Source organism: Diabrotica virgifera, chromosome 9 (assembly GCF_917563875.1).
Source record: "Diabrotica virgifera virgifera chromosome 9, PGI_DIABVI_V3a".
NCBI classification, from domain to species: domain Eukaryota; kingdom Metazoa; phylum Arthropoda; class Insecta; order Coleoptera; family Chrysomelidae; genus Diabrotica; species Diabrotica virgifera.
This window is the reverse complement of record NC_065451.1, coordinates 202,569,712-202,641,800: the sequence shown is the minus strand read 5'-3', so window position 1 is coordinate 202,641,800 and position 72,089 is coordinate 202,569,712. Positions and strand designations below refer to the sequence as shown.

Below are 72,089 nucleotides of genomic sequence, written 5' to 3'. Positions count from 1 at the left end.
TGACGGATCAAGGGACAAATTTTGTTTCGGAGCTAATGAAAGAAGTTTGTAGACTATTGGGAATCAAGAAGATTCAAACCACGGCGTATCGGCCCCAAGTAAATGGACGGGTGGAGCGATTGCACCGAACACTTATTGGAATGGTGAAACATTATGTGAACAGTAAGGCACGGGACTGGGACGAACATATAGGACTGGCGCTAATGGCTTACCGGAGTGCGAAACATAATGCTACGGGGTTCACCCCAAATTGGTTAACCTTTGGGAGGGAAGTACATATTCCTTTTGACTGTGACGTGGGACCGAGAATAGATGACCGAGGAGAGTTAAGCTACCCAGCGGAACTGCGAAGGCGACTGGACGAGGCTTATATATTAGCAGCAGAACAAGCGCGGAAACTAGAACAAACTAATGCCGAGAGAATGAATCGGGGAAGGCACGAGAGAAATTTAAAGGAGGGTGATTATGTATATATTCAAAATCCGATCGTGCCCAGCGGAGTCAGTAAGAAGTTTTTCAAACCATGGAGTGGGCTATACAAAATCATAGAAAAACGCGGGGCTGTGAACTACGTGGTAGATAAGGGCGACGGTAAGACCCAAACTTACCACATAGATCGGCTAAAATATTATAAAGCCTGGGAAGATCCAGACGTATCGGAAGAACAAATCGGCAACCAAGCAAAACCTGCGTTATCCCTTCCGCGAATAATAGAAGATGGAGTAGAGGAGAGACCCAGGATGACCGACGACGAGGGAAGCGACGAGGAAGGAGAGATTGTATGGGGTTATGCAAGAGAGCCAGAGGTTGACGACGATGACTTAGAGGGTACGGCAGATATTGGAGACGTTCCGGACGAATCGAGAATGATAACCCCAAGAACGAGAAGGCCTCCACAGCGATACACTCCAACCTCCGATGGAGTTAACGAAAGTGAGTTCTGGACAGATGACTCCGGTCTCAGTGAAGAACTGCAGGACTTACAGCAGCTTACGGACACCAACAGTGAAGAAGAGCAGATGGTAGCGGCAGAAGTAGGGGAAAGTTCGGGTGACGAGGAAATCCTAGACGTAATTAACGAAGCAACCGTGGAGGAACCTGGGTTATCAAGAGGAGGCCGGCCTCAGCGAGAGAGGCGAAAACCCCTTAGATATCGTGTAGAGGATTGAAAAGGATTACCCTTGGGGCAATCTTTTTATGTGGAGGGGAGTGATGTAACGTCCCTGGTTTTATGGCCGTCAGCCGGGTGACTGTTGTTCGACTGTTGTTCGTCGCGGTAACAAATTCTTTCCGTGTAATTCGATATGTTTTTCGTCGGCGGCTGATAATGGAAATGTTTATGACACGCGATAGGAGCAGGTGCATTTTGGAGGATAGTAAAAGGGATTTATGGTTTTGTTTGTTGGGTGTTGAAACTTCTAAGAGACGAGAGAAAAACAGATTTGAGGATTTTACGGTAGTGTTATTTTGTTCTTTGGGGAGTGCGCTGCGAAGAACGGTCAAAATAAAAGACGATTGGAATGTTTTGTTTTGCTCGGCGTGTGTGTAAGCGAACGAAGGGTAATTTTTTTTCTTGTTACGGATTAATTCCTTGAGGAAAGGGGTGCGATCGGAACTACTAGTGATCTGCGGAAAAAAATACGAATTCGCGTAATACCGTACTAACTATGTCCGAAGTTGTCGTCTAGAGTGTAGACTTGGAACACTAAATGGCGGATTAGCTGGGACCCGGGAGCAGTAAGACAGTGGCGGATACTAGAGGTGGTGTCTCATCGCCATCGCAGAGGACGTCAACCAGTTCGTGTGTTTGCTGAGACTTCGGAAGTCGTAGATTTAAGGTAATTGACTTTTCTTATTTCTTAGTAGGACCTTAGAACATTATAGACGGTTCGATACATTTACATTTATACTTTTTGTTACTAAAACTTTTGAGACAATTTCTATAACTAATTCTAATATTGAATTTATCATGCTCAAGTCTGAATGAGATGCAACTGGGTTATTATTAATATTTCCCCTATAGTTAATACTTCCTAATATTCCTCCCGTAGGTAATTGAGATCTAGGGGAAGATATAATTTCATTATGCAAAATTAATGTTGGATCTGGACTATTTGGTCTTTGTCTTTTAAATGTTCGAGAATTTGTACTATTTGAATTATTATTGTAGAATATATTATTAGTTGACATTTTGTTAATTGAATTTAATGGGAGTTGGGTGGGTGTATAATTATTGGGATTTAATGGAGGGAAAGTTTTGAGGCAGGAGAGGTTTGTAGTTTGTTCAGTATTAATGGATGTTACTTTTGCATAAGAGTTTCTGGGGAACTGTTTGTTGGCGTCTTGATAACTAATATTATTGGAAGACATAGCGTCTTTAATAAGTTTTTGACGCTGAAATTCTTGACACGCGCTTAAGTTTGTAGTAAAATGATCTCCCGAACAATTAAAACATTTTGGAGTGAGATCGGTCTTTTTACATTCTTTTGAGTTGTGGGATTCTTGGCATTTATCGCACCTAGCCTTGCTCTTACACTGCCCACCTGTACCTATGTCCGAATCGAATACAATTAAAGCATAACACCTTTTGTTTATACGGTTCGACTTCCTTTAGTACCTTGTTGATTGTTATATATTTTGGTAGCACTTGTGACTTAAAACTAACTATACATGTTTTTGTTGGAATGTATTGAGTACCGTTTTCATCTACTTGCCTCCGATTTAATCTTGTGACTTGAAGGACTTCAAATTTACAGTGTAAATCGTACATTTTGATTCTGTTCTTAACATACTCTACTGAAAATTCTGTGGAAATATATTTTATTACGCCCTGTCTTACTAAAAGAAACTTAGGAATGTATATGTCTAAATTATTTTTTTTGAATATTGCTTCATTTTTTTTAGATATGATATAGTTAGCCGATTTATAATCTTTAAATTTAATACGTATTTTATTTCTCCCTACTGCGTCAATGTTTACAATTTTTTCATCAATTTCTTTAAAATTTGTGATAATATGTCACCTATCCTCAACGCGTTTAATCTGCCCTGAAAATCGGGTGAATTATTTTCTAAATATATGTAAAAAGGTCCTACGTCGTTTTGTCGGTAAAGAAATTCCTCTCTTTTTGTTCCTACTTCTTTATTTATGGTATTTGTTATTGAAGTTTGTACATTAGCAAAGTCATTATCGATAATGGGTTTATTATTAACAAGTTTTGTGGTACTTGTGTAACCGGAACAAGATTTTGAAATCCTAACAGCTCCTCTCTTGAAGATGTTGCATGTTCTGTATCCATTTGCGCCTCTAAAACATTTTTATCGGGGGCGTCGCGCCCGCTTACTGCACTCATAAGTTTTTAATGTCTTTATTTGGATTTCGCTTTTTTATTTGGTGTAATTAATTTACTTTTAAAGTTCACAAAATATTTATTTATATACCTAATTTATAAACACCGGTTTTAAAAAAAAGCTTCTTTCCTACGCACGTCCGACTACCACGACGAATGAAAGCTGAATGTGCATCCAACTGTTTGAACATAGAAATAACACTATAATAAAAGGTATTGTAGAAGTAAAACGATGCATTTAAATCTGGTGGATGAGGGATTAAATATACTTCGCATTTTATCTTAAAATATATTAATCATCAATTTTTTTGCACCATATTTTGCTTGGTTTCATATACAACAATACAACAAACAGACACTTACAAATATCTGGGACATGAGGTCAAAATAAACAGACACAATCAAACATATGAAATGCAGACGCGAATAGGCCTTACATGGGCAGCATTTGGCAAGCTAAGTCATATTAAAAAAAGTTCAATTCCTATGTGTCTGAAGCGAAAGATTAATAACCAATGTGTTTTGCCAGTACAAACTTATGGAGCAGAGACTTTACCACTGGCGGAAAAATCCGTGATTAAACTAAGAGTTACACAACGAGCCATGGAACATGCAATGCTGAACGTGAGCCTTCGAGACCACATAACATACCAACAAATCAGGCAAAGATCAGGAGTTCAAGACATTATCGAAAGAGATAAGATAGATCATCATCAGGGCTTTTCATTCCAGGTGGAATGTTTGCCGCTCTTACTTAGAGCTCTCAGATTCGCTTATTGCGGTGAATCACTCCGCATTCCACTTGTATGTTGTCAAAGTTTGTTGTATGACTTGGCTTTCGTTACTATTTTCTTCCACTCATTTCGATATGTGCATAGTTCCCTCCAGTTTCTCACTTCCAGAATTTTGATATCTCTCATGACCTGGTCCTCCCATCTCTCTCTGGGTCTTCCTCTTGGTCTTTCAGTTGCCGGTTTCCATCTGGTGATCTTCTTAATCAGTCGGTCGTTTTTCCTTCTTTCTATGTGTCCCAGCCATCTCAGCCTCTGTGATTTAATAAATCTAACTATATCTTCTCCCTTCATTATGTCTCTTAGTTCATTGTTCTTCTCATTTCTCCGTTGTCCATTCTTATCGGGCCCATGATGCGTCTGAGGATTTTCCTTTCGAATATTCTCAATTTTTCTTCATCTTTTTCCGTGAGGCACATTGTCTCAGCTGCGTACGTAACTACTGGTCTGATTGCAACTCTGTATATTTTCAGTTTTGTATTTCTGGATAAGTTCTTGTCCTTCATAAGCCTATGATATCTCCAGTATGTTTTGTTGCCTGTTAGTATTCGTTCCGTTACTTCTTCACTTCTCTTGTTTTGGCCATTCACTATTACTCCCAAATATTTAAATTGTTGGACTCTTTCAAAAGTGTAGTTTTCTATTTTGATTTCTTTCATCCTGTTATCTTCTCTTTTAGAGCAGAGTAGATATTTTGTTTTTCCTTCGTTAATTTCTAGACCTCTTTTCCGTGCTTCTTTTGCCAGGATTGTTACTGCTTCTTTTAATCTTTCCTTGTCTCTTCCCATAAGAACTAAATCATCTGCATATGCAACTATTTGTGTTGAGGAGTGGGCTATAGTTCTTTTAATTTTGCTGGCCTTGACTGTTAGATAGATAGATAGATAGATAATTTGAATAACCTTTGGTTACATACACGTATGCATAGGGCATGTCAAAAAAATACAATAAACATTACAACACTACAATTACAAACAAAAATAATATATAGTACAAAACAAATACATAATAAGTTGTCAACAATTATTCTATATAAATCATGTCAATACAAAAATTAAAATTCGCCCCAGACATTCGACATCTTCTAAATAATTAGAGCTAAGCATTCTGTAAATTCACGTACTGAATAAGAGGCGTGGCTTATTAAGAATTGTTTTAAGTTTTTTTTGGAAAGTTCTTAGGGAATTAAAATTTTTAAAACTAGATGGTAGCGTATTAAAAAGTAGGGAGCCTGCATATTCAGGAGATTTTCTAAAACTAGTATGAAAATGACGGGGAAGATATATTATCCCGGCATTTCTTGTGTTATATGCGTGTAAGTCATTTGCTGTTTTAAGACCATTTAACGTCGTGAACGTGCGTGATAACAACTTATAGATATACAGGGTGTCCCGAAAAGATTGGTCATAAATTATACCACAGATTCTGGGGTCAAAAATAGGTTGATTGAACCTCACTTACCTATATACAATACTGCACACAAAAAAAGTTATTTTTTTTCATATATCGAAAACTCTCAGAGATTTTTTATTGAAAATAGACATGTGACATTTTTATGGCAGCAAATTCTTAAAAAAAAATTAAAGTGAAATTTGTGCACCGCATAAAAATTTTACGGGGGTTTTGTTCCCTTAAACCCCCCCCCCCCAAGCTTTTGTGTATGTTCCAATTAAATTATTATTGTGGCACCATTAGTTAAAAACAGTTTTTTTAAAACTTTTTTGCCTCTTAGTTCTTTTTCGATAAGCCATTGTTTATCGAGATATTTTGAATATTTGTCAAATCAACCACATACTTGTATATGGTTAAGTACGATTATATAGGGTGAGGCAGATAACTGGCCCATTAGAAATATCTCGAGAACTAAAGGCAACAGAATCATGAAAATTTGAATAAAGGGGCTTTGAAGGATGATCTATTAAATGAAAATATTTTCATCTCTTTGCAACTTCCGGTTATACCGGAAGTTGCTTATAACTTCGTTTTTTTTAATGGGACACCCTGTATATTTTTACATTTTTGGATTCTCTTCGATGTCTTCTTTCTTAAAATATAAGGTTTTGTAATATTATACAGGGTATTTTAAAAGATAATTACGTTTTTTTATTAATTTCGTAGCAACATTCACACCCTGTAGAATTGTAGTAGTTTGACATCTAAAACTCTACTTAGTTCAAATGATTTTTAATATACTCTACTATTATTAAGAATCATTAGTATAGCTAAATTTTTAATTTTAGTATACAGGGTTGGTCGAAACTCGGAATGAGTATTTTCTGAGTTTTCTTAAATGGAACACCCTGTATTTTTGTATTGTAGTGAAATGATATTTTATAGTACTTTTTTATTTCTTAAGCATTCCCGATACCTAACTGCTTTAATTTGTGAGTTATTGGTGATTCAAGCTAAACATTAATTGCAACAAAAAATACGTAAAATTTTATTAGGTTGGCCGTGATAATACTCAATCCCAAATAATTTTTCAGAAATAAATACATATTAATCCAGACTGGTCCTTAAAATTACCAATAATGGTTTAGCTATCGAAATACCTACTTGTTAAATTTGTTGGTGCGATTAACAATTAAGCACAAATTAAAGCAGTTAGGTATAGGGAATGCTTAAGAAATAAAAAAGTACCATAAAATATCATTTCATTACAATACTAAAATACAGGGTGTCCCATTTAAGAAAACTCAGAAAAGACTCATTCTAAGAAAACTCAGAAAAGACTCATTCTGAGTTTCGACCAACCCTGTATACTAAAATTAAAAATTTAGCTATACTAATGATTCTTAACAATAGTAGAGTATATTAAAAATCATTTGAACGTAAGTAGAGTTTTAGATGTCAAACTACTACAATTCTACAGGGTGTTAATTTTGCTACGAAATTAATAAAAAACGTAATTATCTTTTAAAATACCCTGTATAATATTACAAAACCTCATATTTTAAGAAAGAAGACATCGAAGAGAGTCCAAAAATGTAAAAATATACAGGGTGTCCCATTAAAAAAAACGAAGTTATAAGCAACTTCCGGTATAACCGGAAGTTGCAAAGAGATGAAAATATTTTCATTTAATAGATCATCCTTCAAAACCCCTTTATTCCAATTTTCATGATTCTGTTGCCTTTAGTTCTCGAGATATTTCTAATAGGCCCTTTATTTGCCTCACCCTGTAGAGACCTGTTAATAATCTGAAAATTTATTTATAATTTACATTTTTAGGTGTATTTTGAAAAAGACGCTACATCTCGATAAAAGATAACTTATGAAAAAAAGACTAAGAGGCAAAGGTTTTAAAAACACTGTGTTTAACTAATGGCGCCACAATAATAGTTTAATTGGAACGTACACAAACATTTGGGGGGTTTAAAGGAACAAAACCCCCATATTTTTACGTAAATATATTGAAAAAGAAGCCGCATCTCGATAAAAACTGGCTTATCGAAAAAATACTAGGAGGCAAAAAAGTTTTAAAAACGTTGTGTTTAACTAATGGTACCACAATAGTGAATTAATTGGAACGTACACAAAAGTTTGGGGGGGTTTAAGGGAACAAAATCCCCATAAATTTTTTATGGGGTGGAATTCACTATAATTTTGTTTTAAGATGTTCCTGTCATAATGATACATGTCCATTTTCAATAAAAAATCTCTAATAGTCTTCGATATATTAAAAAAAAATCGATTTTCATTTTGTAACTTCAAAGGGCTGTAACTTTTTTATGAGCACATTTGTACTAAGGTAAATTAGGTTCAATCGAACTATTTTTGACCCCAGAATGTGTGGCATAATTTATGACCAATCTTTTCGGGACACCCTGTATATTGAAGCAAGAGTAAGAATCTTATTATTTTTAAAACATTGTCGACAACTGTCTCTAAAGCGTAAACCAAATATTGTTAGAATTATTCGTTTTTGTAGGACAATAAATACTCTCAAACTTTCCGATGCCTGTCTCCAAACAATAATATTTTGACTGATTATGGAATACACTTGGGTATAGTATAGTGTAACCAACGCATTTACAGTAACTTTAGATTCAATTTTAAACAGGTATTGTTTACGTGTTCACGAAAAAAGAGCTACGACGCTTAAGTGGAACTGGGCAGGGCACTTAGTTAGAACACAAGATGGATGGTGGACACGACGAATCAAAAAATGGAGACCCAGATACTATTATAGCGGTAAGCTTTAATTACTATTTTTGCTAATTTTATTTTAATTTTTAATAACTTTTCTCAAAACGAAATAATATGGGTTATATAAATTCACATATAATATACAAACCAGATGCTAAGAAGGGCACGGTTTTACGAAACGAAATGTATCCTTAACCATATGTTTTTGGTGTGTTCAGTTTGACAAACTGAATTCCCCATAAATTACCTTATCAGACTTTATGTTAATAACTCACTTTGGACATGCACGTTTCCTAAAACTGCAGAAATGTTTCAACTTTTAACTTCTGGTCAGATGGTAGAAACACAAACATATTAGCGTCTGTGGTTTCTTTCAGCCACTCAGTCGGTTACCACACACCAGCAGGCTCGGTCGCTTGCTGGGTCGAAACAATAACAAACCCTCTTGCGAGATGTATACGCAAAACACCTTTTTTTTACCAAAAATAAATAAGTTTGACAATTGTTTGCGTTTTAATTAATATTATTTTATATAATTGTTTCCGTCAACACTCACACACCTACCGGAACACTATAAAAGAATCCAAGGTCGGCGACCAACTAGAAGGACCGACTACATAAAAAGAGTAGAGTAGAGGGAAACTGGCTACAACACTGGAAAGAACTGAGGGAGGCCTATGTCCAGCAGTGGACTCGATTGGCTGATTGATGAAGTACTGATTGGAATTGTTTATATTGAAAACTACAATTCAATTTACCTTATTTATTTGTTTCTTGTCTATCATACAAAATTTTAACTTCTTTTAAAAGTAACGCTATATTTAAACCTAATTTAGCACTAATCGGTATCACAGTTAAACTAGTCATTTTCTTTAGTTCTTCAACATTTGCTTCAGCACCAGGCAAATCCATTTTGTTAGCTATGACCAGCTGAGGCCTGGATTTAAGATCATCATTAAACTGAGATAGTTCGTGCTGAAGGACCTCTAACTTTTTCCAAGGCTCTGGTTCGGAGCTGTCTAGGATGATTAGCAGAGCCATGCATCGTTCAGTGTGCCTTAAAAATTCAATTCCTAAACCTTTATTTTTGTGAGAATCCTGGATTAAGCCCGGGAGATCTGCAACTAAGATTAAATTTATTAAACATTTACAATAACTTAGGATTTTAGTATATAAACAAATTAATACAATTAACATGTTAAAAAGTAAAACAAAAAAGTATGTTTACAAAACCATTCTTCAAACCATGTACCGGGTGTCCCAATAAAATTTACTAAACATTTACAATAACTTAGGATTTTAGTATGTAAACAAATTGATACAAATAACAAGTTAAAAAGTAAAACAAAAAAGTCTGTTTACAAAACCATTGTTCAAATCATGTACTGGGTGTCCCAATAAGAATGGCTCTCAGCCATATTTCAGGAACCGTTTATAATACAGTTGAGAAAAACATATTTATAACAAAAGTTACCTCCGGAAAAGCCTGGAAATTATTTTCATAATTATTGTAGGTCCACTGCTAGAGGGCGTAATTGAATATCAAAAATTAAAAAATCAAAATTTTACAAAATTTACCTAATGAAAGGGCACTGGAAATCCAATCATCGTATTCTTCATAAAATTCTGCGCATATTTGATTTCACAAGTTTAAGTCTACCTTTGAAAATAAGAGGTGGAAGTGAGTGGGAACGTTCTTATGATAAAATTGCTGTAAGTCCGGTTCTGCTAAATCGATAAATTTTGCAAACTTGGTCTTGTTAAAAACAGCTCTTTTTCGTCAATGTAAGTGTCTTATTTTAGAAATAGACTAATAAGTAATATGCAAGCTAGAAGGCGTAATTTAATTATTTTCCGAAATCTAGTTTTCTTTGGAAAATATTAAATACAAGTATGCATTTTTAATCCTGTATTACAAAATTAGACCAAATTAGCAACATAATACCGAAAACCGCATGTCGATATCTTTTTTCTATCTCGAGATATCTTAAGAAATGTGTAAATTTTAAACATAACTGTTACTGTCACCGGTAAACGAGGTTAAGGAAAAGTAGTGTGTTATGGAAAAAACAAATAAACATTTTCCAGATGTAAACGTATATAATTAATTAAAACAACAATAAGACAAACAACACTATAAAATATAACAATGAAATAAAAGCAACTACTTACTTAGTCTTAGTGACTGCCTAAATGTTCAAATTGTTGCCCATCATTTTCGATGCAAGCATTTACTCTTTCAAGAGTAGATCAAATACTATCGACTGTAATACATCCAACTCCCACAGAAATCTGGAAGCACGTTGCCACTAGCGCGCTAGCGCCACTGTCGGCTTGAAGTGAAACAACGTTTTGAAAATGTAAAATTTGACGTAAACTACGACGTTCAAATTTAATTTTATAAATTTTTGAATAACGAGCTAATTTTGCTAAATTAAATTAAAATAAAAATAGTTCAAACACTTATACAAAAACAATAATAAAGCAATTTTATAAATGTAAGGTTAGATTGCTCTGGTTATCACCGCACACCACTAGATGGCGCTATATTGTTTGCTTCCTCAAATGTAATGAGAAGTGTCAAGAGTTGTATGTATTACAGTCAATAGTATTTGAGTAGATTGAACAGCAGTCTCATTTCTGCTTTCGCAATGCTTTGACTGGCGTTTCGTATTCTCTAGATTCTAGATCATGTTTTCTCGAGTAGTGAGCCTAGCGGCAAAAACAAGGTCTTTAATCCGTCCCCATAAATAAAGGTCTAAAATAGTTAAATCTGTTGCTATTCAATCTACTCTTGAAAGAGTAAATGCTTGCATGGAAAATGATGGGCAACAATTTGAACATTTGGTCGTCACTAAGTAAGTAGTTGCCTTTATTTCTTAGTTATATTTTATAGTGTTGTTTGTGTTATTGTTGTTTGAATTAATTATATACGTTTACATCTGGAAAATGTTTCTTTGTTTTTTCCATAGCACACTACTTTTCCTTAACTTCGTTTACCGGCGACATTAACATTTGTTTAAAATTTACACGTTTCTTAAGATATCTCGAGATAGGAAAAAGGTATCGACATGCGGTTTTCGGTATTATGTTGCTAATTTGGTCTAATTTTGTAATACAGGATTAAAAACGCATACTTGTATTTAACATTTTCCAAAGAAAACTAGATTTCAGAAAATAATTAAATAACGTCTACTAGCTGGCACATTACTTATTAGGCTATTTCGAAAATAAGACTCTTACATTGACTAAAAAGAGTTGTTTTCAACAAGACCAAGTATGCAAAATTCGATTTAGCAGAACCGGACTTACAGCCATTTTTTCATAAGAAGGTTCCCACTCACTCCCACCTCTTATTTGCAATGGTAGACTTAAACTTGTGAAATCAAATATGCGCAGAATTTTATGAAGAATACGATGATTGGATTTCCAGTGCCCTTTCATTAGGTAAATTTTGTAAAATGTTGATTTTTTAATTTTTGATATTCAATTACGCCCTCTAGCGGTGAACCTACAATTATGAAAATAATTTCCAGGCTTTTCCCGAGGCAACTTTTGTTATAAATATTTTTTTCTCAAAGCTATACTATGCACGGTTCCTGAGATACGGCCGAGAGCCATTCTTATTGGAACACCCGACCCGGTACATGTGGGTCAGAAATATAGGTAATTTCTAGTTTGTAAGAAAGATACAGACAGATAATATAAGAAAGATACAGACATATTATACCCCTAGAAATGGAGTACTAGAGATGAAACGCAAAAATTTCAAGGCTAGATCATGTCAGAAATGATGACACTAGAAGAATTATGAATATACATAAATGTTAATATAATATAAACAATAACAAAGAAAAGGTTGATGTAGTATGGCCATTTAGAATGAATGAATGAGACTAGATGGTCAAAAAATATAGATTTGGGTTCCAGTAAAAAAAAAGGAAACAAGGTAGGCCACCTAGAAGCTGCAAAACAGATGTAAAAGAAGCAATGGAAAAGGGAGGCCTCAATGAAGATGACTGGCAAGACCAAGAATTATGGAAGTTGAGAGGCAAGAAATCTTTTATGAATATATATATATATATATATATATATATATATATATATATATATATATATATATATATATATATATATATATATATATATATATATATATATTCAAAATAAGTGAAGTCAAATAGTCAAGATCCTAATTTAATTATTTACCTGCCACTTGTTCATAATCATCATACTGAACTATTCCTATATGGGGCTTTAAGGTAGTAAACGGATAAGGAGCCACCTTCGGTTTAGCTCTTGAAATTGCTCTCAATAAAGTACTCTTGCCTGCGTTTGGGAAACCAATCTAAAATTTAAAGTATTATATTAGATAGTTTGGAGTGATTGTAGTTAAAGTATTGTCAAATGTACTTTGTTCTTTCTGTCGCTGGTATAGTTTTTCCAATTTTCTGAATGATTTCTTATAGAATGATTAGATATCGTAGATGTAATACCTCCAACAACATATTTTGCTGCATTTGTAAATTAGTTACAGTATGGAGAAAAGTTGCCAGAGACAGGGGTGAATAAAGAATTGTATTCTTTTTCTCATAGACATCTTTCAGTGCGTCAAGACCGCGTCCCACCATCAAATAATTTGATCAAACTGGTTTGAGCAAACTGAAAGTGACAGTTAGTGACGTCACATCCTAAGTGTTCATTGTGGATAATAATGAAAAATTTTAATTTTAAATAAAGTACAAACAAGTTAGACAACTCAATACAAAAAATTTGATCAAACTAGACTGATAGTGAGAGCACAGATTTTTAGAATTTCAAAAAAACTGCAATTGTGACGTCACTTTGACGTACTGACGTACTTCCTCAAGTACGTCAAGTTTGCTCAAACTGTTTGATCAAATTATTTGATGGTGAGACGCGGCCTTCACAGTTTTTCGATTTCTTTCTAACGCATTAAATTGTATGTGACAGAAAAAAAGGCACGTCAGACATTTATAACATGTATTCTAGTTGTTGATAGATGGCGCTATAATCGAAAAACAATTATTTACGAATTATATAATATATCTACGAATATAATCTGTACAATTTATACGACTATACAAATCAAAGAAAATACCATTTTATAAATGCAATAAACACAATTGATTTGTTTTTATGCCAAATTGCAAATAAAATGTGGCAACTATCAGATTTAACTAAAATGTCATGTTAGAATAAATGTTATAACTGTGTATTATCACGGACTTACCTTTTTTTCTATTATTTGTGACGCACTGAGAAATGCTCATGAAAAGGACCGTAGTAGTGAAGCTTATTCTATATTTCGTCATGTCAATTGAGGCCATGAGAGCCAGAGTGGCCTAACTGATTTTAACATTACTTTACATAATCAAAGAAAATATCAGAAGCTAACAATTTCCGATTGTTTTAGTAGTTTTATCTTGACCAAGAATCATTATTGGTCAACATACAATTACTAAAACAAACAAACATTGATAGCTTCTGATCATTTTCTTTAATTATGTAAAGTAATGTTAAAATCAGTTAGGCCACTCTGGCCCTCATGGCCTCAATCGAGAATAAAAATAAAACTTAATTCATGATTAATCACTTAAAATCCAGATTAAGGAGTCAAATCTTTACACAGATCAATAAGATCTGGTTCTCAATATTCTATTAAAAAGTTCTCATTTTTTGTTGGTGATACATTAGTATATTCAGAATAAACTATTTCAGAAATGTCAGAAAAGTGTAAAACATTGTTCAAAAGAAATGGAGGTTGTATTATAGTGTTTGAAATATTATGGTGCTATAAGTAGATGAATTTTAAGAGTTTTTTGGGTGGAGAAGATTCAAAACTCCACAATACTAATGTCTCAGCAAGACTACTGAGATTATAAAAAGCATCAAGCAGAGAAAGCTGGAGTATTTCGGATATGTAATGAGAGCTCCCAAATATAGGTTGCTACAAAATATTATGTAAGGGCAAATAGCAGGCAAACACAGTCCAGGACGAAGAAAAACCTCATGGACGAAGAAACTTCGTCCTCATGGACGAAGATCATTAAGATAGCTATGATAGTAACCAACGTTCCAAAAGCACATGGTACATGAAGAAGAAGATAGTGTGTCTATTATTGATTGAATTGGGATAAATTATTTAGAACTTTACTTTAGCTAAGGGTATAGTCTAAGAGCTAGTGAACCCTCTGACTAACGGTCGTCCTGTAAGGCTAGAAATTTGTCTAGTGATAATTCATAGCACACCAAGGCTAAAAACCATGACCTGGCAGGCATCAGCGGTGCACGTGTACCTACCAGGTGAATCGAAAAGTGCAAATTTAGGGGGTAAAATAAACTTTCTCCTGTAAGGTTTAAATTTAACTATGTGTTTGAGTAAGTCATTTAGAAGAAACGTGTACAATGACAGGCGATTCTGAAGAGCATAAGAGCTTGCCAGGCGAGGGGAAATTATTAGGGGTTTTTCCTAAAATTATTCTTTTTGCATCGAACAAATTTTTTTAGGTTTTTTGAATCATTCCAAACAGAAAAGGTCTTTAGAGTGATTTTTCTCTTGAGTTAATAGTTTTTGTTATATAAGCGATTGAAAATTTTGAAAATTGTGAAATCAGCCATTTTTAACCCTAAATCGGACATTTATCTAAAAATTTCAAAGTTGCCAGACAGGTCGATTTTTATTTTTAAATTAGGACTTTTTGGCATATATATAATACTAGTGACGTCATCCATCTGAGCGTGATGATGTAATCGATGATTTTTTTAAATGAGAGTAGGGGTTGTGTGATAGCTCATTTGAAAGGTTATTTAATTCTCTATTCACTAATATAAACATTAACATAATTATTTATACAGGGTGTATCTACCAGGTGAATCGAAAAGTGCAAATTTAGGGGGTAAAATAAACTTTCTCCTGTAAGGTTTAAATTTAAGTATGTGTTTGAGTAAGTCATTTAGAAGAAATGTGTACAATGACAGGCGATTCTGAAGAGCATAAGACCTTGCCAGGCGAGGGGAAAGATTAGGGGTTTTTCCTAAAATTATTCTTTTTGCATCGTACAATTTTTTTTAGGTTTTTTGAATCATTCCAAACAGAAAAGGTCTTTAGTGATTTTTCTTTTTAAGTTAATAGTTTTGCGAAAAATTGCGAAATCAGCCATTTTTAACCCTAAATCGAACATTTATCTAAAAATTTCAATGTTGCCAAGGTACATAGATATTCTTTAAACATTGATTGATGAAATCCCGAAGTTTTTGCAATAAAATATCGAAAACCCCTTTGTTTTTTTAATTGCTAATCCAGCAGGCGCGACACTGTAGTATAAGTGAGGACGTTTGAGTTTGCATAAATTCATTATCTCGAGAATGGGCAAATTTCAAGAGAAATCCTCAGACAGGTCGATTTTTATTTTTAACATTAGAACTTTTTGGCATATATATAATACTAGTGACGTCATCCATCTGGGCGTGATGACGTAATCGATGATTTTTTTAAATAAGAGTAGGGATTGTGTGATAGCTCATTTGAAAGGTTATTTAATTCTCTATTCAGTAATATAAACACTAATATAATTATTTATACAGGGTGTACAAAAAAAATTTTTCTTCTATTTGTCAAATTTAATCAAAGTTAATTTAATAAAAAAAATTTTTTTGTACACCCTGTATAAATAATTATGTTAATGTTTATATTAGTGAATAGAGAATTAAATAATCTTTCAAATGAGCTATCACACAACCCCTACTCTCATTTAAAAAAATCATCGATTACGTCATCACGCTCAGATGGATGACGTCACTAGTATTATATATATGCCAAAAAGTCCTAATTTAAAAATAAAAATCGACCTGTCTGAGGATTTCTCTTGAAATTTGCCCGTTCTCGAGATAATGAATTTATGCCAACTCAAACGTCCTCACTTACACTACAGTGTCGCGCCCGCTTGATTAGCAATTAAAAAACAAAGGGGTTTCCGATATTGTATTGCAAAAAACTCTTTGGGATTTCATCAATCAATGTTTAAAGAATATCTACCTACTTTGGCAACTTTGAAATTTTTAGATAAATGTCCGATTTAGGGTTAAAAATGGCTGATTTCACAATTTTCAAAATTTTCAATCGCTTATATAACAAAAACTATTAACTCAAGAGAAAAATCACTCTAAAGACCTTTTCTGTTTGGAATAATTCAAAAAACCTAAAAAAATTTGTTCGATGCAAAAAGAATAATTTTAGGAAAAACCCCTAATCTTTCCCCTCGCCTGGCAAGCTCTTATGCTCTTCAGAATCGCCTGTCATTGTACACATTTCTTCTAAATGACTTACTCAAACACATAGTTAAATTTAAACCTTACAGGAGAAAGTTTATTTTACCCCCTAAATTTGCACTTTTCGATTCACCTGGTAGATACACGTGCACCGCTGATGCCTGCCAGGTCATGGTTTTTAGCCTTGGTGTGCTATGAATTATCACTAGACAAATTTCTAGCCTTACAGGAGGACCGTTAGTTGGAGGTTTCACTAGCTCTTAGACTAGTAATTATTTACATCTTGATGTTTGAATTTTTTGGATTCAACAGTTTTTGACGATTGATAGTTCAGTGTGTGGTAGTGTTAGCCATTATAAGGTTGTACTTTGCCAAATTTTAGTCAAAATAAACATCAAAAGGACTACTACAACACTGTTAGATCTTATTTTAGTTTTATCAGTACAAATTATCTTACCAGACCAACATTGGCCATGCTTTTAACCTCAACTGTATACTCCAAATCTTCTCCATCAGCACCATATTCACAAATCATCGGAGACTGTTGTGTGTCAGAAACGAAGTAGTGATTGCCTTTACCACCCGCTCCTCCTCTAGCTGCTACAAACATCAAATTTGCTCGCGACAAATCTCCTACAACTTTACCAGCAGCATTTTTTATAATAGTGCCTATAGGAACATTTATCGTCAAATGATCTGCATTTTTTCCACTACAGTCTTTATTAGAACCCTTTTCTCCATCTTTGGCCTTCGCAACAGTTGGTACGTTGTTTAGATCCTTCACACTTTCAGATGATTTAAAAATTATATGTCCACCGTTACCTCCATCTCCACCATCTGGACCAGCAAATTCATTAGAGAAGAGAGATAGATACGAAATACAGCCATCTCCTCCTTTGCCACCAATAGCTCTAAGGTGTTTGAGATCTACAAAATTTTGTACCTAGTTAACACAGTGAGATATCTGTATGTAAGAAATACTTACCACATTTTTCAATGATTTAGGTTTTTTGCTTCTTAGTGGCTGAGCTACATCTTGAGAAAACTGACAAATCTTTGACGCTAACCTGATGTTATTTTTAACTGCATTAAGCATTCTCTCAACTTTATTTAAATTATTGTAAATACATCAATTTTAATACATATATGATTTTAGTTGTAAATGTAAACCATTTTCGTAATCGTAATCCTAATAATTTCAATTGTTTTTTATTATTTTGTAGGTTATAATAGTCTTATTCTTTTTTATAGGCTAAATGTCACATGTCACTTATATGACATTAGAATCAGAATCTACGCTATGACTGTGGGTGCATTCAGCAGACTCAATCGATGACTAATCGCTTAGTGATTTTCTGCTGAATGCCACATAAATTGTCGATTAGTTATCATTCGATGACTTATCGGTCGCCATTTTAAACATCGGTTTTGAAATATGATTACTTAGCAAATCAAAATAAGATTGACGTATGACGTGTGTCTAACACGTATATTTTAAGTTATGTATCTTAAAAAAACATGAATTGAAGGCAAGGAAGGCTGAAAGGCATATAAATCACACTGATAAATATCTGAACTGCTTTGTTGGATTATTCGTATGTACCTATTAGGTTTACCTATGTCGCAAGAAATTCAAGAATTTGAAACTATGTATGAATTCAATGGGGTTATTTATAAATTACCATTTCATAATAATTCTCATTTCTGTTCTTGGGGTGTCTTTCACGTATTTGCAAATCATTTTGAAAAATGTGACAGTTGTCATAACCTTTTTCGTATGTACATGAAAGTATACCATTCAGAAGAATCGTTAGCGATTACACATCGCTAAGTAATCGATTAGTCATCGCAGTTTTCTGCTGAATGCAGCCTGTGATACCAAAGAATACTCCATCCAACAAGAAGCGAAAGCACCTGTCGGCTCCTTTGATATTCAGGGGGGAGAAATATCGGTCGGAGAATGGTAGGGATACTACTTCACACTACACTAAGAAAAGTAATGAGGAATTCGTTCAAAACCGCAGGAAATTTGAGTTACACTGAGAAACAAAGTATTAATTAAAACTATAGTGTTTTTAAGTTGATCTATTTAATATGAATTGTATTTTTTTCTGTAAAATTTAATCTAACCCATATATCAATTTTGTACTGATAAGTAAAAAGGTCTTAAATAAAAAATATCGATTTTGACTAAGTTTTGTATCAAGGCGCAAAATGTCGCCTGTCAAAATCATTTATTTTTTTTTCGAATCCTCAGAAAACCAATAAATATTTTTAAAAAAATTTAATCAAAGATTACATTATTACTGATGGCCGAAAGTCCCTGAAAACTTCTGTTTTTATCAGTTACAGGGGTGAAAATAAAAGAGAAAATTTATTGTGATTTTTAATTGCAAATACAGTAGGAATAATGAAAGATTACTCTTGAATCAACATATAAAACACGCTGTATTTTCCTGTAACCGTGCCACAAAAAAAATTGGCCAGAGCAAGAACATGTAATAATTATATAAACTACTGTTCTTTTAATAATGGTACTGGTTCATTACTTTCTGGAACATAGAAAATATTTGTTTAATAAGATCGCTCATGGGTAATCTTTCTAATTTCCGAATGTATTTTATTCAAAAGGAACTTTTTATTTATTCTAAGGGACTTTCGGCCCTCGGTAATAACGTGATCTTTCATTCTGCGTTTAAATTTTTAAAAAATCCTTAGAGTTTTCTCATGATTCGAAAAAATAATACATTTAAAATTTTGACAGGCGACATTTTGCGTATTTCCCCTTAAAAAAGCGATATTTAGTGCTTAGTTGAATTTATAATAGTTTCAAAATAAACATGAAAATTTCTATCGAGCATTATTTTTTATCGATTTATGTAACGTACTAAAAATTTCAACTAAGCATCCATCGCGTTAAATCAGTTTTTTAGAGTACAAAACTTAGTCAAAATCGATATTTTTGACCAAGGCTTTTTTACTTTTCAGTACAGAATTATACTTTCGGAATTTCTATTAGCTTTCTCCTAGTTTGATGACTTTTCTGTTTCCTTTTGAGAAATTTCTTTGAATGTGAATATCTATTGACCTCCAATACCACGATATTTTCACTGCACGAGGAAACTCCAAATTTCCCGTTTAACCTGCATTCTCTCTAATTGTTACCCCCTCATACATGTCTTGCACCACTCTCACATATTCAGCCTGCACTCCTTTCCTACTTATAGGGCAGTCAATGAGAGCAAGAACAGGTTATTACCTCCGAATTCTATCCTACTGCATGGATTTTAATGAAATTTTAGGAATAGCCTGAAGATATCTCCTTATTCAAAGTCTACCCTATGCCGATGTGTGTTTTTGTCTTTCCCACCGGGGACGGTTCCCACCCCTTTTTGGGGATGGAAAATTTTTTGGTTAAATAACTACGGAAGTTGCTAGAAAACCCAATTCTAAGCAAAAACTGATCTAGAATTTTTTTTCGAAAACTCAATACTTTTTGAGTTATTCGTGGTTGAAAATTGGCCATTTTCATTGAAATACAACACCTTTTTGAACGGTTTTTTGCGAATACCTTAAAAACAGTGCATCTAACTAAAAAAATTATATAAAACATTTTTGTAGCTCGTAAAATAACAAAGAAATTCGTTCCTTCTTCAATCTTCTAGTTATAACACAAAAAGAGATATGGTAGGTAAAATGAGTTTGTTTTTTTGGTGCATGCTAAAAGCAGTGTATTCAACTTGAAATAACAGAGAAACGGTCGATTTTATGTATATAATGCTACCAACACCTTTTATTGTGCTTGAAAAGTTCTTTGAAATAAGCAATATTAAATGTCGATTACATTCAAACTAAGCGAGATATGCTGCAAAAAATTGAAGACTAACGAATTGTAAGAAAAAAATTGAGAAGTATATTTAACCCCTCACCCACAAGAATTTAATTGCATCGTTTTCCTTCTACAATACATTTTACTACAGTGTCATTTTTATGTTCAAAAAGTTGAGCGGGTTTAAAATGAATGGTTTTTGAAAAAAAAAATAAGATCAAAGTATAGAGCGCATATTTAAATTTTCTTAAAAATCTTCTTTTTCTCCATATAACTTAAAAATGATAAGAGATACTTTTATAAAAAATAAAATCAAAATGTTTATCTAGAAGAAACCTTCATTTTTGTATGGCATCTCTTATCATTTTCGAGTTACATGGAGAAAAAGGAAGATTTTTAAGAAAATTTAAAAATGCGCTCAATAATTTGATCTTATTTGTTTCAAAAACCATTCATTTTAAACCCGCCCAACTTTTTGAACATAAAAAACACTATAGTTAAATGTATTGTAGAAGGAAAACGATGCATTTAAATTCTTGTGGATGAGGGGTTAAATATACTTCTCCTTTTTTTCTTAAGATACGTTAGTCATCAAATTTTTTACAGTTTAACTAGCATAGTTTGAATGTAATCGACATTTAATATTGCTTATTTTAAAGGTCTTTTCAAGCACAATAAAAGTTATTGGAAGCATTATACACCTAAAATCGACCGTTTCTCTGTTATTTCAAGTTAAATACACTGATTTGAGCATGCACCAAGAAAACAAGTTTTTTTCACTTATTATATCTCTTTTTGTGTTATAACTAGAAGATTCATAAAGGAAAGAATCTCTTTTGTTATTTTATGAGCTACAAAAATGTTTTATATAATTTTTTTTAGTTAGATGCATAGTTTTTATGGTATTCGCAAAAGACCGTTTGAAAAGGTGTTATGTTTCAATGAAAATGGTCAATTTTCAACCAGGAATAACTCAAAAAGTATTGAGTTTTTGAAAAAAAAATTATAGAAAATTTTTTGCATAAATTCAAAATGACTTAGTTCTAGCCCCTACACTTTCGTGTAGGTTTTGTTAGAACTCATCATAAATGTACAATAATGAAAACATATTATTTTGAATTGGGTGCTATAAAAAATAAGACAAATGGTCTGAACAAAATATAGCAAATGTTTACTGGAAATGACTACAATTGCAAACGAAATGAAACACTAAATAGTTTAATATGTTTTTATTCTTTATTAAATATCTGAGAAATCAAAGGAGGGGACGTCCTTATTGGTAAAATGGCGAAGGTAAAACCCCTCTAAACCTCGCCGAAGACGTAGTACATCCAGATAAAAATACAACTCTGATATAAAAGTCTATAAATAACATTACTTAACATGACTTTAAAATTCAGACCTAACCTAAGTATGCATACATATTAGGTACTAATATTGCTAATCAAGTAAAATCTATAATAATGTTAAATTAACTAACGTTCTTGTAAAGCCTATACAACTATAATAAAAATTCAATACAGATACAGAAGACAAAATACTTGTGAGCTAAAAAAATGTTCAAATTTAATGATTACTCAATTTCTTTCTTTATTTGAAAATACTTCTGCTTTTCCATTTTTCGCTTCTTTGTAATTTTCTGAAATTTTTCCATAATTCCTTGAAACTCACTCGTAAATTTGATAAAATCTTGGTCGTCTAATTCGTCCACCGCATTAATGATGTTTTCACTTTGAAGACTTCGTTTGGTGTTTTCCTGAATCAAATTATCTTTTCTACCTTCCCTCTGACAAACTCATTACTTTCCTCCTCATGCCTTGATTTGATAATTGAAGTTTCTCCAAACACCTTGCAGCATCATCTAAAACAGAATTAGTACCCACATGCTACTCATACATTCTTACCAAGTGCACATGCTTACACAAGGTATTCCTCACCAAATATTCATCACAACTGCACTGGTAACGGAGAATACAAATTTTACAAACTCTACAAAACAATGTCTAACACTCACTTTCACATACTTGTCTTAAACCTACATTATATAATTCATTCGGATCCACAAAGGATTTTACCTGAAACTGCCCATATACCTTCACATTCTTCTTAATCAGTTCTTCCCTTTTGTATTTCATCGATTCTTACCGTTGCAAGAGTTGAAGAACTCCTTTATAGGATAATGCTACTCATTTAGCTACGTTAAATGGACCACATTTAAGCTGAAACATAAAACCAGAAAAGGGAAAATTTTAGATACAATATGTAAAAAACAAAACGGCACAAAACAAGAATTGGAAGGAACGGTTTAAAAAAATGTGTGAAAAATTTCTTAATAAATTGTAAAAAATCTCAAGCACCGTTGCAGAAAAAAGTAACAAAGTCCAGAAGATATTCAAAGGAATACAAACAATTCGCTCTCACATTATACTTTTTTGAAACCAAAGTTTAAAACTTTTGGAAAAAAATTATTTATTTTCCAGCTAAACGTTGTTTGAAAAAAAAATGACTAGAACAATTATTATTTGTAAACCTGGATTAATCCAGACCTCTGTATTTAATGCTATCCAGTTAAAAGGTAAGACTAGGTCAGAATAATTGGATAAAAATTGTGTTATATGCATTGATAAAGCTGCGCTTAAGTCAAATCTTTATTTTCATTAGGGTCATGATGAAACTGTAAAAACTGTGTGAAAATGATTCCAAGACATAGGGAAAGAAAAAAAATAAATGAATGAAAGTAAAGATGATTCAGATTTGATTACAGAACAGATTACAAAACAGAACAGAACAAATTTGATTCAGAAAAAAATAAGTCTTTAGTTGCATAAAACGTTGCCATTATTATGGCAAGAGGATTGTTTCAGAATTGAAAACAGCCAATTGCTTATTTTTTTAAATACAATCTTTGACGCCAACAACTTCACCAAATTATCAGAATCTGGGTTACATGTTGAAGGTCTTCTAACTGATTGATGATCAAATTTTATAAAGCTTTCCAGACCATTAAATGTCAATGCTCAAGCTTATTTACTTTTTTTGATACTCCACATTTACAAAAAGCAACTAGAAATATGAAAATGATAATATGAAAAAATACCAACGTTACCAAAAATACCAAAAATACCAAAAATTTCACCAACGTATGTCACCCAAATGAACATGAGTAAAACAAAAATAAAAAAAAACAGAAATCAGGACAAATACAAATGACAGAATAAATACAAATATATATAATGTAAATATTGAGGTTGTTGACGAATATATTTATATACCTGGGTCAAAAAATAATCTAAGCTAATAAAGAGTATCAGACAATTATTGAAGTACAAAGAAGAATCAGATTGGCGTGGGCAGCGTTTGGAAGGTTAAGATGGATACTAAAAAGCACAAAGATACAAGAGTACCTAAAAACCCGTGTAGGTATTTGACCAGTGCATCCTTCCTGTTCTGATGTATGGCCCCAGTATGGCTCAGAAACATGGACACTAACAAAATAGAAACTCGGAGAAAAATGGAAAGATCCATCTTGGGAATAAAACTGCAAGACAGAAAGTCAAACAAATGGAAAGAAAACAAAAGTAAAAAATGTAACTGAACATTTAACAGGGTTAAAGTGGAGATTTGCGGGCCACAATGCGAGACAGGAAGATAAAATATGGAATGCTGAAATACAAAACTTGAGACCGTGGACAGGAAAAAAGAGGAAGACCTCAGATGCGATGGAAGGACGATATTGAAAAAACTATAGGAACTCACTGGGAAAGCACAGCCATGGACAGACAGATATGGAAAGCTTTGGGGAAGGTCTATGTCCAAAGTTGGATAGAAATGGGCTAAAGAAGAAGAAGATACCCAAATGAATTTAAAAATGTTTTTAAAGGTTTGGACTACCACCTCAATTACATCAACGAGATGTAGGTATTTTTGGGCAACTTGAAAATATGTAAAGAAAACATCGATATAACATCAAGATCTAAATTTTTGGATGGTGACAATAAAAGGTCTAAAAGTTCTTGGGCAGAGACCGGAAAGGGCAGGATTTATCAACTTAAAAGTGAGACGAATAAACTACGACCGTTTAGAAAATTTTTTCGGAAATTTAAGAAGCAGGAAACTCTGTAAACCTTACCGCAATTCAATGTGATGGAGCATTCAGCAAATTACTTTGTCTTAATTATTTACACCTGGAACATATGAATTGTGCAGATAACTTAGGGATTATAATAACCGGCTTAAATAATATCAAACATAATACTTTCCTACCTATAAATGTTACAAAAATATAAATATCGCTATATCCAGATGCCAACTACAGGTACAGAAAGTGCCTTTATTTATTTATAGGAATATTTTATCAAAAAAGCTTTACAAATGCATGAGATGCAAGCGGCTGAAATTAAGAATGACAGTAATTTATTTACTAGACTGAAAGCATACAGTACCAAAAAAAGTTGTTTTGCCAAATTCGTTGGCCTAGCAGCAAGAATGAGTAAATGAGGTATTCCTAAAAATTGTTTTAAAAATTTGAATTTTAAAGCAATATTAATACGTGCATAATAAAGAATTTGTAAATGAGTTATTCCTAAAAATTGTTTCAAACAATTAAATCTTGATATAATTAATTGTCTTCCCTCTTAATTTAATTACTATTTTATTTGTGTATATTGAGTATATTATATGTTACTGAATATAATAAATAATATTAAAAAACCAACTATAGATAGACATACTAGATTTAGTAGTATTGAACAAAGCTTGATATAAAAACTACAATATTAAATATTTAAACATGTGATAATATTTTTAATTTTCTATCTCCCCCCTTTTTTTTACTTTTTTTTTTACTTTTTAAATCAGCGTTAAAATATTTTAAAGAATAAAATAATCTTACACGAATAAATAATTTTAATATATAAGTATATGGAAATGAATCACACGGATGTTTAAAAGGAACTTCTTTCATTACCCTAAAGTATGAGTGTGATATTCCACCTTTAGTTAATATATCTTCATATGAAGCACTAAAAATTCTTTCTAACTTATAAATGTATTGGATAAAGTCCTTACTTGGAGTTCTCAGTCCCCCATAATCACATTTATCAGTACTGTATGCTTTAAAATGTGTCAATAATAAACTACTATCTAGTTCGTCAATTTCCCTTGAATATTTATTACATATATGACAAACATGAATATTGAGAGCCTTTTTAATTAAATAACCACATACATACTGAAAAGCATTTTGGGTTGTTAGATTTTCTGTTTTATAATCACAATCTGGAAGTGAAATAGCCTTCATTGGCGAATATTGTTGACTATTAGAAACTTTTTTTACATTTAAATCCATTAAACGTTTATCTAAATCATCTTTGCAATTCATTTTGTTAGAATGCATAAAATTTTGACAAAACAATTTTTTAAATGCCCTCTGAAATTGTATGGCAGTTGGATTGATGGAATTTCCGCCTTGTTGCCTTATACTTCCAAAATAATTTTCCACACAGTCTTGGTTAAGTCTTCTTGTTTTTAAATATTTAAAACCGCTAGATGATAAGTTATCCCAAAGTTTTTTAACACCATTAATTGTTACAATCCAACTATTTTTTGATCTAGAACGACATGTTACATCTTTTCCTGTTTTATCTAATATTTTCAGGTTATGTAGAAAATCTATCATGGAATTTAGGAAATTGATCTGAAATTCAGTTCCCTCAAATACATTTTTATATTTGTTAGGATTATTCGTATCAGTAGAATTTAAAATATCAAACAAATTATTAAATTTTTCAATAATCTCTACTGTTCCTGATGCCTCTAATGAAAGAATACCAAGAGCAATATATGTATTCATAGAACTTGCAACAGTGTTACTTAAAATTTGTGATGCTAGTTTTACTCGCATTTTCTCAAAAGATGTGGGGTATATATGAGAGTATGTTAATTTTGGTGCGCACTTATAAAATTTTTTTTTATCGTCATGATAAAATGTTTCTATAAAGGACCAAGAAGTTTTTTTGTTATTAAAATGAAAGACATTATTAATTAAGTTATTTCTAGTGGCTTTAAGTAAATGACATGGGTCAAATAAATAAACAATTTTTTGTCCATTGACATCAAATTCTGGGTTAGATGGAGAAATCCCAAGTAATTTACTCAATTTTATAAAATTCGATCCCATATCAGTAACAAGACAATTCACATATAAACCTGATTGAAATAGTTTAGAAATACATTCTTTTATAATAGGAAGAAGGTGATTTGCTTCAAAAGTAGTATTCACAAAGAAATATGCTAGTTGCTGTTTCCAATTTGAATACAAACCTCGAACCATTATCACAAGTACATTTTGTGCAACTATTGATTCCTTTTTCCCAGTTCCTATATCATATAAACCAACTATTTCATCACGACCTGCATCAAAAAATAAATTACTTTTAATTGACATTTCATCAATACAAATACTACAGTGCTTGTCCTGATCCAACATTGTGTTCACTTTTAATTTTAGGGCATCAAATATTTGTTCATTATTTAAACCAGGTTTACAGACCAAATTTTCAGTAATTTTTTGAAGACTTCGTTTTGAGGGCAAATACAATATTTTTTCCATAAAAGCATATGCTCTAGGACCCAAAAAATATAGTGTTAATGCAAATTGTTTATATTCATCAGAATACCTCCTACTTTTTGGAGGTTTACTTTTTAATAATGCTTGAGCTTTTACTATTTGTGCTAAAGGCTTGTTTAATAGTTTGTCACACATTTGATTAAATTTATTTAAATAAATGTTATCATTTTCCTTCTTCTTCTTGGAGGATTTGCATTTCCTAATATTTTTTTGTAAAGTTTTTATTTTTATTCGTAATTTTACTTTCCTTGGTGAGCTACTAGATAATTTGGGGGGAGTTTGAGTTGAAACTGTGTGTGCTGGAGTATGGGGTCTGGTAGATACTTCGGTATTGACATCAACATCTGAAATAATAAAGTATATTTAATAACCAAATAAAGCTTGTCACACACAGGGTATGCATATATATAATATACTACATATATTATACATATATTATAGATTTATTCTCGCAGCATCCCCTGAATGTATCCTGAACTTACCCACGATATGTTCGGGAATGTTGCACGAATACATATATAATATAGTTTAGCTCCCCGTGCGTGACAGGCTTAACACACACATTCAAAGCAGATATAGATGTTCCATTTTATCTTTGCACAAATGTCATGATTCGTTTGCACATAAGTTAAACCAAAACATTAAGTGAAATGTATGTAGATATGTAATATCATTGATATGTACTGTCAATATAATAATTAAAGGGTTAGGTGTAACAATTGGTCAAAGACTACTTTTGTCGAAATTAAGTTTATGACATTGCTTGCCTTCAAAAATACCTTCGCACAGTTTGGAGCATAAAATGTACATGTACTTACTTACTTACTTAGTCCTAAGCCTTTCTACCTTTAGGTGTAAGGCTGGTGGAGTTGAGTTTGGCATTGTAGTCTCCATGCTTTCCGATCTTGCGCTAGGTTTCTTGCACTTTCCAATGTCAATCCCTTCTTCTCGACTTCTTTCCTGATTTCATCTACCCACATAACTCTTGGTCTCCCTCTTTTGTTTTTCCCCTGCACTCTCGTTTCGAACACTCGTTTTGTTAGCCTCTCGTTCGACATTCTACACACGTGCCCGAACCATCTAAGTTGTCCTTCTACTATTTTTTCATTGATTGGTTCTAGTTTTAGGTTTTGTCTAATTGTTTCGTTTCGTATTTTGTCTGTCCTTTTTCTGTTTGCTATTTTCCTCAGGAACCTCATTTCCATAGCATTGACTCTGGATTTTTGTCTCCCCGTCAATGTCCATGTCTCGCTGCTATACATGATTGTTGGTCTAACTACTGATTTAACGACTGCCGTTTTTACTTTTTCCGGTATCCCTTTTTTCCCAAAAAATGTTGTTTTCATAGTGTTAAATAAGCTTCCTGTTCGTCCCATTCTCTCGTTTATTTCCATGTCTTGTTTACCATTTGATTCGATTATTACTCCTAGGTATTTAAAATATTCCACTTGCTCTAGTTGTTTCCCGTCTAATTCTATTGCGTGTGTCTTCCTCGTATTTGAAATTATCATTGTTTTTGTTTTCTCTGTATTAATTTTCATATTTATGTTTGATAGTTCTTCTTCTAGGATTTCAAGATTGTTCTGTAAGTCTTCTCTGTTTTCTGCTATCAATACCATGTCGTCTGCAAATAGTAGCTCCGATAGTTGAGTCTGTTTCATTTGCCAGTATCCTAATGTTAGTTTTCTCATTCTTCTCTTGGCTTTCTTTATCGCTTCATCCAGTACCACTGAGAATAGCAGTGGACTCAGCACGCATCCCTGTTTGACGCCTTGACTTGTAGAAAATTCTCTGGATTCCTCGTTATTGGTTCTTACTGTATTTGTATTATTTTTATACATATCCTTTATTACTTCTATTATGTGTCTGTCGACTCCCCTTTCTGTTAGTGTCTTCCAAACGTCCTTTCTTCGGATTCTGTCAAACGCCTTTTCCAGGTCAATGAAGCACATATGTATCTCTCTATTTTTCTTGATTACCTTCTCACTTACTTGTCTTAATGTGAATATTAGGTCTTGCGTGCTTCTGTCCTTCCTGAATCCACACTGTGTGTCTTCCATAGTTGTTTCTATTTGTGTTTTTATTCTTGTCTCTAGTATTCTTGCTAATACCTTCCCAGGGATACTTGATATGGTGATACCTCGGTAATTATTACAGTTTCTCTTGTCTCCCTTTTTGTGTATTGGTAATATAATGTCTTTCTTCCAGTCCTTTGGTAATTCTGCTCTATTTATGATATCATTCATTAGTTCTTTCATGCTATCCATTCCCTCTGTCCCCATGAATTTTATCATTTCCGGGGTGATATGATCCTTGCCTGGTGCTTTGCCCAGTTTTACTCTTTCTATTGCTTTCTCTAATTCCTCTCTTGTTATGGATTCCACTTGTTGTTCTTCATTCCTTTCTTGTATCTCCCCTATGTTGTCCTTGTCTACATGAGTTAGCTCTTTGAAATGTTCTCTCCATCTTTCCATTATTTGTTTTTCTTCTGTTAGTACGTTTCCATTCTTGTCTTTTATATTCGGCATCGTGTGCTCTTTCTTTTGTCTGAGTTGTTTTAATGCGCCGTAGAAGAGTTTTTGGTTTTCCCTATAATTTTTTGTCATTTTTTGTCCAAATATCTCCCATGACCTTTCCTTTCCTGCTTTCACCGCTATTTTAGCCTCTTTCCTTTTTTCTTTATATGCTTCGTAATCTTCCGGGTGTTTTGTGCTTAGGTATCTTTTCCATTTGTCTTTTTTGTTCTTTATTTTCTCTCGTATTTCTTCCGTCCACCATTCTGTTCTCCTCATGTTAGTGTTTGCTATTTTTGCTTTCCCGCAAGTTTCCTCAGCTGCTTTGATTATGCTGGTTTTTAGATATTCCCATTTTTTTTCTATATTTGTATTTTTTGCCCTACCTTTCAAAGTATTATCTAATTTTTCTTGGAATTTCTTCTTATATATTTCCTCTTTTAATTTGTAACTTTTTATTTTTTCATTTACTACCTTTCTTCTCTTTTCTTCTTTTTCCTCTGTTGTTCTCATTCTCATTATTACTAGATGGTGGTCACTGCCAATCTCCGAGCCTCTTTTCACTTTCGTATCCTGTACTCTTTTCCATTTGTTGCTGCTTACCAAAAAGTAATCTATGATTGATTTTTCGTTTCTGCTGTCTTGTACTCTCGTGTATTTGTGTACTTCTTTATGTTTAAATTTTGTATTTGTTATAACTGGTTTATTCTCCATACATATTTCTATTATTCTTTCACCATTTCTGTTTAGCATTTCTTCTCCTTCTTTTCCCATGCACTCCTCTATTCCGCTGTTGTTGTTTCCGACTCTACCATTTAGATCTCCCATTACAATTATGTTTTCTTCCCCATTATCAATTTGCATTTGGAGCTCCTCGAAAAATTTATCTTTCTCTTCCTTTCTTGCATCTTCATTTACTCCGTAGGCTGTTATTATTGTCCATATTTCTTCGTCCATCAGTTTAATTTTCACCGATAATATTCTCTGGTTAACATATGTTTCTTCTATAACGTGTTGTAGTCTATTCGGTGCAATTATTATCCCGACTCCTTCTTTTGCTCTCTCTTTTGTATCCGCTCCTACCCAAAGTAACCAATATCCTTTGTGTATTTTCTTAAGACCTTTTCCTTTCATCTTCGTTTCTGTTATTCCTAGTATTTCTATTTTTTGTCTTATCATATCTTCTACCAGTTCTTCCTCTTTTCCATTGATGCTTCTCACATTCCATGTTCCCATTTTTATCTCTCCTTTTTTCTGCAATCTAGCTTTCCCCTTTTTCCTATTTTCATCCTTGTTTACCTTTGCATCATCTTTTTCCCTGTCGCTTTTCCCATTCATTGCCTTGGTTGTCATTGTTGTGGGTCCGGTCTCATTATTTTCTTTTAGTTTTTTGAAGTCCCTTCCCCGATATTTCTGTGAGTTAGTATAAGTTTCTCTTTATTATGGTCCCATTTCCACTCCTTTCCATTAATCTCGAGTTTCATATATCCTATCTTCGTAGTATTACCTTTGTCTTTTTCTTCTTTTGCCATTTTCCTAATTTTTGCTTGTATTTCCCTTTCCTTTCTTGTTAAATCTGATTCTATATACACCTTTTGTCCCTGTAGATTTTTCAGTTTTCCTTTGTTTTTTAGTACACTCATCTTATCCGTTAGGTTTTCCATTTCTGCTACAAAGATTTGGTCGCCGATCTTCACCGCTCCTCTCAGTCTGACCTCTAATTTCAGATTTCTTCCTATGAAGTGTTCTACTGACTCCTTTACAGGCTTTCCGTCGGTAGCATCTAGTGTTAGGCCTTTTAATACTATATTATTTCTCCGTCTATCTTTTTCCAATTGTTCTATTCTATTGTTTGCCATTTTTAAACCTTCTTCCAATTTTTCGTTTTTTTCTTTCAGCTCCTTAATATATTCCATCGTTTCTTTTTGGTCTTTCCGTATGGTTCTTATTTCTGCCATCATTTCATCATTTTTCCACATAACTTCCCGCATCATTTTTATCATCTCTTCATTTGTGTCGTTGCTTTTATTCGGTGTTCGTCTCGTCAGGTTACTCTTTTCAAAATATAATTTATCTTCTTTATATTTTTTCTTCTTAGATTCTTCGTCGCCACTATCAGATAGTTCTTCATTCTTTCTATAGGTTTCCTTTCGGATTGTTCCTGTTCCGCCACTGGCCATTTTAAATTAAATGTTAACCTCAGCACTAATATAAATATTATTATTATACACTTAGAAGTTTATTTTTATTTCGCACAAGAACGCTTTTTAAGTTTAACGATTATCGATAACGATAGGTCTTTTAAAAAACCGGTGTTTTTATTGTGATAGGTTTCGAATTCGAAATTACCTTATCGCCAATACACCTGCCACACGACCTCTCGCCTCGCTTGCCAAACTCGAACCAAAATGTACATGTAGTGTGTAAGAAATTCAATGTTAAACAACATGAACGGTTATTGACAAAATGAATGAACAAATGCACTGATATAAATGTCACTAAAAATGATAAACGTCAAAATTCATAGTAAACAAGGTATCAAAGACAAGGTATGCCATATTGTTTATCTTTGTTTAACTTATTGTGGTTTCTATGGACAAGCAATTTAATTTTGCTACACTATTATTCGCGGTGTGCAAGTACTTGGAAAGGGAAACGAGAAACGACAGTGCGCGAGTCGCGGAGAAATATTGCAACTATCTTAAATAATTCATATTGTCAATTGAAATTGTCAAATTGACGTATATTTCATACCTTCTGTCATTGAAGCAGAAAAATTATATATTGCTCCACAATATTGATATGATATGCAATTATTATATAAAGGTAAATTTAATTAATTGTATTTTGCTTGCAGTACTGCATTTTAATAACTAATTTTATTTACTACATACAATTGTTTATGTTTGCGTATCATAACCTGCATCTTATTTTTTCTTCTTATTATTTTTTTTGGACTATGGCCTTGACAATTATCCAGCAACCAGGACTAATATAATTGGCCAATATAATTAAAAGTGCGAATAAAAGTACAGAGCGAAGAAATAGAGGTCGCTTTGCCGAACTTGCACGGTCCCAATAGTTTCTGTGAGTAAAATGGTGACCTAGTATAATAAGTAATTAGTGAATAATTTCATGCATGTGCAAAGATATAATTGAAGAACTATATGTTAAAGATACTATTGTTTGTTTTTTAACGAAGAGGAGTGAATCAAATTTACCGCCCCGTAATGCTTGTTTCTAGTTGGTCCAACCGCAGGCGACTTTACTCCACTGTTATTAAATTTTGACACTAATGACATTTATGAAATTTTGTTACTTATGTCATTTTATAGGTTAATTAAATATATCAGCGATTTTTTGTGTTTTCTGCATTATGCCTTTAATTTTTAGATTTTTAGTCTACTTTTATATAAAAACAGTTGTTTTTAGAACTCTTTAGCGATGTGTTAGTATAACATAATATGTATGGATTATCATCGAAAGCCGATATGATCCATGAAAAAAACAGATGAAATTGGTGACTTTCCAGTAACTTTCTTGGGTGTGAATCTGTCTTGTGTCTTTTTAGTTTACTCCTCTTGGTTAAAAAATCAACTATAGTAGAAGGAAACTAATATATCTTTAAAAGCATAGGAAGAACACGCATCTCCTGGCTGAGGAACCTTAGAGAATGGTTTAACTGTAGTTACAACTGTTCAGAGCAGCAGTCAACAAAGTGACCACAGCCATTATGATATCCAACCTCCCATAGGAGATGAAACTTTAAGAAGAAGAATATGTTAAGGCTTATTAGTGATTTGTTGAACACGTAATAGAGTTGTAGGAGCAATAAATAACATTACCTGTTTCCACAGATTCTTCCATCAAAGTATCAGGTATACTGTGCATACTATGACTGGCATCAGTTTTGTTGGCAACTGGCTGCATAATATCTATTTCAGTTTTATCTAAAACCACAACATATGTATTACTCAATATGTAACCATAAGATACGTTCTTATAAAATACAAGTTGCAAAATGGTGTCTAAAGGTTGATAAAAGATTATTAAATTTCAAAATTCTAGATCCTGTTTATGTTATGATGAAAAACAACAAACAACTTATACAGTGATGAGCGTGCTAATAACCGGCAGAATAACGTAAAAGATGGAAAACATAATATGTACATTGCGAAGTAAATAGAGATGAAATTAGAACGGGTGGAAATTATCAGTATAAACTTATAAATTAACATTACATTACATAGTTTCCCACCTTTAGTAGTCTGTGAGGGGAGTATTTTATAAAATTCTCCTGTCATAGTAACAGTAGTCATATTCCTTCTATATGGCTAAAGCTGGGAAACTATGTAATGTAATGTTAATTTATACATTTATATTGATAATTTCCACCTCTCTTTACTTCACAATGTATTATGTTTTCCATCTCTTGCATTATTCTGCAGGTTATTAGATCACTTCACTGTACATATGTATAAGCAGTACATATACAAGCAGATACAGTCAGAAAAATGAAAGAATACCCATGAACGAACATATAAAACACACTGTATTTTACTGTCACCGTGTCACAAAGAAAATTGTCCAGTGAAAGTACATGTAACAATAATTATTACAAGTACTTGCGCTGGTCAATTTTTTTTGTGACACAGTGACAGGAAAATACAGCGTGTTTTATATGACTGTTTATGGGTATTTTTTCATTTTTTCTACTGTACTTATTTTTATATGACTTTTATGAGGCACTGTAATTATTGTGAATAAATAAGCTGTACCTACCTTCAATCTGTGTTTCTAGTCTTATGATTTTTCTTAAGGGTTCATCTGCAGATTGTACATCTTGCTTGTATGGGAATATCGTAGGATGAGCTTGTATAAATAAATTTTTTCTTACGTTTCCCCCCTTCGATATAAAATGTGGTTGAAAGTGTTTCTCACACATTCTATAATTTTTGTGCAATTCATTGACATCCTTTGAAAGTAAATCTTCCCTAATTGCAGCTTTTAGCCATAATTCAGCTCTATAAAAAAATGTATTGAATTAAAATATTAATGTTCAGATAACTTTTGTAATAGCGCGTTTTAATATCAAATTTGATTTGTTTACCTGCTACGATCTCGTGGTATTGAAAAAAGACTTATTTGTTCCCCAGATCTAGTCTGGCATCCACGAACCACACAAGAAATTCCACCTTTGCGTGCAGCCATCACAATTATAGTTTATTTTAATAATTTTTAATATTAATATACCTTTTTCAACAATTATAAAATATTATGAAAACGCCAAACACGAAAATTTACACAAACAAATTGTCACTTGTCACAAACACATGTACATAGATAAACAGCCGTTACGCCAATGCGAGCAACGATCAAACATCAAACATGGCGCATGGTCATGCGCAAAGAAATTTGGAGCCCGAAATATTCCACGCTTTCGCTTCTTGTTGGATGGAGTATTCTTTGGTGATACCTCTCACAATAATTAAAATCGATACCCACAGTCTAAGCTAAGAGAACATGTGTGAAATTAAAAACAAAACAGATGATTCTAGTTCTAACCTTAAAAAAAAACTTAATGTTAAATTTAAACTTTTGAGGAATTCAGGATTCAGAGTCAGAGTCTTGTGTCTTGGTTATATTTTTGAATAAGTAATGATTTCTACATGAAAAATATTGCCATTTTCACAAACTACCATGTTTAGTGTTACAAGAAGAGTGCTTAAAAACTGTTTCAATAAGCGGTTTATACAAAATCTACAATCTCTAGAAGGAACTATTGAAGGTACAAGTAAAAATCACTCACCATCACTACTTATAAGTTGTAAGCGAAAAAAGTTAAACTACCATGCAGGGGTTCAGTATAAGAAATTTGATGAGGTACCTCTTGCTTCTAAGGGATGGAACCATTCAAAATCTAAGGGAGACTTTTTCTTAATAAATAGGTTGAAGAATGAAAAAAGTCAAAGATATTCTTTTGATGAACTAAACATTCACCCTAAAATAAGAGATGCTTTGAAAATTGACGAGATAAGGGAATTAACCGAGTTTCAAGCAAGATCTATTAATGAGGTAAGGAAAGGTAAGTGCTGTATCGAAAATGTTAGCACACAAGTCAGAGAACTCGGGCCTCCCACAAAATTCAGAAAATTTTATGTTTTTATATATTTCTCAATTTTCTTTTAATTTGTTTTATGTTATTTAAATTAAATGAATTATCACTTGTACTGAGAAGTTAGACTAAGCATATAAAGAGAATAACCAAATTCACAAAACCTATTAAACCTCAAGATTCTCAGAACTCATTATTTACGATTTAATGAGTTGATTATTTTGAAAACTGGGTGAAATATTGTAGTGTTCTAAAGAATTTCTAAGATATCTTAGTTTTACACTGGCCTTCTTACAGTGAGGTGTATTTCTTAACAACAGTGGGAAAATATGAAAATCTCTTAAGATTGTTTCATTGTTTGGCAAATGGAGTAAGCCAAAGGGATGCAACAATACAATTGAATGTTAGTCGTTCAACTGCACCGAGAACTTATCCATAATTTTTTGAGATCGAACCTCTTCAACAACTACCTGGTAAGGGTGCCAAAAAGGAAGACAACAGTTAAAGAAGATCACATTCTCACTATTGCTACATTGGGAGACTAGATGCAAACTGCTAGAATGCTCCATACCCATATTCGGCAAGCCCAAGGACCAGTAATCTTCATTTATACTGTTCAACAAAAATTAAGAGAACAGGATATGACAGCTTCTAATCCAGCAACTGAGCCATTACTTACTGCTGCTCACAAAAGATGCAGACTTGCATTTGCCAGTGAACATGTCAATTGGAAAACAGCTGATTGGAAAAAGTATTGATTACGGATGAGTGTAGAATATCAATTTATAGTAAATATGGTCGAAATAAGGCCTACATAAGAACTGGAGAATCTTATGCTAAGTGTAGTTGGCTGCACCAGGTTGCATTTGGTGGTGGCTTAGTAATGTTTTGGGCAGGGATTTCTTTTGAGGCACATATGGATCTCGTGTTGATTGAGAGCGGCACATTAACAGCAACAGATACATAAAGAAGATCCTACATCATCTGATGCCAAATGCTGGGTTTATTAGCAACGGTTTTCTGCTAATGCAAAATAATGCGAGACCACATACCGCAAAGATTGTAATACAGTATCATGAAGACTTTGGTATTGCAAAAATGGACTGGCTCAAAATCCAGACCTTAATCCTATTGAGTATTTATGGAGCATTCTTAAAAGGTGTGTAAGATGTCATATATCATTCAACTACATGTGAAAAAGTTTCAAATGGCTCTCATTGACGAATGGATCAGTTTTCCCCAAAGGGACATCCAAAACGTGATCAGTTCTATGCCAATCCGAATGACGAGTGTCATCTAGAACTGTGGTGGCACTACACATTATTGAAACAAGTGATACTGGCCTTTTGTTTACTCTATAATTCAATTATTGTTACAAATGTAACTGTAGTGGTAGATTGAAATTGTTAATACATATATTTTTCCCTGTTTTCCATTTGTTACTAGAGGTAGAGATAATGCTTAAGACGAATATATGGAGGCATAAAAGAACAAGGTTTGTGGAGCAGGTGTTACAACTTTGAGTTGTATATAAATTTTGGAGAACCTAACGTTGTACCATTCATTAAGGTAGCACGCCTTAGATGGATAGGTCATGTAATCAGGCGAGAGAAAGATATTGTAGTCAGAAAAGTTTTTGACAGAAGAGGGCCAATAGGATAGGACAACGAGCAAGAGGAAGGGGAACTTAGTTACTGAGACAACTTAGAAAATGATTTAAAATCTATTGGAATTAGATCATGGAGAAAAGTTGCCAGAGACAGGTGCGAATGGAGGATTGTTCTGAAGAAGGCTTTGGCTCATAAAGAGCTGTAATGCCACTGATGATGATGATGACTACAGATAATGTCGGGTTACATGTTACAAGAGTTACTAGACTCAATACACAATAGATTTAATTTGTTATAAATAAGAAAAAAAATAAAGAGATAAAAAATGTCTTAAATTTTGTGGTTGGCTCATTTTCTCTGACGGGCAGTGTATAATAAATACATAAACGAGGTACTTTTTAGGATCTCACCTCCTCCTAGCAGCTGAAACTGGTTGTGGGAAAACACTTTCCTATCTTATACCGATTATTCAGGATTTAATCTCCAACAAATCAGAAACTGCTAATACACCAAAAGCAGTAGTTATAGTGCCCAATAGAGAGTTAGCTTATCAAGTTGGAGAAATAGCAAGACATCTTGGCGAAGCTGTTGGACTTACTGTAAAAACTGTTGTTGGAGGAAAAACCAAGTCCTTAATGATGAATCCTGTCTTTGAAGATATTGATATTTTGGTTGCCACCCCTGGGGCACTCGGCAAACTTTCTACAGTGGGAATTTATAAACTAAATGAGGCAAGTCTTTAATTTGTTCTTATGATCAATTAAAAATTCAAAAAATATTTTAAGAGCATACTGTTTTTGGTAAAAATCTAGAAAGCTGGGAAAGACTATTTTTTATTTACTTTTTACTTATTATGAATTTTGTTTCAGAAACTAAAAAAGTACAAAAAAAAACCTTTAAGAGAACTAAAATATTTTTAAAGAAAAAACTATTATATTTATGATTATAATTTTTCTTATACATTGTTAAAAAAAATATATTACCTCCCTTGTGAGACTTTTTCTATTCAGTTATTAATGTCGAATTGGATAACTTTTCTAATACAGAAATTTTCTTGAGGGGGGCGTTTCGTAAATTAAGAAGATTCTAAACTTTGGCGTGCCCAACTACTGGAGTTCCCTTAAAAATGTATCTGACAATATTACCAGTAAATTGTAAAAAGAACTGCGATTATGTGTAATAATTGGAATTTTATATCCATTTACAATGTTGCCACATTTATAATTGCTTTTTATTTATAATTGAATGTTCATTTTTTTATGTGTTTGTCATTTTCTCTTTATAATATAAATATAATATCTGTTGTGGTTCTAGGCAAAATATGCAGTCTTCGATGAAGCAGATACATTAATTGATGATAGTTTCATAGAGAGAATGGAAGGTTTAATCAAAAGGTTACCCCAATCCCAGTTCATACTAGTATCTGCAACTTTACCAAAAAGATTGCCACCTGTATTAGGACCAATAGAACCATCATTAAGACATGTTGTATCTCCAAATATTCACAAACCTTTATTAAACATCAACCAGAAATTTTTAAGGCTAACCAAATCTATGAAACCGTCACATTTACTTCAAATTGCAAAAGGCAACACAAAGCCGATGTTAATTTTTTGCAATAAAAACGAAACCTGCAACTGGGTGGCTTTGTTCTTAAGAGAAAATGGGGTAGACTGTTCGAATATTAATGGCGATATGAACTATGCGATAAGGATAGATCAGTGGAATAAGTTTGCCTCAGGAGAGACAAAAATCTTGTCTGCTACAGATGTGGGCAGTCGAGGACTTAATACGATACAAGTTGTACATGTTCTTAATTATGATTTCCCTCTGTATGCTGCTGATTATTTACATAGGATTGGAAGAGTGGGAAGATTAGGAAGCCCAGAAGCCTGCAAGGTTACTAATTTTGTAGTAGGACCTCCAGAAGTTTTGTTAGTTCAACAGATTGAGGTAGGTAAATTTTCTTTTAAATCAGCTTTAAACGCCCAATACAGCCCATAGCCTCCCCTGTTAATCTCCATTGGTCTCTATTCTGGGCGATCTTCATCCAGTCCCTTTATGGTGGTTGAAGTAGTTACCCCAACGAGGGGGTTGATTTGTAAAACACATTTACCAGACATATATTTATTTAATACACTAGATATACCAGTAACGAGTTGGTGGACGAAAGTCTATATTCTAACTAAATTGATGGTTAAATAATGAAGGATGAATAATGAATGATCTCTGCAGTACTTTCTCCGTATCTATAAATAAACTCGAAATTGTTTTGTTATGATTTTGACGACACGATTGTGACCGTGAAATACTCATAATATCAAAATCGCTGACTGAGGTGTTCTCGAACCGATTGGCCTACATTGTGAAATAAGTGTCACCCAGTTATATTACTATAAACAATAATGTTTGTTTAAGACCTTTAAAAATTAAATCGATATAGATTAATCTTATTTCTTTTGATGCTAATATAAATCCTGTACACTTTCCTGCCGTTCTCTTAAGGTTGGCCGTCCATCTCATCTGTGGTCTTCCTCTTTTGCTTTTCTGTTCCCAAGGTCGCCAGTGAAGAATTCGCTTATTCCATCTTTCATCTTTTTGCCGCAGAGTGTGGTTGGAGAAGTTCCATTTAAGTTTTGCAACCTGTCTTGATACATCGTTCACCTTTGTTTTTCTCTGATCCATGAGTTTGTTTTCCTATCTTTAAGACTGACACCCAGCATCTGTCTTTCCATTGCTCTTTGCGTTTTGGATATCCTCAATGTTTTCCTTTGTGAGAGTCCATGTTATTGAGCCATATGTGATAACTGGTAATATGCACTGGTTGAATACTTTCGTTCACATATATTGAGGGTACTTTTATTTTTTAGAATATACGATAGTTTACTAAATGATGCCCATTCTAATCTAGTTGTTCTTTTTATTTCTTCTGTTTGATTGTCGCTGTTCAGCTTTATTATGTGTCCTAGGTATTCTTTTTCTCATAGGCATCTTTCAGTACGTCACAGTTTTTCGATTTCTTTCTAACGCATTAAATTGTATGTGACAGAAAAAAAGGCACGTCCGTGATTAAAATAATTTATAACATTTATTCTAGTTGTCGATAGATGGCGCTATAATCGAAAAAAATTATTTACGAATTATACACTAAGCATCAAAATTAACGCACCACCTTAAAAATGGGACATTTTTGACGTTTTGTATTTCCTAAACCTGTGGTCCGATTTGAGTGATTTTTTTAGTATATTATAGCTTTATTTTTCAACAATATCGAGATAATAATATGATTCATAAAGAGATAAGTGTCATTGTATACCGGGTGTAACAATGATAGTGTGTTTTTTCCTCAAAGTTTGGAACACCCTGTGGAATATTCTAGCGTATATAAAATATTGAAATTAAAACTCAACTGTAGCCTTAGGCTTTCTTAACATTTTGCTTTTTGACTCATTCTCTTATGTTTAATAATAAAAAAGTTAGGTACTTTAACAACTAGCAGTGTTATTCATCAATACAGGGTGTTTCTAAATAAGTGCGACAAACTTTAAGGGGTAATTCTGCATGAAAATATAATGACCGTTTGCTTTATAAACATATGTCCGCAAATGCTTTGTTTCCGAGATACGGGATGTTGAATTTTTTCTTACAAACTGATGATTTATTTATTGCTCTAAGACCGGTTGAGTTATGCAAATGAAATTTGGTAGTTTTTAAGAGGCAGTTATTGCGCATTTTTGACATACAATTAAGAATTTTATATTCACCATTGGCGTGCATACGGGTTGTATCTAAAGTGTTTATACTCGTATACACGCCAATGGTGAATATCAAATTCTTAATTGTATGTCAAAAATGCGCAATAACTACCTGTTAAAACCTATCAAATTTCATATGCATATCTCAACCAGTTTTAGAGCAATAAATAAATCGTCAGTTTGTAAGAAAAAATTCAACATCCCGTATCTCGAAACAAAGCATTTGCGGACATATGTTTATAAAGCAAACGGTCATTATTTTTTCATGCAGAATTACTCCTTAAAGTTTGTCGCACTTATTCAGAAACACCCTGTATTGATGAATGACATTGCTAGTTGTTAAAGTACCTAACTTTTTTATTATCCAACATATGCGAATGAGTTAAAAAGCAAAATGTTAAGTAAGCCTAAGGCTACAGTTGAGTTTTAATTTCAATATTTTATATACGCTAGAATTTTCCACAGGGTGTTCCAAACTTTGAGGAAAAACACACTATCATTGTTACACCCGGTATACAATGACACTTACCTTTTTAGCAATAATATTATTACATCGATATTTTTGAAAAACAAAGCTATATTATACTAAAAAAATCACTAAAATCTGACAACAAGTTTAGGAAATACGGCACATCAAAAATGTCCCATTTTTAAGGTGTTGCGTTAAGGCTATGGGTACATAATTCGCAAATATTTTACGTGTATCCCTACTTTTTCTTTCTTTACACGCCAAATTACGTGTAGTAAAATTCACACTGGTACGAATATGTAAACATTACTAGAATGTCATTCTACTTGAAAATGTCATCATTCATTTAAAGAGATGGCTTTTGAATGTTCCTGGATAACTGTTATTTTTATAATTGCAAATTATTAATTCAGTTAATAAATGTGATAATTTTTTCACTATGTATTCAGTGATTGCAATAATTTATTTGTACAACAAAAACTAATACTCAATCGAGAAAAGAGGAAAAGTGTAAAGTGATTTTTTAATAATATATTGTTATGGAACGCTTACATTTTTGAACATCTTTAACAACAAAATACTTGGATCACAGAATATATTATCCTGGTGTATTCTCTGCTTGGATCTTCCACAAATAATACACAATAAACAACTTTTTATTAAGTTCACGTCTTAAATCAATTATTTATCAAATATACTATATATCAATAATATTTAATCAATAACTCAAAATATTCCCGATGCAATGTCAAATCTTTAAAATTGTCGCTGATTGTCAGTGTCTGACTGACAATATATGCTGACAATATTATATTCGGCTGAGTGCGTTGTAAGACAAAGATAGATTTGGAAAATATTACCACGGCATTGTGTTCATTTTTTTCGAATCCTGAAAAAACCAATAAATATTTTTGAAAAATTTAAACGCAGAATGAAAGACTAAATTATTACCGAGGGCCGAAAGTCCCTTAGAATAAATAAAAAGTTTATTTTGAATGAGATATTTGAAATTAAAAATCACACCAAATTTTCTCTTAGTTTTTCACCCCTGTAACTTATTAAAATAAACATTATAGAAGTTCTCAGGGACTTTCGGCCCTCGCTAATAACGTAATCTTTCATTCTGCGTTTAAATTTTTCAAAAATACTTATCAGTTTTCTCAGGATTCGAAAAAAATGAATCCCCATTTGAATAGCATTGCAGCCGAAAATACGTACCGATCTTCTTAATTTTGATGCTTAGTGTATATTGAGGGTACTTTTTACTTTTTAGAATATTATGATAGTATGCCAAATGATGCCCATTCTAATCTAGTTGTTCTTTTTATTTCTTTTGTTTGATTGTCGCTGTTCAGCTTTATTATCTGTCCTAGGTATATGTATTCTGCCCCCTGCTCTAATTTATTCTGTTTGACTACTATTTCTAATTTGTTTTCTTGGTTTGTCATAGTCTTGGTTTTACTATAGTTCATCTCTAGACCTACCTCTGTCGCTTTTCTATCTAGTTCCCCAACCATATTCTGTAACTCTTCCTCCTTATCTGTTATCACAAGAGCTCTCCATTTATTCTTATTCTATATGCTTTTCATTCTAATTTTTTAAATATGTCTTTCATAGACTGATTGAACAATTTTGGCGATATTGTGTCTCCTTGCCTGACTCCTCTTTATAAATCCTATTCATTTTTATTTTATTTATAAAACTTAACAGGCTTTGAAGACATAGGACTGAAAAGTTTAATTTTCTGTTACAATTACTATTTTCATTTATTTATATAAAATAGATTTAATATGTCTTTAGTCTTTTCATACATTTCTTAACTACTTTCTTCCATTGATTTCTGTTCAATGCTTTTTCTTTCCAATTCTCAATATTACTTTTTTTTAAGTCATCATACAGGGTGTTAGTAAATAAGAATGAAAAACTTTAAGGGGCAATTCTACATGAAAAAATAATGACAGTTTGCTCTATAAACGTATGCCCGCAAATGCTTCGTTTCCAAGATACGGGGTGATGAAATTTTTTTTTTCAAACTGCGAATTTTTTTTATTTCTCTAAGACCTTTTGCTATGAAAATTTAATTTGGTGGGTTTCAAGATGTAGTTATTGCGCATTTTTTGGCAAACAAATAACAAGTTTCTATTCATCATTGGCGCGCCTACGGGTAAAGGTCTGAATTTTTTTAAAGAAAAAAATAGTACGCCATTGAGATATTTCAAATTAAAAATTATTTTTGTATTCCACGTTTAATTTATGACAAAGAACCTTTCTTTTATTTTTTTCATATGGTGCACCGTTTTTATGCAAAAAAAAATAAAACATCTTCGAGCGTATTTTTCATTTCGTAATAAATCATCAAGAACTCTCCAATATAATAATGCCAAACTAGAACAATAGCAGAAAATATTTCTAAAAAGATTTTAAAAATGTGCAAGGCTACAACAAATGTTCAAAATTACCTCCTTTAAAGGTGACAGAGTAATTTTATGTTCACCATTGGCGCGCGCACGGGTAATGGTCCGAATTTTGTAAAGAAAAAAATAGTACGCCACTGAAGTATGTCAAATTAAAAATCATTTTTGAATTTCTCGTTCAATTTACGACAAAAAATCGTTTTTGTCTTTTTTTCATATGAGGCGCCGTTTTTATGCAAAAAAATAAAATATCTTAACGTTTACAAAGTAATTGAAATAAGTCTATGCATATGGAATCTACCTCGAATAATTTGTAAGCATTAAGATGTTTCATTTTTTTGTATAAAAACGGCGTCGCATATGAAAAAAAAAGACAAGAATGATTTTTTGTCGTAAATTGAACGAGTAATTCAAAAATGATTTTTAATTTGACGTTTGTCAGAGGCGTATTATTTTTTTTTCTTTAAAAAATTCAGACCATTACCTGTACGGGCGCCAATCGCCAATGGTGAATATAAAATTATTCTGTCACCTTTAAAGGAGGTAATTTTGAACATTTGTTGTAGCTTTGCACCTAGTTAAAATCTTTTTAGTAATACTTTCTGCTATTGTTCTACTTTGGTATTATTATATTGGAGAGTTCTTTATAATGTATTAAGAAATGAAAAATACGCTCGAAGATGTTTTATTTTTTCGCATAAAAACGGTGCACCATAGGAAAAAAATACAAGAAAGGTTCTTTTTCATAAATTAAACATGGAATACAAAAATAATTTTTAATTTGAAATATCTCAGAGGCGTACCCTTTTTTTCTTTAAAAAAATTTAGACCATTACCCGTAGGCACGCCAATGATGAATATAAAATTGTTATTTATTGCCAAAAAAATGCACAATAACTACCTCTTGAAACCCACCAAATGTAATTTTCATATCTCAATCGGTCTTAGAGCAATAAAAAAATTGGCAGTTTGAAATAAAAATTTCAACACCCTGTATCTCGGGAACAAATCATTTGCGGACATTCGTGTATAGAACAAATTGCCATTATTTTTTCATGTAGAATTATCCCTTAAAGTTTTTCATACTTATTTACTATCACCCTATATACTGCCCTTTTATTTCTTTCTTGGTCTACCTTTTCTTCTTTTTTGTAGTGGATTTCGTGATAGTACCATTTTTGGCATTCTTTTCATTCTTATTATTTCAATGTGTCCTTAATATCGTATTCTCTGTGCTTTGATTACCATTGTTATGAATGGAATAAAATTTCACCACGTTTTTATATACTTCACTTGTTCTTTGTCACTTTGCCCGGGAAAAAACTTGATCGATTTTAAACATACTTCCCGAGTAGCTAGAGATCTGAAATTTTCAAAATAGCTCAGAACTCGATGACAATGCAATATTCAGCAGCTTTTACATGGATGCATTGAATTTTATTTTTATTTTTAAGCCATTTTAAATTTATATGGTAAAATTGTTTCTCACGTTTCTCAAAAGATGACTCTACTTGTTTTCTCAATAAATGGTTCTTTTAATAGATGGCGTTACTTTCTATATCATGTATTTAATTTATAATTTTAGTCATAATTTAATATTATGTCTTCAACCGATTTTCAATTAAATATCTTATTGTTTTAGCTTGCTATTAGAAGAAATGAGGCCCTAGAAAATGTAGATGGAAATATAACAAATATTGTTCAAAGAAAAATAGCCAGAAGTCAGAGGGAAAGTGCATAATTTATTTTGTTTCTCAATAATCTAAGATCATAAAGAGGTTAAGAACAAACAGAAGAAAGATTTACATAAGATAATGTACGTCTAAAAGTTTTAAATTCAACATCAGTAATTGTCTTCAAATTATTTTGTACATAGCTATAGGGCCGGTTGTTCGAACGCTAATCAAAACTGATCATTATCAAATATTTAATTACAATTATATTTGATTAAGCGTACTTCTGACAGATGTTGCATTTTGAGGTTATGTTGACTGATTTATTTTATTATTTTGGTTTTAATTTAAAATAAAACATGATTAAACTCTTTCTGATGTTAATTTCTTGTTTTTACTTACAAATCAATAATAATAATAAGCAATTTTTAATAATTTAAGAGCTGCGGCTATATTTTAATTACTGTTTTACCTACAATCAATAACTGATTAGTGTTTTACATGTATTTTTCATGTCGCGATTTGATTCCCATCAAGAAAATTGATTACAATAAATGATTGATTATAATCAACTTCTTGATTAGCGTTCGAACAACCGGCCCTTAATAAATTACTTAAAAAATAAATATTTTTATTGATTACACATTGATTAACATAATATTATAGGTAAATTTTATGTTTCCAAAAACGTATTTACCAAAAAAGTAGCTACCACAATGCTCTAGGTGCCAGTATTATACAGGGTGTCCCCGAAAATAGTGCGTTCCTTAAAGGTATAGGTAGAAGGTACAATGTAGAGCAAAAAAGTCTTAAACATTTTTTTTCTAAATTGATCCGTTTGACCAAAAAACGAAAATACATTTTGATATACAAATTGAAATCTTACAACAACGCGCAACTCAAAAATCTAAAGATTAAAAAAGTAGGTTTGTAGGTCAGTTGCATCTGGTAGGTAAAATAATGTAAATATCATAGTCCAGGGCGCATCTGGTTTGAGATGGACGTTGAGAGGTGACTCAAATTTTTTTGCAGAAATTGCTTGAAAATAACTCAAATAATAATATTTGAGTTATCCTCCCTCTCAAAAAGGTCCGGAACATTGTTTAAATAATCAAAATGTCAAAAATTGAAGGAAAAATTCGATTTTTTTCTTCGTTTTTTGATTATAACTTTAAAAGTGTTCATTTCCGAGAAAAGTTGTACTAACATAAAAGTTGCGTAATTAAATTTCCTACAATATAGAATTGGTTAAAAATTTAGAAAATAGTCACCCTAGTTGCAAAATAGCAAAAATTGCGAAAAAAAACATACAAAAACAAGTATTCGCATTTTACGTTTTTCAACCATTTATGCTACACTTAGGACCTTCATGTTTCACTCAGAAAAACTTTATGATACAGTAAAACAATACTGTAAATTTCATTAAGATCGGTTCAATAGATTTTGCAAAATAAATTTTGCCATCCAGCTTTCGCAAAAAAAATTCATTTTTTCAAAATGTTACAGGACTGAAAATAAAGCAGATAGCAAGTTGAATTTTTTTTTGCTTATATAAGTGTACTGTACCTTTCATTTGCAATTTTCAAAATTAAAATCGATTAATTACCACGGCGTCAGAAAATTTTTGAAATAAACAATAATTTTTGGTGCTACGCGCAGGACAGCGGTGTTCGATTCACACAAGTTTATTTCCACCAAAATTTCTTCCAATCTTTATCTAATATATTATTTTCTTACTTATTTTGTTGTATTTTAATAATTCCACAAAAATCAAACTAATTTTATTATTGTTTGTGAAATATTGTTTAAACAATTGCATATGTTTAAAAATAATAAACTTTTATTATTTAAGTTAAAATATATGAACAAAGAAAGTTTTTGCTAATAAAAGTGTTATTTCAAAGGATAGAGTATGTGTTTTTATTTTGCAATAAACAAATTTATTTATTTATATCGAAATGTAATAAAAATTAAAATGTATCGATCATTATCAAAGGTCATTGTAAATGCCCAATCAGAGCAAACTATCCGCTGTCCTGCGCGTAGCACCAATAATTAATGTTTATTAAAAAAAATTCCTGACGCCGTGGTGTTAATCGATTTCAATTTTGAAAAATTGCAAATAAAAGTACGGTACACTTCTATACGCAAAAAAATTTTCAACTTGCTATCTACTTTATTTTCAGTCCTGTAACATTTTGAAAAAATGAATTTTTTTTACGAAAGCTGGATTGCAAAATTTATTTTGCAAAATGTATTGACCCGATCTTAATGAACTTTACAGTATTGTTTTACTGTATCATAAAGTTTTTTAGGGTGAAATATGAAGGTCCTAAGTGTAGCATAAATGGTTGAAAAACGTAAAATGCGAATACTTGTTTTTGTATGTTTTTTTCACAATTATTGCTATTTTGCAACAAGGGTGACTATTTTTTAAATTTTTAACCAATTCTATATTGTAGGAAATTTAATTACGCAACTTTTATGTCAGTGCAACGTTTCTCGGAAATGAATACTTTTAAAGTCATAATAAAAAAAACCAAGAAAAAAATCGAATTTTTCCTTAATTTTTTGACATTTTGATTATTTAAACAATGTTCCGGACCTTTTTGAGAGGGAGGATAACTCCAATATTATTACATATTTGATTTATTTTCAAGCAATTTCTGCAAAAAAATTTGAGTCACCTCTCAACGTCCAAATGTACTAATATTTTTACAGATGCGCCCTGGTCTATCAACCAAACCCATATCCATTATTTTGCAGGTAGGTACCTACGATGTCAACAACCCCAAAAATCACACCTCAAAGTAAATAAACAAGGGGTTATTAGGTTAAATTTCCACAGTCACAGTAAGTTCTTCTAGGCTACGTTGCCATGTCATTCAAATTTATGAAAATAAAAATTCACTTATATGGAGAACAATGTAATTTTTTTCTTGGAAAAAATGTTATAGGACTTTTTTGTTCTAAATTGTGTATTATATCCATACCTTAAAGGAACGCACTATTTTTGGGGACACCCTGTAGACACCAAGGCATACGTCATCTCAGACCATGCTGTGCAAAGTGTACATGGCGACCACGCCATGGATCAATCTTCTTCTTCATGCACTGTACTATATGTGTCCTTTCAGAATGTTGGATACCATCATAGCTACCTTAATTTTATTCACTGCCGCCCTAAATAGCAAGTTTGTATAAATACAATACCAATCTCTCAAGTTCTTATCAACTATGAAGTTCTTCTTCGAGCTAGATTGCGTTTGCCTGCTATTGTCCCTTGCATAATATTTTGTAACAATATATATTTGGGACCTCTCATTACGTCTGTTTTTATAGTGGTACCTACTATTATTCTTACTGAGACGTTTGAGTATTGTTTCGAATCTTCACCCAAGAAGCTTTTAAAATTCTTCGAAAGCGTCAAGGCGATTTAGATCACTTTTATTCAAGACACTGCACCTCAAAGTAATACCGAGAACATGTAGCAGCGAAGTAGGCGGATCTGCAATGCCAATTTTAGGTCTCTGTTATACAGGGTGTCCCGAAAAGATTGGTCATAAATTATACCACAGATTCTGGGTTCAAAAATAGATCGATTGAACCTCACTTACTTATATACAATAGTGCACACAAAAAAAGTTACAGCCTTTTGAAGTTACAAAATGAAAATCGATTTTTTTTCATATACTTATCGAAAACTCTTAGAGATTTTTTATTGAAAAAGGAAATGTGGTATTCTTATAGCAGTAACATCTTAAAAAAAATAAAGTGAAATTTGTTAACCCCATAAAAATTTTATGGGGGTTTTGTTCCTTTCAACCCCCCCAAACTTCTGTGTACGTTCCAATTAAATTATTATTGTGGCACCATTAGTTAAACAATGTTTTTAAAACTTTTTTGCCTCTTAGTACTTTTTCGATAAGCCAGTGTTTATCGAGATATTTTGCATATTTGTCGAATCCACCACATATTTGTATATGGTTAAATACCTATGATATACCTATTAATAATATGAAAATTTATTTATAATTTACATTTTTAGGTATATTTTGAAGAAGAAGCCACATCTCGATAAAAGGTGACTTATCAAAAAAAAACTAAGAGGCAAAAAAGTTTTAAAAACACTGTTTAACTAATGGTACCATAATAATAGTTTAATTAGAATACATACACGAACATTTGGGGGGTTTAAAGGAACAAAACCCCCATATAATTTTTATGTAAATATATTAAAAAAGAAGCCGCATCTCGATAAAAACTGGCTTATCGAAAAAATGCTAGGAGGTAAAAAAGTTTTAAAAACGTTGTGTTTAACTAATGGTACCACAATAATGAATTAATTGGAACGTACACAAAAGTTTGGGGAGTTTAAGGGAACAAAACCCCCATAAAATTTTTATGTGGTGAACAAATTTCACTATAATTTTGTTTTACGATGTTCCTGCCATAAGAATGATAAGTACATGCCCATTTTCAATCAAAAATCTTTAATAGTTTTCGAAATATTGAAAAAAATCGATTTTCATTTTGTAATTTCAAAGGACTGTAACTTTTTTTATGAGCACATTTGTACTAAGGTAATTTAGGTTCAATCCAACAATTTTTGACCTCAGAATATGTGGTATAATGTATGATCAATATTTTCGGGACACCCTGTATAATACCTTGGACTTGGACACCCTTCTAAAAGTGGCTGTGGCCAGCTCAATTCTGGCTCTAATAGTCTAGTAAAATAAAATTACACTACATGTAAATCAAAATGTAAATTCGTACAGGTTGGAACCAATTTTATATCAAAGTTTAGGTGGGTACAAAAGATATTTTCAAGAAAGTATCCAAGTCATACAATGGGATCATTGTTTAAATAATTAAAAGGGGTCATTTTTGCAAAAAAATTACATTTTTAACTGCTGAGGTCATTCAATTACTAATTAAGGCCTATAGGATTGTTTTCTGCAAAGTTTAAGGGAAAATCTTTCACATAAGCATAACTTAATTAAATTTGAACCCCTATGTATTTAAATATTTATACATAAAACTTTAAAAACAAATTTGCAAAAAAATATTTTTAGTGTTTTAAATAAGCACTATAAAATATCTTATTTTACAGTAGAAGTTGCGCTATGTTATCAGTATTAATAAAAAAAATTGATCCAAAAATATTAATTTTTTTTTGAGAAATTGAATTTGTTTATTAAATGTTACTCTATTTTCAATTGCAAAAACGCGGTTGTTGCCAAAGAAATATTCACCTGTATTAAATCTTATTGTTTTTATTTTTATGTATATTTTCGATAAATGTATTGATAAATTCAAATTTCAATTAAACTTCCCCCTAAAATGGCATTTGAAAATTATTCAAATTTGTTTATAATTTTTTTTAATAACGTCGCGAGGATTAAATATTTGGAAATGCCGTTTCGATGATTGCGTTCCTGGGAATTTTTCACTAATTAACAAATTTTTTTGTCCTTTTTTCCTCTTCTTTTTTTTTTCTTGGAGTAAAATTACTACGGGCCCTTTTAGGGTTGTTTCATTAAGAATGTCGAATCTCTAAGTTCTAGATTCTAGACCTAAAAATATTAAGATTGGTCTAAAATCACTTAATTAAAATGTGGCTACTTACTGAGTTACAGGGTGTTTTATTTAAAAATTCAAAAAATTATTTTTACCAAGTACTTTCAAACTGTTTGACGTATTCTTATCATAATGGACAGAAAGTGTGGGTACTATACATTCTACTAAATTGTGATAAATAAAAGTTTCTAGCTACTACCAGAGGCGTACGACAGGGGATAGTTAATGGTTAACTCTTCCCAAATTCTACGCCACTGAGGGAACTACTATTTATGCGAAATTTTTCGATTTTCCAATACTTTCTATGTAAATAATATACTCTTTACTGGTAACGATTAATTCATTAGTTTTCGAGATATTGGACGTTAAAAATGAAACGGCATAGTTATTTTGATTCATTCATTCATTTATTTTAAACTTCCAATATCTCTCAAACTGATGACTTTATCGATACCAATAAAGTTATTTACATACAAAGTATTGAAGAATCGAAAAATTTCGCTAAAATAGTAATTCACTCAGTGGCGTAGAATTTGGGAAGTGTCAATCATTCACTATCCCCTGTCGTACGCCTCTGGCACTAGCTAGAAACGTTTATTAATCACAATTTAATAGGGTGTATAGTAGCCACACTTTCTGCCAAGTATGATAAGGATACGTCAAATAGTTTTAAAGTACTTGGTAACAATATGTTTTTAAATTTTTAAATTAAACACCCTGTAACTCAGTAAGTAGCCACATTTTATTTAAGAGATTTTAGTTAAATTTTAATATTTTTAGGTCTAGAATCTACAGCTCAGAGATTCGACATTCTTAATAAAATTTAATCATAAAAGAGCCCGTAGTAATATACAGGGTGAGTTTTTAGTGCGGGATCGGTCGATAATTCCATTACGGTATAGAATATCGAAAAAAGTTATTTAGAAAACATGTAGGCAATGATATTCTCCACGCTTTCAAAATATGTCCATTTCTACAGGGTGATCAATAACAGCGTGGTATATAAAACATATAATGTTTTAAATAGGACACCCTATATATTTTTTCATATTTATATTCCCCTCATAATTCTTGTTCATATAATATAGGGTTTTGCATTACTATACAGAGTATTTAACAAGTTATGACCATTTTTATTTCGAAATCCCTGTGAGATTAACACCCTGTATATAAAGAAGTAATTCATAGACAATAATTTGTTTTATGTAGTAAGATAAACAATATACTGTAGTTTTTAAATTAAGTCCAATTGAAATCATTGACGAATGTTTGTATACAGGGTGAACTACAAAACCAAATTACGATTTTCTCTATTTTTTTTAAATGGATCACCCTATATTTTATTTTTGAAAAATATTGTATTTATTATACTCTTTCATTTTTATATAGCATTCCCTATATCTAAACTTATTACTTTCGGAGATATTTTTAGTTTTCTTCAACTTTCGGGAATACATTCAATTTTTCTAGTAGAAATAAGTTGGCTTTGAATGATAATTAAACAAAATTATTTTTATTCAATAAATAACTAACACAAAATATAAACCATAGCAATATGCAATGAATGTATCAATAAATGTGATATTAAGGAATTATCATATTTCCCTAATATACAAGAATCATACAATTCCTACAAAAAAAATATAGGTATCTTGTGTACAATAAAATTACAAGATTATTTTTATTTAATAAACAACTCACACAAAACATAAATCAAAACAGTATACAACTAATTTAATAGTTTTTAGATTATTATATCAACAGCATTCTAAGCCAAGAAGTTTTTAGTTACACATTCCTAATAGCAGATTGTGACCCGCAGTGTTTAATAATATAATATTCATATTAAATTTCATTAATATGCATCAAGAAATCCCTACTTTGTTAACACTCAAACTAGGTGATCTATAAATGTTTAAGGTGATATTGTTAGAGATTATGTGATTGGTCCACATTTTTTGACGGTTGAGGTTTTTATACGACGGTGCTCCAGTTCTTCCAAAATTGATTTTTTTCAAGTGGGGCTATATAAAAAACCTTGTATACCAGAAGCATCCAACAACGCTTGATGATATGAAAAATGGAATAAAAGAAGCTTTTAATAATATTGACTTACAAAAATGTTAGAAATGTGGCTCGGTCATTTGAATATCGGTTACAAAATTGCATAGACGTTGAAAGTGGTCATTTTCAACATTTACTTTAGACTTATATCCTTAACATCACATTAATTGGTACATTCATTAAATTTTGTTATGGTTTATTATTTTTTTGTTAGTTATTTATTGAATGAAAATATTTGTTGTATTATTACATAATACTTATTTATTAAGTTATTTATATTTATAAGAATAATTGAATGTATTCCCGGCAAATGAAGAAAACTAAAAATATCTCAGAAACTAGTTTAGATATAGGCGATGCTATATAAAAATGAAAGAGTATCATAAATACAATATTTAAAAAAAATAAAATATAGGGTGATCTATTAAAAAAAATTGAGAAAATCGTAATTTTGTTTTGTAGTTTAAACGTGCTTATTAAAATGAATGTTCTACTAAAAAATTCTTGGCTTAGAATGCTGTTGATATACTAATCTAAAAACTGTTATATCAGTTGTATATTGTTTTGATTTATGTTTCATGTAAGTTATTTATTGAATAAAAGTAATCTTGTTATATTATTATATACAATACAAAGTTTTTTTGTAGGAATTTTACGATTCTTGTATATTAGGGAAATATGATAATTTCTTAATATCACAGTTTTTGGTATATTCACTGCATATTGCTATGGTTTATATTTTGTGTTAGTTATTTATCTAATAAAAATAATTTTGTTTAATTATCACTCAATACTAACTTATTTCTACTAGAAAAATTGAATGTATTCCCGAAATTTGAAGAAAACTAAAAATATCTCGGAAAGTAATCAGTTTAGATATAGGGAATGCTATATAAAAATGAAAGAGTATATTAAATACAATAATGTTGAAAAATAAAATATAGGGTGATCCATTTAAAAAAATAGAGAAAATCGTAATTTGGTTTTGTAGTACACCCTGTATACAAATATTCGTCAATGATGTGAATTGGACTTAATTTAAAAACTACAGTATATTGTTTATCTTATTACATAAAACAAATTATTGTCTACGAATTACTTCTTTATATACAGGGTGTTAATCTCATAGTGAATTCGAAATAAAAATGGCCATAACTTGTTAAATACTCTGTATAGTAATGCAAAACCATATATTATATGAACAAGAATTATAAGGGGAATATAAATATGAAAAAATATATAGGGTGTTCCATTTAAAAAATTATATGTTTGATATACCACGCAGTTACTGATCACACTGTAGAAATGGACATATTTTCCAAGCGTGGAGAGTATCATTGCCTACATTTTTTTTAAATAACTTTTCTCGATATTTTATACCATAATGGAGTTATCGACCGATCCCGCACTAAAAACTCACCCTGTATCTCCAAGAAAAAAAAAAAAAAAAAAAAAAAAAGCGACAAAAAAATTTTGTTAATTAGTAAAAAATTCCCCCAGGAACCCAATTATCAAAACGGCATTTCAAAATACTTAATTCCCGCGACGTTATTAAGAAAACAAATTATAAACAAATTTTAATAATTTTCAAATACCATTTTAGGGGGGAGTTTAACTGAAATTTGAATTTATCAATACATTTATCGAAAATATACATAAATATAAAAATAATGAGATCTTACGCAGGTGAATATTTCTTTGGCAACAACCGCGTTTTTGCAATTTAAAATACAGTAACATTTAATAAACAAATTCAATATCTCAAAAAATATTAAATATTTTTCGACCAATTTTTTTTGCTTAATACTGGTAATATAGCGCAACTTATTCTGTAAAATAAGATATTTTATAGTGCTTATTTAAAACGCTAAAAATATTTTTTTGCAAATTTGTTTTTAAAGTTTTATATACAATTATTTAAATAAATAGGGGGTCAAATTTAATTTAGTAAGTCTTATGTGAAATATTTACCCTTCGACTTTTCAGAAAAAAATCCCATAGACCTTCATTAATAAGTGAATTACCTCAGCAGTTAAAAAAGTAATTACTTTGCAAAAATTACCCCTTTTTAATTATTTAAACAATGATCCCCTTGTATGATTTGGATACTTTCTTGAAAATATCTTTTTTACCCATCTAAACTTCAATATAAAATTTGTTTTAACCTGTACGAATTTACATTTTGACTTTTTTTTATTTTATTAGGCTATAATTCCACCGTGACTCTCTGACAGTATGATCAATGAACTTTTGAAAACAAAAATCTACCCATATTAAATGTGCACTTTGCGAGAGAAACCATCCCGCAAATTATAAGGGCTGTATTGTGTATTTAATAATAACAATATGATAAAAAAATGAGCTACTTTGGTAACATAGGGTAAGTGCACTAGTAATGGACACCCAAGAGAAAATTTTGTACTATTTTTATTCGTTCTAATGAAGTATTTGACTTACAATTTTTTTTACTGAGCTAGGATACTAAGAAAGGTATATACTTTCATATACATCCAAGTAAATAACTAAAAAAAAATTGTTTTTCCAAAAAAATATTTTTTGCTACACAAATGCCAAAATCGCCAGTAATGGTCACAAAAACTCTAGTGATGGACTCTCGATAATTTAGTAATGGACACTTTATCAAATATATTTTTATATAAGCTTTTCACTGCGTTACATTGCTGAAATTTTTAACAACCATTCAAAAAAAACATAGCAAAATGTAAACTTATGTCCCATGGGCGTAGCCGGGGGGGGGTTTCGGGTTTCAACCCCCCCTAAAAGTTAAATATTAAGATTTATAAAATTTGTCTTATGAATATAAGGGTTATTTTATGTACTTTTTGTCGTTTTATTTTCTTAAACCCCTCCCGAAACTAAAACCTGGCTACGCCCGTGATGTCCTACAAAAAAATGTTTCACTTAAAAATTGTATAACGCACTTTAAAGAAAACTAGATAGTTCTGGTACTGAGTAATAACCCCGTTTGCCTTTAACTAATGGTTCCCTTATAATCTTTTTAATGTCCTCATAAAAATAAAATAATACATCTTCTTTTTCTGGCTATTTCCAGTCATAGCCTGCTTTTTCCATTGACGAAACTTCTGCTCCTTCCTGGTTAGCTTTTATCACTTTTCCTAGAACAAAGAAAAATTTTGATCATTAAAACATAATTCTGTTAGGAGACGGAAACAACAAATATATTATAGTTATAGAATGTTACCTGGATAAAGATTTCCATTGTATTTGATAATAACAAAATCTCCATCATGAATATTCTTGATCGTATAATTTTCAACATCACTCGCATCTAGATCTTCATCACAGTAAGGAACATCATCGGCAGAAGATTCAGATTCGCTTATTACTTTTCTCTTTACTGCAGGCTTTTTTATTTTAATTTGTGATTGTTTTGAAGGGCCACTTTTAGACGTTATATTATCATAATGGGCCCTGTAAAGTGTAGTGGATACAACTGCTGGAAATATTTTTCGTTTTCTTTTGGGTGGTTCTTTTTCAGGAGTCTTAGGAAAAATGAGACATTTTTTGAAAGGAGTGCTAACCACATATCCTTGGTCTTCTTTGTCCTTATACAGAGCAACGTTTTCTAATTTATCCGGTGAAAGAAATGACTCTGAAACATTTAGTGAAGTAGTACTTTTATCTTGTAAAATAGTGCTATTCCCGTTCTGTGACTGTTCTTCATTTGGAAGAATTACACTCTCTTCTCTCTGCTTACCGTTTGGAGTTGAAGTTGACGCTGTTGGAACTGAAAACGATATTGACATTTCTTCATTTTTTTCCATTAAGTTAGAGTCATCCTCCCCAGTGACATGTTTATGTTTATTTGTTACTAATAAAGCTTCATTTTTAAATTCTGCCCAAACCTCATAAAGTTTCTTAAATTGTAAGTCTCCCTTCCAGTCATCTTTATTGTCGAAATTTGTTCTGAAATGATTCAATTCAAGTGGTGGTATTTTTTTCTCAAGTTCGGATAATATATTCCCTTTTGTAATAATTGTGTTTTTAATATCTGATAGATTTGTAGGATTTACAACTTGCCGAGTGGAAACACATTTGGTGTAATCAACATTGCTTTTTTCAAAAGGAAACAGTCCACATTTTCTAAAACCGTTGCGTATTGTACTATCCGTTGCATATTTTTTAAAAACCGTACTTAGAATGGTTGCAAATGTATACTTTGTTACATCCTTCGGAAAGTTTTCAAATTTCCATGTTCTTACTATTGTCTGCCAACCAGTTTTTAAAGGTTTAAAAATTGAAACATCGGCTGGTTGGAGAATATGAGTGGCGTTGGGGAAAAGAGCAACCAGGATGATACCACTTGCGTCACATAATTCGCTGACTTGTTTAGTTAGATGGGACCTATGTCCATCCACGAAAAACAAAACAGGTTGTGGTATATTTTTTTCTTTGAGATAGGGCAAAAAATGGTTGCCGATATACTCATAAAATACTTCCGAGTTCATCCATCCGGAGTCTGATCGTCCCACTGCCCATTCTGGTGGTGCAGAATTAACTATATCCTTTGGTATTTTTTGTACGGATATATGACCATTGGTGGAACTGTGATACCATCGGCTGAAAAACAGGCCATAACAGTTATTTGCTCTTTTTCTGCATTAGATTTTCTCTCATAAAAGTCTTCTTCCAATTTCGCCGGCCCAAGGACAATACCAGATTTAGGATCAAGGCTAAACCCGGTTTCGTCTGCATTGTATATCCTATTTGGGTATTTTAGTATGTCAATCATACCTTCTTCTTTTAAATAGTTTTCAATTTCATTAAACCATTTTTCTATATCAGCTTTAGAGACGGCAGCTCTTGATTTTGTAATAGACTCTGCTCTTCGTTTTTTTATCTCAGGATGTCTTCGAAGAAAAGCAGCGAACCAAGTTTTCCCGGGCATCCCATCTTTAAAAACAGTCGACCTCCCAGTTTCTTTCATAATTTTATGCACCGTGGAGAGTAGATTTGTTGCATTAACAGGAAAGCCCTTTCTGCCCATAGACAAGATCCAATTAGCTAATAATTTCTCTTCGCCTTCTGAAAGAATAGTTTTAGGACCCATTTTTCGTTTAAGACAATTGTTTTCAAGTCTACGCTTTAAGGTTGTTCTAGGAACACAAAATTCTTTAGCTGCACATTTTTTGGACATGCCTTCATTTTTTACTGCGTCTATAGCAAGGCTCATTTTATCTTCCGTCCATTTAAAAAAGGCCTTTTCTTTCCTCTCTGGGTATCCATGTCTATAATAATAAGAAATTACAGGTTACTTTAAATTCTTTAAAGCTCTAAATTCGAAATGGATAAAGAGACCATTAATAAATGATTGTATTTTAACGATGGCCACCCATAATCAAAAACCTCCACAATGATGTATTAAGCAAACAAACATAAATAAAAAAATAACACATAATTTTTAAAGCGCTAAATGGATCGAATATATTGGTGACCATTAATAGATCATTGTATTTTAGAAATGGACACCCGTGGTGACCATTTCTAAATTTCTAACAGAATTTTCATTCAGTAATGGTCACCCATGATCAAAAACTTTCATAATAATGTTTTTAGTAAATATGAATAAAAAATACAAAGTACTTACCCTTTAAATGTGTAACAACACAAAATAAATATATAAATTTCAATAATACGTTCACGGCACTAATTTCAACCCAACGACTACACAACTTGTCGGATAGATCAAAACAAACTGATTTTTGGCGCGCCAAAGTTTTACGCATGACAGTTAGTCAAAAACCATTGTCAGATGGCGCAGAGTTCGTCCTTGTATTATGGATAGTATAATCAACAGGGTAATGTAAAAATGTGCGGTAAAATGTAATAAGAAATGAATATAATGACGTTAATTGGCTTAAGGTGACCATTACTAGCGGTATGTCCATTACTGGTGCACTTACCCTACTAAAGGAATGAAAAATATGAGTTGATCCGATTTTTTTATACAACTACATATAAGTACAGTTGAGTCCCTGAATCTTTACCCGTGTGTCATCATTTAAAGCCTACGAAATAAGTCGATGATAAATCGGAAATTGAAATTTACTAAACGCAACAGCCAACAGCAAATGACAGTAAGTGAAGATTCGCGGACTCAACTGTACAAGGGAAAGTGGAAGGAAAAGGAGGACTGGGGAGAAGACGCACGTCCTAGTTGAAAAGTTTGAAACAGTGGAGTGGAAAAATAACAATAGAACTCTTCAGAACCGTTGCAGACAGAGTAAAATGATGGGCCATGATGATAATCATCATCAGCAACCTGTAAAATCAATGTCCTTAAAGGATGAGGAAATAAGAAGTGTTTCTCAAATTTGTGTAAACCTCATACTCATAGGTAGGAGTTTTATTGGAGTAAGCAAATTCTTAATAAAAATGCTGTAACTCCTGTATTGGAGAAAAGTTTTCCTCCTAATTTAGGCATTCCAATGAAACGTCAAACATGGCCGGGTGTGGGCAAAATCTAACCTTACATCTAGATTAATTTGTAAAGAAAATCCTGTTTGGTTGTTTTTTTTATGTTAATTGTGTAGGGAAATCTGCGAAATTGTGATAACAAATTAAATATGAAGTGGTTTATCGCCTACAGAACTGAATTATCCCATATTAGTTACCAGTTTGTGTCAATAACTACTATGGGATAATTCAGTTATGTAGGCGATAAACTAGTTTATATTTATTTGCTATCACAATTTCGGTGCACAATTAACAATAAAAAACAAAACCAAACAGGATATTCTTTACAAAAACTGATGTAAACCCGATATTATTAAATTTTTGCCCACTGCCGGCCATATTATATCACGTGATTTGGAATGGTCAATTTATTGCTGGTGGCAACTTTCTTGGCTATTGTTACTAAAGCAAAAGGCCAGTGAGGAAGGTGATTTTTACCTGTCAATTGTTGCATCAGAAATCAGCATGGACAATTTGACAGTGACAAACAGAATGATTTTGTTGTCTTCACGTTACATGTGGCATAGGTTATTTCGTTGTAGAAACTTATCACCAGTATTAGCACTTTCTAAAATGTCTACCAATCAATTATTAGACGTAAAAATAAAAGAACAAGCCGATCTTGTTCGCAATCTAAAAGCTTCCAAAGAACCCAAAGAGAAAATTGCCCAAGAAGTAGAAAAACTGCTTGCATTGAAAGCTCAACTCCAAATTGACGATGGCATTACCAGTAATAATCAGAAATTTGTCCTCAAGACTCCAAAGGGCACGAGAGATTTTGCTCCAGAACAGATGTCTCTGAGGTTAGAAGTTATGGACAAAATAACCTCAGTTTTTAAGAAACATGGTGCAGTGACTATTGATACACCAGTTTTTGAATTAAAAGAAGTCTTAACTGGAAAGTATGGTGAAGATTCTAAGCTTATTTATGACTTAAAAGACCAAGGGGGTGAGATACTTGCTTTACGTTATGATTTAACAGTTCCTTTTGCACGTTACCTTGCTATGAATAAAGTTACTAACATCAAACGTTACCATATTGCCAAAGTGTATAGAAGAGATAACCCATCCATAACTAAAGGAAGATACAGGGAGTTTTATCAATGTGATTTCGACATAGCAGGATCTTACGACCCGATGATTCCAGATGCTGAATGTGTAAAAATTATGTACGAAATATTAACACTCCTGGAAATGTCTCCCTTCGTAATTAAATTGAATCACAGAAAACTGTTGGACGGAATGCTAGAAGTATGTGGTGTTCCCACAGATAGCATAAGAACCATCTGTTCATCTATCGATAAGTTAGATAAGTCTCCTTGGGAGGAAGTAAGAAAGGAAATGGTTGAAGAAAAAAATTTATCACCTGAAGTAGCTGATAAAATCGGAGAATACGTAAGATTAAATGGAAAAGCTGACTTAGTCGAAAAGTTACAACAAAACGAAGTACTTAGTAAAAATAAAAGTGCCCAAGAAGGATTGGAAGCTATGAAACTACTATTGAATTATTGTGACTTGTATAATACGTCGGATAAAATTTTATTTGATCTGAGCCTTGCTAGAGGTCTAGATTATTATACAGGAGTTATATACGAAGCTGTATTACTAAAAGATGATACTGTTGGAGGTGATATCTCAGTAGGTTCAGTAGCTGGTGGGGGTAGATATGATAATCTGGTAGGAATGTTCAATCAAAAGGGTAAAGACGTTCCTTGTGTTGGAGCATCAATTGGAGTAGAAAGGCTGTTTACTATTATAGAAGCAAGGTAAGTTTAAAATGCCATTATTTAAGTCTACAGTGATGACTGCGCTAAGAACTGGCAAAATAACGCAAAAGATGGAAAATATAATATATTGTGAAATAAAATGAGATTATTGATAGGAACCTATAAATTTACATTACATTACATAGTTTCCCATCTTTAGACGTATTTGAGGAGTATGACAACTGTCACTGCGACTGTCACAGACTAAAGGTGGGAAACTATGTAATGTAATGTAATTTTATAGGCTCCTATCGATAATTTTCCACCTGTACTAGTTTCATCTCTTTTTATTTTACAATGTATTATGTTTTCCATCTTTTGCACTATTTTGCCAATTATTAGCGTGTTCATCACTGTATTAAATACAACTCTAGACAGTGTCTTCCAATGTCCCTTTCAGACCTCCCTTTTAGGTTCTATGTTCATTGGTTCTGGTTAGAGTATGCCAGCGTTTCCAAACCGGTGGGTCGCGACCCACTAGTGGGTCACTGGCAGATTTCAAGTGGGTCGCGGCGTGGCTCTTACAGTAGCTGAGTGACGTACAGAGTACATCATAGGTGAGGCATGGGTCGCGAATATGAAAAAACATCAGAAGGTGGGTCGCCAGACATAAAAGGTTGGGAACCACTGGAGTATGCTAATGCGTATGTTAGGTCTATTTGTATTACTGTTTTATAAAAGTTTACCTCTGTATTTAATTATATATTTGAAGATTTTGTGTTAGCAAGTGCTCCCTGATATACAAATTCATTAACTGCCTGGATTCGAGATTGTGTGCTTATCTTTGTGTTTTTAATTTTTTTTTTTGGTGTTTATTCATTTTTATTAAGATCCATTTTGTTGGCTGCTTTTTTTAGCCCTACATATGCCGCGTGTACATTGTTTTGTCTTCTTTTATTGATATGGATATTTAGCCAACTTTGCTAAACTGGATATGGATACTTAGCCAACAATCTGTACAAATTTGTTATATATTGAGCCTGTGGTTGTTATTTGTGTCATTCATATTACAGTGGTACCTCGATATACGAGCGCTGTAATATACGAGTGTTTTGAGATACGATCCACCGAGCAAGCGATGTTTTGCTTTGAGATGAGAGCAAAATTTGAGATATGAGGAACTGCTTTTTATTAAAATTCCTGCCTCTTTTTGACTACCTACTTATAACTTGTATTATAAAATAAAAGGTAGTTTTACTGGTAATAGATCTTTAAGGCCCCGCTATAAAGATTATTTTATGGGTCTGTACGTGACTATTACTTGGACCGACAAATTAAATAGACATTGTAAATTAAATCCAATAAAAATTCATATTCCGCGTTCCCATCCCAACCATATTGCACTCTCGATCTTTGTGTAGTTTATACTGTGTACATTTTTAGTACTAATAGACCTAGACGTTAGTCTGTCGGTTTTGCTTGTTTTCGAAGTATTTTTGATAAAGTTGTTTCACATTAAGGGCCGGTACTTTATGTCCCGGTTTAACCTCGGTTAGCTAACCAGGGTTTAATCGGGACAGAAAAGTACCCCATAGGGCCTCTTGCGTTGTAATAAAAGCAATTATAATTATTATTATAATTATTTATGAATATAATAATAAGTATAATTGCGTTTATGTCTATGTTTTGCATATATTTCTGTCCCGATTAAACCTCGGTTAACTAACCGGCTGTTAACGGAGACATAAAGTACCGGCCCTTAGTTTCATAACCATGGGTTCGAATCAGAAGATGATGTCGATTGAATTAAACGTGAAATCATTGAAAAACATGTGCTTTGAAAAACATTTTTTGGGACTGCAACAGATTAATGACATTTCAGTTAATTTCAATGGGGAAAATTGCTTTGACATACGAGCAATTTGACATACGAGGAAGGTTATGGAACGAATTACCCTCGTATGTCGAGGTACCACTGTACTTTCTCTAGTGAAACAGTTTACAGCAGAGAGGGTTACCCTGATGTAGACTGTTATTGGTTTGAAACAGTTCAGACAATTATCCTTGGATCCATACACTGGACTCAACTTTTTGGTGGTTATTTTGATTAACAGTGCCAAATGATTGGGTATTTAATCTCTCATATTTGATAAGTGAGACTGATAAAATTAAATTTTGAGATGATTTTTTTATTCCATCAGCTACATCAGATACTAAAATTATTTGTGGGATAATCATTTTTGTAGTGTGTATATTAAGTAAATGTGTTGATAATAGGAAAAATTGGCTTCGTTGTGTTAAGAGAAAGTGGGTCTTTATAAATTTTTTACATTTCCTTATTTCAATGTTGTATTTTGAAAAAGGCTCTCAAATTGGAGGAAGGAAATTTTGCAATTGTTGCTCAGTTTCATTATAATAAAAAAATTGACAATTCTTTCTGTTTGTTGTTTAACTCATCAAAATGTTCTTTTCATTGCAGGCAAGCAAATTCAACTACCAAATGCAGAAAGACAGATATCGACGCTTATGTAGCATCTGCGCAAAAAAATTTACTGGAGGAAAGAATGAAACTGTGCTCTGAACTTTGGGATAAGGGCTTCAAAGTGGAACATTCGTATAAGAAGAATCCTAAGCTTCTAGCGCAGCTGCAACACTGTGAAGAAAACGGCATACCCTTTGCTATAGTTTTAGGCGAAAGTGAAATTAAAAATGGAGTTGTGAAGTTAAGAAACGTAGAAACTAGGCAAGAAACAGAAGTTAAACGAGAGAATTTAGAAGACGTGTTGAGGAATAGCTTAAATTCATTAATTTGAGATAATTAAGTTATTTTATATTAGGCACCAATGTTTTCTATTTCTTGTTGAATTTTATATCTATTTAAATAATATATTTTATATTTATTTGCATTATACCTTGTGTTCAATATTTCTTTACGAATTTTTTATATTTGTAACTTAAATAAAAATACTTAACACAATGTAACAAGCATAAAAATCAAAGCAAATCAACCAAATATACAACAGTATTGCAGCAATAAATATAATTGGTACGCTTAGTGAGTTCCTTTTGCACATTTGAATGTTTTTTATTTATTTATCGCCAGGGTTTGGGCAAATATTGATTAAAAAAATCACATCTCTTATAATTTAACTACTGTCAAGATTTTTCACTGATGATGATCCGACTGAATCTAAAACGTCTTGAAGATAGAGTAATTTGTTTGAGAATTTTCGATAATTCTATCAAAAACCCAAGAAAAGGCTGCCGATCCAACAATCTTTTCCCTCTTCTTTCTAAAATAGCTATTATCAAATCTCAAGCAACTTAATATGGTAACTACAGTCGGAAAAATGAAAGAATATCCATGAACGATCACATCAATCACTTATTTTGTATTTGCTGTCTTTTTCTATAACAAAGGTTTGTATTTATAGAAAAGGACAGCAAATACAAAATAAGTGATTGTATCCTTTTTAGGAACATTGTACTCGTCAAAGTGGTCTACCTATTCCGTTTGTTGCATACATTGATTCTAAATCTTCATTATTTGATTTTCATTTTGAAAGAGGTAGGTAAGCATTAAAATTAGTTTACGCCCGGTTTCAAAATCGACTTAATGTGAACATTAACTAAAGTTCACTTTAATGTGTATAAAATTCCACTGATAAAGGTACCAACTTAAAATTTAAAGTCCACTTTAACGATTATGAAATCGAGCGTTTATATTTAAATAACATACAAATAAACTGTTTAGTATATTTATTTTGTTGAAATTATACAGTGCGCTGGAATACGTGTTAACCCTCTCCCCTTATTAACTCTTTTATTTTTAGCACATAAGCAAAACGCTCGAACAGGTCGATTTTTAAAATTATCATAGTATATTATACCATCAATGTTTCGAACTTTACGCAATCCCTCTTCAGGTGACAGGCATAACTTTGATTTTTTTAAATGGGAAAGTACATCATGTGACACCTTATTTAAAAGCTTCTGAAATACTGATTACAAGAATGTATAATACTTTATTCCTATTTTATCTGAATTATTTTTAAATGCATTCTTTTTTTTCGAATCCTGAGAAAACTAATAAGTATTTTTGAAAAATTTAAACGCAGAATGAAATATTACAGTATTATCGAGGGTCGAGAGTCCCTAAGAACTTCTATAATGTTTATTTTAATAAGTCACAGGGGTGGAAACAAGTGAAAACTTAGTCTGATTTTTAATTTTAAATACCGGGTGTCCACTTATATTTTCCCCCATTTTAACTGCCTATAACTTCTAAACGGCTCAAGATAGAAATATGCGGTTTTCGCTGAAATGTTTTATTTTAGTAAAAGTTTTGTCTGCATGGACTGATTTTTAATTTTAAATACCGGGTGTCCACTTATATTTTCCCCCATTTTAACTGCCTATAACTTCTAAACGGCTCAAGATAGAAATATGCGGTTTTCGCTGAAATGTTTTATTTTAGTAAACGTTTTGTCTGCATGTTTTACATTTTTTATATCGCTTTCAAATACGAAAAAAAATGGCGAATTTTTGAAAAATACGTTGTTGACTTTTTTTTAATGGAACACTCAGTACATTTTTTTGTAAATTGAAAGAAAGGTCATTCACCTATCCAGCAATATGAAGTTTTTCAAAATCGGTTGTCAAATGACTGAGTAATTAATTTTTAAAATGAGAGGTGCAACTCTCTAACTAAGCAAATTGATATTATGTTATGTGATTTCCACATTGCATCTCTCATTTTAAAAATTAACTGCTCAGTCATTTAACAACCGATTTTGAAAATTTTTATATCGCTAGATAGGTAAATCACCGTTTTTTCAAGTTTTTAGGTAAATGGCCATTTTTCATATCGCATTTAAATAAAAAATGTCGGATTTTTGAAAAAAAAACGTTGCTGACTTTTTTTATTAAAACACCCAGTATATTTTTTTGTAACTTGAAAAAATGGTCATTTACCTATCCAGCGATATAAATTTTTTTAAAATCGGTTGTCAAATAACAGCAATTAATTTTTAAAATGAGAGATGCAATGTGGAAACACATAATATCAATTTGCTTAGCTAATGTTATTTAGGTATGTGACATCCACGTTGCAACTCTCATTTTAAAAATTAATTACTCAGTGATTTAACAGCCGATTTTAAAAAAACTTTATATCGCTGGATAGGTGAATGATCGTTCTTTCAATTTACAAAAAAAAATACTGAGTGTTCCATTAAAAAAAGTCAACAAAGTTTTTTTCAAAAATCCGCCATTTTTATTTTCGTAATTGAAAGCGATATAAAAAACTCAATCGATTCATACAAAACTTTTACTAAAATAAAACATTTCAGCGAAAACCGCATGTTTCTATCTTGAGCCGTTTAGAAGTTATAAGGTAGTTAAAATGGGGGAAAATATAAGTGGACACCCGGTATATCATTCAACAGAAACTTTTTGTTTAGTCAAAAAGTCTAAAGGACTTTTAGCCCTCCGCAATGATGCAATATATCATTCTGCGTTTAAATTTTTCGAAAATACTTATTAATTTTCTCAGAATTAAAATAAAATTAATGCTTTTAAAAAAATTCGACCGAAATTTTGCGTCTACGCTCCCAAATAGGAGTAAAAAGTATTATACATTTTTGTAATCAGCATTTCAAAAGCTTTTAAATGAGGTGTCACATGATGTACTTTCCCATTTAAAAAAGTCAAAGTTATGCCTGTCACCTGAAGAGGAATCGTGTAAAGTTCGAAACATTGATGCTATAATATACTATGATTATTTTAAAAATCGAAATGTCAGAGCATATGGCTTTACCAGAGAGCTTTACCGAAATGTCAGAGTTAATAAGGGTGGGGGGGGGGGGGGGGTAACACTTTTCCAACGCACTGTATAATAGAAGTATAACTTCTTATGTGCGTACAAAGTACACACACATTTTTTTTATTTATTTATCCTCATGATTTTAGCAAAAATTGATTAAAAAAATACTTAACTCATTTATTTTTTTAAATAATTAAAATTAAAAAATTAATCATTTCGCTTTTTTCAAATTAATACAAAATATTTTAAAGTACTAAGTCATTTACTCTTTAATTGGGGCCGATTCTTGTTTGTTCAACTGGTGCAAAGATCATCTTGTCGCTGTCTTTACAATATCTTAAAAGTGTTTCTCCATCATACCTAGTCTCCATACTTCGCCATTATCTTCTCTGTTTAACCATAAACCTGGAAGGATTTCTCTTTCCCCCAGTTCTTTTTCAATTTCCTCCCTATAGCCTTCCTCTTTTTCTTCTCCCTTGTGGTGTCCACGTCAAAATCTATTTAGGGATCCTGTCATCTGGCACATAGGCGCCAGCACCCATAGCGTTTCGGGTGCTTTGAATTATATATTGTCATCCAAAGTATACAAATTGTAATGTGCAAAATCTTCACGTCTGCCCCCCCTAAAAATTTTTATATGGGCGCCCATGATCTGACATTCTCTGTACATAGCCGTACCATATTAATTGTTTTGTTTTTATGTCATCAATTATTGTATGTGTGACTCCCATCATTTCTCGTATTCTCTCATTTGGTATCCGATCTCTTCTTGATTTGCCTGCTGCTCTTCTCCAGAAGTCCGTTTCTGTCACTAGTAACATTTTCTCTATCCTTTGTTTCAGTGGCCAAACTTCATTGCCACTGCCATATGTGATTACACTTTTAAGTATGGTATTGTATATGAGTTGTTTGTTCGCTTTAGATATTGTTTGGTCCCACAGAATGCCGTTCATCATAGCTATGGCTTTTCTACTCTGTATGTTTATGTCTTTTATAGCAGCATCGAGTGTTCCATCTTGTTATCTTCATGTTCATATACTTGTATTCATCACAGTGTTTAATTTCTACCCCATTGTCCGTCTAATGTAAAGGACTGCTTTGTCCCTTCAACACTTAATGTTCTCTAATAATTTTCTTAATGTTCACGTCGAGACCCCATTTGTTATATTCTTCTATTAACTTAAGCATCATGTAACTCAAGTCGTCATGATCCTGAGCATCAGCGAAACATAAAGTGTATAGTGTTGTCTCGTCATTGAGAGGGATTCTCATGCCATTACATTTTCTTTTCCACAGATTTAAGGACATCATCAAGGATGCCTGAGGTCCATTTTCAGCATATACTAAAGACTACAATATTAAAACAAGCAACAAAAACCTATTAAGAATGCTTTATTTTTAAAATTATTTTAAAAACAGGTTTTTAAATACAGTAATGCTAAAACGGCATTTAAACTAACAACTTTTAAAATATTTTCACATTGTTATTATCTTTAATCCTACAACAGAAACAATACGACTCTAATCAATTTTAAGTCCGTGGTTCCTATTGGCCCATTCGTCTTTTGACTGATCAGCAAACTGGTTAACTCCAACTGTTGAAGAAACTTCTCCACGTTGGTACTTTTGGTTATGATCTTCAATGAATCTCAAATTGTCTTGGAAGATCTTGAATCGTTTCTGTTCTTCTTCTGGAGTGTCATACGATTTGTTAAATTTTTTCTGAAAACAAAGAAAAGTTGAGATATTTGAGATATCCATAAAAAATGTGTTTTACACAAAACTAATAAGAAGGAAAGGTTTTTATTCAATTATTAAACGAGTTATAAATGCGTCGCGAAGCCTAGATGTATTAGACAATATTTGTAAGATATTTCAGTCTACTAACCACCCCTAGGATTCAATAACACGGAAAAAATACTCCAGAACTTAGTTCTTTTTTATGCCATAGCTACAGATGAACCAGAATACGAATAGACGCGAACATACTGTGGGCGCTAGCAGATTTCAATTACTTACGGCAGTGTTTCCCAAACTTATCTAAAGCGCGACCCCTTTTTGTTAAAAAATTGTTCACGACCCCCCTACTAATCACCCACCCCAAAATAGCGACAAAAATAGCGTGCCTAATTTACAACTGATGGTTTCTCAAATTTTATTTTACTTTACTGTTTAAATTCAAACTAAATACATTTAAAAAATTCAACAATTATTTTAATAATTGCGATCTGTCCCACTAGTACACTAGTAGTACTTCTGCCAGACTAGCATTTACAATAAAAATAAATAATAAAAAGTCGACTGCACATTGTACACCGCGACATCTTTGTGTCTACATCGCAATACTTTTCCATGATATTCGCGAAGGCTCTACTCCTTACTTCGCTACTAGATGGCACTCTGGAACGTTCTCGTAGCCTCGTTTTGGCTTTATATAAGCGGCGATGTGCAATGAGACCTCAGTTCGAAACAGCACGTTGTGGCGAATGCAGCGGTATTAAGTAATGAGTAAATATTTTGCGACTTACGTATTCCCGTTTACGTATTTACGTCTACGATAAATTACAAATTATGGATAAGTTTTTAAAAAGAAGTGCAGAACCATCTACGTCTGAAAGTGGCAGTAATAAAAAGAAAAACAGACTTTACAGTGATGAATATCTTAAATATGGTTTTACCATTATTTCCAATAAACCCAATGTGTTATTTGTGGAGAAGTATTGTCAAACGAAAGCATGAAGCCATCAAAGTTACTTCGACATTTAAATAGCAAACATCCAGATAAAAAAGACAAACCCGTAGAATTCTTTGAAAGAAAGCTGAACGTCCTTCACAAACAACAAGATACTTTTCAATTGGCAACCACTACTAACGAAAAAGCATTATTAGCAAGTTATAAAGTTGCTTATCGCGTTGCCAAAACTAGTAATCCGCACACAATTGCTGAAAATCTGATTTTGCCAGCAGCTGTTGAAATGGTACATATAATGATTGGTGAAAAAGAGTCTGCAAAGTTAAAAACAATACCTCTGTCAAATAATACTATCCAAAGAAGAATTAGTGATATGGCAGAAGATATTCAAGCGCAAGTTGTGGAAAATCTTAATAAATGCACGTACTTCTCTCTTCAAATGGACGAATCCACGGATATATCTAACTGTGCCCAATTTATTACGTTTGTAAGATATGATACAAATAATGGCATTCAAGAAGATATTTTATTTTGTTCCCCATTGGAGACCAATACCACTGGAAAATGTTTATTCGACAGTTTTGTGAAACGCACAAGTAAATATGTTATTGACTGGGGAAAATGTATTGCTATATGCACAGATGGCGCTAAAGCTATGACAGGACATCAATCTGGTCTTGTCGTCAGATTACAAGAAATAATGCCTAATGCCACATGGAGACATTGTTTTTTACATCGAGAAGCTCTGGCGTCAAAAGCTTTACCTCCTGAAATGTACTGTTATGAAATCCATCATTAAAGTTGTAAATTCCATTAAAGGAAAAGCTTTACAGACCCGTATTTTTCGAAAAATCTGCGAAGACATGGGTGCTATATTTCAAAATCTTCTTTATCACACCGAAGTAAGGTGGCTTTCAAGGGGCAACGTCTTAAAAAGAGTATTTGACTTAAGAGCAGAGCTTTTAATGTATTTGAAAGATGAGAAGTCCCCATATGAAAATCAATTTTCCGATCCTATTTGGCTTTTGAAACTAGGTTTCCTTGCTGATATATTCGAACAATTAAATATTTTGAACAGTAATTTGCAAGGTCGCGACATTAATATAATTACAGCCACAGATAAAATTAAGGGGTTTATAAGAAAAATCGATTTATGGTCAACTTCACTTGGCAAAAAGCAGCTCGATTCATTCCAGTGCGTTCAGGAAATAATAGAAAATGTATGTTACAGTGCTACAAATTTTGAACAAGTTTATGCAGGCATGCAAGTTACTTTGCTTAATTTAAAACAACAGCTCTGTGATTATTTCCCCGAAGAAATTCAAAACAGTTACGACAGTTGCAGATGGATACTGAATCCGTTTTTAGCCGATTCCTTTCAACATGCTGAAATACCAATAAACATGAAAGAACAACTTATTGAAATATCAAGTGATGGAATGTTGAAGCTCCAATTTTTTTCCCAGAACCCGGACGAATTTTGGACCAAAAAGATGCAGGAATACCCTCAGTTGGCGAATTAAGCTGTAAAATGTTTGGTTCCATTTGTAACATCATATTTATGTGAGTTAAGTTTCTCGTCTATGACTGCCATTAAAACAAAAGTGAGAAATCGTCTCGTACTTGAAAACGATATAATTGTGTGTGTCTCAAATACACAGCCTAGATTTGAAAGACTAGTTTCAAAAAAACAGGAGCATGGGTATCATTAACATTGTAATATTTTACTCTATTTATTTTTTTCTTTTACTTTTAAGGACTTTTAATATTTAGTTTTATGTTTCGTTTGATAATTAATTGTTAATTTTTATTTACGGCTTTATTAAAATAAAAATACATGATTTAACAAAGTAGTGTTTTTGTCTTATTTTGGAAATTTCCGGCGACCCCCCTAGTACCTCATTGCGACCCCCCAGGGGGTCGCGACCCACACTTTGGGAAACACTGACTTACGGCACAGAGCACTCAGCCGATCGGCAACCGCTTCAATGTTTTTGTGGATAGTTTCACTGTAGAAGCGATCCGCGACGTCGACAAGTTTTGCGTAAAATAATAATAATTAAATATTTCTGATTTTCTTCTTCTTTAAGTGCCTTGTCCCCCCAGAACATTGGCAATCGGTCGCATGACTTTT

The 72,089-nt window shown here is 32.2% G+C and overlaps 4 protein-coding genes across 4 annotated transcripts in view; 2 read left to right on the top strand and 2 right to left on the bottom strand.

The window, feature by feature from the left end:
• Nucleotides 1-9,038: 9,038 nt before the first annotated feature.
• LOC114336856 (mitochondrial ribosome-associated GTPase 2) lies at nt 9,039-17,839 on the bottom strand. Its single transcript, XM_028287245.1, has 4 exons — nt 17,568-17,839; nt 17,040-17,525; nt 12,500-12,638; nt 9,039-9,414 (listed from the first exon to the last, which is right to left on the bottom strand). The coding sequence occupies exons 1-4, from the start codon at nt 17,676-17,678 to the stop codon at nt 9,050-9,052; spliced, it is 1,101 nt and encodes a 366-aa protein (XP_028143046.1). The 5' UTR covers nt 17,679-17,839; the 3' UTR covers nt 9,039-9,049.
• A 17,175-nt stretch (nt 17,840-35,014) lies between these two features.
• Nucleotides 35,015-46,229, top strand: LOC114336855 (probable ATP-dependent RNA helicase DDX28). The gene is made up of 4 exons (XM_028287244.2): nt 35,015-35,637; nt 37,680-38,008; nt 38,592-39,230; nt 45,558-46,229. The coding sequence occupies exons 1-4, from the start codon at nt 35,253-35,255 to the stop codon at nt 45,654-45,656; spliced, it is 1,452 nt and encodes a 483-aa protein (XP_028143045.1). The 5' UTR covers nt 35,015-35,252; the 3' UTR covers nt 45,657-46,229.
• Nucleotides 46,230-60,141: 13,912 nt separating this feature from the next.
• Nucleotides 60,142-64,514, top strand: LOC114336853 (histidine--tRNA ligase, cytoplasmic). The gene is made up of 2 exons (XM_028287242.2): nt 60,142-61,499; nt 63,919-64,514. The coding sequence occupies exons 1-2, from the start codon at nt 60,199-60,201 to the stop codon at nt 64,250-64,252; spliced, it is 1,635 nt and encodes a 544-aa protein (XP_028143043.1). The 5' UTR covers nt 60,142-60,198; the 3' UTR covers nt 64,253-64,514.
• A 4,125-nt stretch (nt 64,515-68,639) lies between these two features.
• The window catches only part of LOC114336852 (crustapain), a 5,010-nt gene continuing 1,560 nt past the window's right edge, over nt 68,640-72,089 (bottom strand). Inside the window, exon 2 of the mRNA XM_028287240.2 lies at nt 68,640-68,985. Within this exon, the coding sequence (XP_028143041.1) occupies nt 68,785-68,985 (201 nt within the window). The 3' untranslated portion in view covers nt 68,640-68,784. The remainder of the gene's footprint in view (nt 68,986-72,089) is intronic.

What these genes read in the sequence shown, in the direction of transcription:
- LOC114336856 (XM_028287245.1), bottom strand. Translation starts at nt 17,678, where the DNA reads ATGCTTAATGCAGTTAAAAATAACATCAGGTTAGCGTCAAAGATTTGT. An exon ending in CTAAATCATTGAAAAATGTG is followed by an intron (nt 17,526 to 17,567) that starts GTAAGTATTTCT and finishes TGTGTTAACTAG; the next exon opens with GTACAAAATTTTGTAGATCT. An exon ending in GCATGGCCAATGTTGGTCTG is followed by an intron (nt 12,639 to 17,039) that starts GTAAGATAATTT and finishes TTTAAATTTTAG; the next exon opens with ATTGGTTTCCCAAACGCAGG.
- LOC114336855 (XM_028287244.2), top strand. Translation starts at nt 35,253, where the DNA reads ATGTTTAGTGTTACAAGAAGAGTGCTTAAAAACTGTTTCAATAAGCGG. An exon ending in TATTAATGAGGTAAGGAAAG is followed by an intron (nt 35,638 to 37,679) that starts GTAAGTGCTGTA and finishes GGTACTTTTTAG; the next exon opens with GATCTCACCTCCTCCTAGCA. An exon ending in GAATTTATAAACTAAATGAG is followed by an intron (nt 38,009 to 38,591) that starts GCAAGTCTTTAA and finishes TTGTGGTTCTAG; the next exon opens with GCAAAATATGCAGTCTTCGA.
- LOC114336853 (XM_028287242.2), top strand. Translation starts at nt 60,199, where the DNA reads ATGGACAATTTGACAGTGACAAACAGAATGATTTTGTTGTCTTCACGT. An exon ending in TTTACTATTATAGAAGCAAG is followed by an intron (nt 61,500 to 63,918) that starts GTAAGTTTAAAA and finishes TTTTCATTGCAG; the next exon opens with GCAAGCAAATTCAACTACCA.